Source organism: Anomaloglossus baeobatrachus, chromosome 7 (genome assembly GCF_048569485.1).
Source record: "Anomaloglossus baeobatrachus isolate aAnoBae1 chromosome 7, aAnoBae1.hap1, whole genome shotgun sequence".
Lineage (NCBI taxonomy): Eukaryota > Metazoa > Chordata > Amphibia > Anura > Aromobatidae > Anomaloglossus > Anomaloglossus baeobatrachus.
The window spans coordinates 13,622,729-13,694,817 of NC_134359.1; the positions used below are offsets into that span (position 1 = coordinate 13,622,729).

The 72,089-nt window shown below is 46.5% G+C and overlaps 1 protein-coding gene across 1 annotated transcript; it reads left to right on the forward strand.

Annotated features, from left to right (window-relative positions):
• Positions 1 to 5,168: 5,168 nt before the first annotated feature.
• On the forward strand, positions 5,169 to 52,881 carry IGFBP2 (insulin like growth factor binding protein 2). The gene is given in 6 exon segments (XM_075317044.1): positions 5,169 to 5,310; positions 5,312 to 5,473; positions 5,475 to 5,619; positions 44,363 to 44,568; positions 45,218 to 45,358; positions 48,986 to 52,881. Coding segments are annotated over 6 exon segments (858 nt in total). The 5' UTR covers positions 5,169 to 5,262; the 3' UTR covers positions 49,142 to 52,881.
• The last annotated feature ends 19,208 nt before the right edge of the window (positions 52,882 to 72,089 follow it).

Here is a 72,089-nt window from a genome sequence, read left to right on the forward strand (position 1 = left end):
GCCGCTACTGTACGGGCAACGTGGAGGGATTCAACCTTAAAAATAAGAAGAAAATTATATATCTGGACCTCCATCAGGGATTCACCCTGTGCCTCATGGTCCAGGAATACCTGTCCCTTCACCTCCGGAAAAACGTGAGATTCACCTGATCCAGAAGATTCAGAATATGAAGAGCTGGCTTCTGACGAAGACTTTCACGCTGTTCCCAACGAGCCGCAGCTTTATACACAGCTCAAATTATATGATTTAGTCCAGGACTTGGACCTTGCTAAACATTCTGCAGAACTTTTAGGCTCTAGACCAAAAGAAAAGAACAGGCCCGCTACTGATACCGGTTATGGTACAGAATTCATTCCATACTTTCCTCAAGACGGTGCTCTAGTGTATTGCAGCAATGTTCCTCGGCTGATGGAAAAATGGAACACTGAAAACAATGTGAGCGAGTGGAGACGATGGATTCATCCGAAAACCAGTCTGAAAGCCGCTACTGCACAATGGCAGCGAGTATTCTGTGCACTGGAAGGAAAACTATAAGAATATAGACTTTATTCTCAAGAAACCTCACTACAAGGATCAAGGATGGTCAATATGTGGTGATCTGAAAGTTCTCTTTACGAGGATGATACACAAAGTACCCATAATTTTTTGTGTGAGACAACCGGGATAGGACTCATCAGTGGAACTAAAATATTGGCCAACGAGAAGATCTTTACATCCTGGACCCAAGAACATAGTTGCAGAAAGTTTAGTTGATCCCAATAAAGTTCTCTAAGCTAGCACATGCAATAGAACAAAGTCCTGCACCACTTTTATGATGCACCTCGTTTTTCAATAAAGTACCCCCGGCACTGAAGCTGATTGCGGTCGGATTTCTTTCTACTTTGGATACCAATAAAGTTCTCTGGCCACAGCTCCACATCAAGCTTGGACTGATGAAGCAGTTTGTGAAAGCTCTACTGAAAGAAGGAAAAACTTTTCCTTACCTGTGTACCAAGTTTCAGGGACCGTCTGAAGCAAATCTGGAGGAAGGCATTTTCGTAGGTTCAGATATCCGGAAACTCATGAAGGACGACGTGTTCAAAACAAAAATGAAAGCTGTTGAGTAAAGGGCTCGGGATTCTTTTAAATAAGTTGTGAAGAAATTTATAGGTAACAACAAATATCACAAATTTAAGTTCATTGTGGAGAACATGGTGAAACGTTTCAGAGCCTTGGGATGTCTGATGAATTTGAAGTTACATGTTTAAATTCCCATTTGGACGACTTTCCTGAAAACCTTAGTGCTGTTACCGAGCAGCAAAATAAAGATTTCATCAGGATATCAAGGAGATGAAACAACGATATCAAGGTAGATGGAAGGTGAAGATGATGGAGGACGATACTAGGTAGATGGAAGATGAAGATGATGGGGAAGATACCAAGGTAGATGGAAGGTGAAGCTAATGGGGGATGATACCAAGGTAGACGGAAGATGAAGATGATGGAGGAAGATACCAAGGTAGATGGAAGGTGAAGATGATGAGGACGATACCAAGGTAGATGGAAGGTGAAGATGATGGGGGATGATACCAAGGTAGATGGAAGGTGAAGATGATGAGGACGATACCAAGGTAGATGGAAGGTGAAGATGATGGGGGACCATACCAAGGAAGATGGAAGGTGAAGATGATGGGGGACCATACCAAGGTAGATGGAAGGTGAAGATGATGGGGGATGATACAAAGGTAGATGGAAGATGAAGATGATGGGGGATGATACCAAGGTAGACGGAAGATGAAGATGATTGGGGACGATACCAAGGTAGATGGAAGGTGAAGATGATGAGGACGATACCAAGGTAGATGGAAGCTGAAGATGATGGGGGATGATACCAAGGTAGATGGAAGGTGAAGATGATGAGGACGATACCAAGGTAGATGGAAGGTGAAGATGATGTGGGATGATACCAAGGTAGATGGAGGGTGAAGATGATGGGGGATGATACCAAGGTAGATGGAAGGTGAAGATGATGGGGGACCATACCAAAGTAGATGGAAGGTGAAGCTAATGGGGGATGATACAAAGGTAGATGGAAGATGAAGATGATGGAGGAAGATACCAAGGTAGATGGAAGGTGAAGATGATGGGGGACGATACCAAGGTAGATGGCAGGTGAAGATGATGAGGACGATACTAAGGTAGATGGAAGGTGAAGATGATGTGGGATGATACCAAGGTAAATGGAGGGTGAAGATGATGGGGGATGATAACAAGGTAGATGGAAGGTGAAGATGATGGGGGATGATACCAAGGTAGATAGAAGGTGAAGATGATGGGGGATGATACCACGCATGGTAGATGGAAGGTGAAGATGATGGGGGACGATACCAAGGTAGATGGAAGGTGAAGATGATGGGGGATGACTGCTGGAGGCTTCACAGAGAAGATCTGCAGCCTTCTATAAGAGGAAAGGAAGAGGTGCAATAAGTAATTTCCAATAAAGTTGCACAATGAATGTTCAATACATTTTTATATATAATATTGTCTATTTTTTTTTGGCTACAAGAACGACTTTTCTTGATCATCTGGTCTATATGTAATTTCAAGCGCGTTTTATGGACAATACAGAAGTGATGGTGAAAAATAGAAGCGTTTTGTTTTTTTTTTAATTCAAGACAAAGGAAAACACAGGAATCAGTCATAGGATTTGAAAAAAATATTCATAAACCCAAATTTTTCCCTCAAGTGCACAGAATGCCCTACAGGCACTGAAGTATAAGCCTATGGAGTCAGTGTTTGTGAAAAAACTGTATGTGATGGATTATTTTACATTTTTACCGAGTTTAGCGATTGAAAGTCTATAAAAATCAAGTCTTACTTTTCTAACAATTTAACTCTTGCAGACCTGTGTACACTTATTACAAGACTCCAAGAGACCCAATAGGCTCCATTATAGTCAATGGGATCCATTCGGCACTGTTCCAAAACTGCCTTTATTTTTTACTTTCTGTTTTTATCATGCAGCAGAACATTAGAATTATAAACTATTCCAAAACACAAATCTGCCACAGAGATATAGAGCAGAGCAAAAGAAATATAAAGTTGGTGGAAACGTTCTGTACACAGGGTGCAACCCTCGTCCACTTTTTTCTGAAATGTATAAAAAATATTATATATTATTGACAACTGTTTTGATGATCTCTGATGATGATTATATCCTCGTATTGTGGACACATTATTACTGGAAGTTTACAGCAGTGTAATAGTAATGACTATCGAGAATCCATTGTAATACACTGTTACTAACTACATGAAAGTTACTGATTTCTAGTGCACTCACTGTACATAAAGTATTACCAGTGTTCTCACTGCATACACTTAGGTCCAGAAATATTCGGGCAGTGACACAAGTTTTGGCATTTTATCTGTTTAGCAGAACATATACCAGATCCATTTCTATAATGTAGTATTTAGTCTGATTCTATTTATTAAATATTGATACCTGAGTACAAAAGATGGACAGATAGTAACTATTCGTGTTTGGATAATGCTTAGCGAATACCGAGGACTACTCCAGTATTCGTCACAGTGAGAAAAATGTTTGGGTTCCCCACTGACTTGCATTAGGTTCGTTAATTGTGATGAATACCGAAATAGAACTTTGGGATTCGTTACAAATAATCCAAGCACAAATAGTTACTATTCACCCATTACTACTGAGTACATTTATTAATGTGATACTCGGTTTTTTTTATTGGAAGACCTGCTCTGATTATGTTAGTTGATGAGGTTCTGAGTCATCAGTGCATTCATTATGGAGTTTCTGCTTATTATTTGGGTCTCAGGTTTTGGGGTGTCCATACAGAGTGTATATACAGAGCATACAGGTCTGATTGTGTCTAGTATAGGGTGTTGAGTTGTGTGTCAAGGAACATTAAATTTGTGCATTCAGGAGTTAGTGTACCGGGCCATTAATGTGTCTAGTAATTGGTCATCAATCAGATCTGATTGTCCAGTCAATGATTGGGGTCTTCGATCTTGACTGTGTCTAGTGTTTTATTCTCAGGTTCCCACTCCACCTACTAAGGTGCATTCGATTGTATCCGGGATAACAATGATGAATGTGAGTTTTCTGGAGATTGCATATTTCTCATTGTGTCTAGTGATAACGCACCAGGTCTGGAGGTGGAAGAAAAGCCAGGATTCGTAATTTTAACATTGAGCAATGACATCTACAGTAATAAATGTATGGATCCAGGTGTCAGCACCATCCTTCCCCAGACACAAGGCTGGGATCATCAGACTGTGCCAGTGTCTGCTGGGGCCATTAGTACAGAGTTTCCCTACAGTTAGATATAGAAGAGACAGATGAGAGGAAAGAGACGGAACTGCCTGACAGAGAGACAGAGGGTGGGAGGAGGAGGAGACAGGCACGAGGGGAGCAGAGGAGAAATAAAAGCAGATGAAAGGTGCAGGAGCAAAGTGCTGAACCAGCTCCAGCTGCAAACTCGTGTCTGACTGCTCAGGAGAGGGAACCAGGACAGCCAGGCAGGGGCAACTGAGAGCCGGCAGGGGCAACTGAGAGCCGGCAGGGGCAACTGAGAGCAGGCAGGGGCAACTGAGAGCAGGCAGGGGCAACTGAGAGCAGGCAGGGGCAACTGAGAGCAGGCAGGTAAGGGCAACATAGCGCAGACAGGTAACTGCAACAGAGAGCAGGCAGAGACAACAAAGAGCAGGCAGAGACAACAAAGAGCAGGCAGAGACAACAGAGAGCAGGCAGGGGCAACATCGTGCAGCTACAGACAAGAGTGCAGCGATACACGGGCTGGGTCGATATACGCAGGTGGTAAAGTGCAGGGCAGCAGACTGCAGGCAATAGTCAGTTGCAGAATCACCCAGAGCCAGGTAGATAGTGTGTGGAGGAAATAGCGATAAAGGGCAGAGGAGTGAGAGGCAGAGGCAGTGCCAGGCAGGGAGAGGGCGCAGTCGGATCCCCAGCGCAGGAGCAGGGAGAGGGCACAGTCGGATCCCCAGCGCAGGAGCAGGGAGAGGGCACAGTCGGATCCCCAGCGCAGGAGCAGGGAGAGGGCGCAGTCGGATCCCCAGCGCAGGAGCAGGGAGAGGGCGCAGTCGGATCCCCAGCGCAGGAGCAGGGAGAGGGCGCAGTCGGATCCCCAGCGCAGGAGCAGGGAGAGGGCGCAGTCGGATCCCCAGCGCAGGAGCAGGTCGGGCCCCTCTGGCCCCAGGTCACCGCCAGGCTGCAGTCGTCCTCTGTTCTCCGGGATGTACCTCCCCGTTCACCTGCTGCTCTTCTTCGCCTCTGTGGGCGCCCCCATCCTCCGCTGAGGTCCTGTTCCGCTGCCCGCAGTGCACCCCGGAGCGCCTGGCCGCCTGCCCCGCCGCCTCCGCCCGCCCGGCCTGTGTGGAGCTGGTCCGGGCTCCGGGCTGCGGCTGCTGCTCCGTGTGCGCCCGGCAGGAGGGTGAGTCGTGCGGTTGTGTACACTGCGCGCTGCACCGCCGGACTGCGCTGCTACCCCAACCCCGGAGCAGAGCTCCCCCTGCAGGCGCTGGTGCAGGGGCAGGGGACGTGCGGCAAGAGGAGGGACACCGAGTACGGAGCCAGCCAGGAGCGACTGACAGGTACGGGGCAGGAGGGAGGGTCTGGGGAACCGGGGAGGAGGGTGCGCTGAGCCTGGGGAACAGGGGAGGAGGGTGTGCGGAGCCTGAGGAACAGGGGAGGAGGGTGCGCTGAGCCTGGGGAACAGGGGAGGAGGGTGTGCAGAGCCTGGGGAACAGGGGAGGAGGGTGTGCAGAGCCTGGGGAACAGGGGAGAAGGGTGTGCGGAGCCTGGAGAACCGGGGAGGAGGGTGTGCGGAGCCTGGGGAACCGGGGAGGAGGGTGTGCGGAGCCTGGGGAACCGGGGAGGAGGGTGTGCGGAGCCTGGGGAACACGGGAGGAGGGTGTGCGGAGCCTGGGGAACAAGGGAGAAGGGTGTGTGGATCCTGGGGAACAGGGGAGGAGGGTGTGCGGAGCCTGGGGAACAGGGGAGAAGGGTGTGTGGATCCTGGGGAACAGGGGAGGATGGTGTGTGGAGCCTGGGGACCGGGGAGGAGGGGTGCAGGGTACCGGGGAGGAGGGGGCGTGGAGCTTGGGGAACAGGGGAGGAGGGTGTGTGGAGCCTGGGGAACAGGGGAGGATGGTGTGTGGAGCCTGGGGACCGGGGAGGAGGGTGCAGGGTACCGGGGAGGAGGGGGCGTGGAGCTTGGGGAACAGGGGAGGAGGGTGTGTGGAGTCTGGGGGGGGGGGGCAAAGGGAGGGGGCGCAATGTCACTGTACCATGTGCTACCGTGTGTGTGACAGGAGCTTTATCAGGGGGATCGCTGGAGGGGAAGGGGCTTTGTCTTTTCTTTGGGGGAATGAGAGCATTTTTGGAGGTTTTTATGTTGCTCTGAAAACAAATGGGTTCAGGGGGCTTCAGATTTATGTTTGTGGGTTATGTGGCAGCATATGTGACATTCTCTAATAAACTGTGTCTTCTCTGTTAGGGCGCAGTTTTAGTGTTTCTGGGGTTTATTGAGTTTATCTGGTGTCATATTGTAGCTCTAAATATTGTGGATCAGGAGGTGTATCTCCTGTATAAATTATTTGTCCGGTCCCCCACTGTCCTGTCCGGTCCCCACTGTCCGGTCCCCACTGTCCTGTCCAGTCTCCACTGTCTAGTCCTCACTATCTGGTCCTAGCTCTCAGGTCCTCACTCTCCGTTCCCCCTGTGTCAGTTCCCCCTTGTCCTGTCCTCACTCTCCGGTTTCTCCCCTTTCTGGTCCCTCTTGTCCGGTGCCCACTGTCCGGTCCTCACTGTCCAGGTCTTGCTGTCCAGTCCACATTGTCCAGCCTCCTTGTTCGGTCCCCTTTGTCCCTTCCCCCTTGTCCGGTCCTCACTCTCCTGTCCTCCTTGTCCATTCCCCATGTCCGATCCCCCTTGTCTGTTCCACGGTGCCCGTTCCCCCTTGTCTGGTCCCACATGTGCGGTCCTCCTTGTCCCGGTCCTCCTTCTCTTGTCCTCATTCTCTTGTCCTCATTCTCTGGTCCTCATTCTCTAGTCCTCATTCTCTAGTCCTCATTCTCTGGTTCTCATTCTCTCCTCATTCTCTGGTCCTCATTCTCTTCTCATTCTCTCCTCATTCTCTGGTCCTCATTCTCTTCTCATTCTCTCCTCATTCTCTTGTCCTCATTCTCTGGTCCTCATTCTCTCCTCATTCTCTGGTCCTCATTCTCTGGTCCTCATTCTCTCCTCATTCTCTGGTCCTCATTCTCTTCTCATTCTCTCCTCATTCTCTTGTCCTCATTCTCTGGTCCTCATTCTCTCCTCATTCTCTGGTCCTCATTCTCTGGTCCTCATTCTCTGGTCCTCATTCTCTGGTCCTCATTCTCTCCTCATTCTCTGGTCCTCATTCTCTGGTCCTCATTCTCTGGTCCTCATTCTTTCCTCATTCTCTGGTCCTCATTCTCTCCTCATTCTCTGGTCCTCATTCTCTCCTCATTCTCTGGTCCTCATTCTCTCCTCATTCTCTGGTCCTCATTCTCTGGTCCTCATTCTCTCCTCATTCTCTCCTCATTCTCTGGTCCTCATTCTCTCCTCATTCTCTGGTCCTCATTCTTTCCTCATTCTCTGGTCCTCATTCTCTCCTCATTCTCTGGTCCTCATTCTCTCCTCATTCTCTGGTCCTCATTCTCTCCTCATTCTCTCCTCATTCTCTGGTCCTCATTCTCTCCTCATTCTCTGGTCCTCATTCTCTCCTCATTCTCTGGTCCTCATTCTCTCCTCATTCTCTGGTCCCTCATTCTCTGGTCCTCATTCTCTCCTCATTCTCTCCTCATTCTCTCCTCATTCTCTGGTCCTCATTCTTTCCTCATTCTCTGGTCCTCATTCTCTCCTCATTCTCTGGTCCTCATTCTCTGGTCCTCATTCTTTCCTCATTCTCTGGTCCTCATTCTCTCCTCATTCTCTCCTCATTCTCTCCTCATTCTCTGGTCCTCATTCTTTGGTCCTCATTCTCTGGTCCTCATTCTCTGGTCCTCATTCTCTGGTCCTCATTCTCTGGTCCTCATTCTCTCCTCATTCTCTGGTCCTCATTCTCTGGTCCTCATTCTTTCCTCATTCTCTGGTCCTCATTCTCTGGTCCTCATTCTCTCCTCATTCTCTGGTCCTCATTCTCTGGTCCTCATTCTTTCCTCATTCTCTGGTCCTCATTCTCTCCTCATTCTCTCCTCATTCTCTGGTGCTCATTCTCTGGTGCTCATTCTCTGGTCCTCATTCTCTAGTCCTCATTCTCTGGTCCTCATTCTCCGGTCCTCATTGTCCAGTCCCCATTGTCCAGCCCCCTTGGTTATTGGATGGAGATAGCAGGGTTCTCCTCTGCACCCTCAGCCAGCAGTTTGTGGAGAAGAGAATTAGCCGCCTGTTGTCCTGGGTTATATAAGCTGCCACCATGGACGGCCGCATTTTGACTTTCTTTATGGCCCTATCTCATCTATAGACAGCCCTCTTTATATAGGTCGTGTTTGTCGCATTTGCATTAAAGTCAATAAGGAAATAACTTCACAAAAATATCTGCGATGGAGGGGTGCAGCAACACAGTATTAACATCAAAATGAGCATCACTGACCTGCAGCCAACCTGGGATGTCCAAGGTGAATCAATAGGATGAGATCAAACTGCCCTCAAGTGCAAAGTGTGACCCCTAAAGAATTCAGGAGAGTGCTGAGTAATGGGGGCTAAGAAAGGAAGAAATCCTTGCGTATACCCCTGAGGTCAGGTGCGGGCAGCTCTCTCCAGCACTGCCTTCTGTAAAGGGTAGATAGATCCTTCCGGATAGTCATCCACTGTTTTGGTGCCACTTGTTGGGTTCTCCTCACGATTCCTCACAATCTGAGGACTTTAAGGCTACTTTACACGCAACGACGTCGCTAACGAGGCCGGATGTGCGTCACGAATTCCGTGACCCCCAACGACATCTCGTTAGCGATGTCGTTGCGTGTAAAGCCCCCTTTACTACTGGATACAATGGTGCATCATCCATAAGGCAAAAAAAAACCCCAAAACATTTTATAGGGGGCAGCACTTTAGGAGGCATGTGGTCGATCACTTCACTTTATCTTTAAGGCTATGTGTCCACGCTGCGGAAAATGTGCGGATTTTGCCGCGGATTTCTCGCGGAAAAGCCGCGGATTTTCCGAAAATCTGCAGCAGCGGCACTTCCCAGCCATTTCTATGGCATTTTGGAAATGCTGTGCCCATGCTGCGGATTTTTCCGCGGCGGATTTGCCGCGGATTTTGATCCGGAAAAATCTGCAACATGTCAATTATTGTTGCGGATTTTGATCCGGATTTTGGCTATAGAATTGGGAAAAAAAAAATCCGCACCAAAATCCGCGGCAATTCCGCGGTAAATCCGCGGCAAATCCGCACCTTTGAAAAGGTGCGGATTTGCCGGGAAAGTCGTGGATTTTCATGCAGAAAAATCCGCAGCAACATTCTACCGTGGACACATAGCCTAATGGGGAAGGAGGCAGCACAATTTTCCGTTTCTTCCCAAACAGCAAAACTTCAGCAGCACCTCCGCCGTATACACGGTGGTGCATGGATTGTATTTGGGGCCTGTAGGACTGTGGCCCCGTGTGGACATTAGTATCTTCTGTGCTGAGATCTGATGGGGGCTTTAATAACTACTCAATGATATTACAATATTCTGCACAGATATTACACCTGACATTGACTTGCACGCAGGATCTACCTTTAGACAAGGTAAACAGCACAAAAGTCCAAAACCTGGGGCTGACCCCATCATTGGGTGAAATGACCTGAAGAGATCAGAGGACACATGGATGTTTGGGACATTGGATTGTGCAGTGTCGGTGCAGCTGTATATGGGAGGGGGGTGCACATATTTATTTGCTGCATCCCTCCGCTCCTCATACTCCGGCATTGCAGCAGTGTGGGGTCGACCTCTATGATGCGGCAGCACGGTCCAGGCTTCCTTTGTTTCACTCTGTAGACTGTCTGGCTTTCTTTATAGTGTCTGGAGCAATCTGGGGTGATTTATAAGGTGTCTGCAAACGAGTGTACAGAATGGTGCCAGGTGCACGCCGCGTACAGCACCTGCACGGTGCCCGGCAGACACATTTATTACTGACTGCCTTTGTTCTGTATTGTCACATACTTCATATACTTAGAATTGTAGCAAAATAAAGATGAAACATAGAAAAGTTACAGTAAATATCAGAGCCTACAGGCAGCGCAGTGGACCGGTCCCTGGTGTCCAGGGGGTCGGGACCTCCGGGCACTAGTTCTTGTTAGTGCCCAAGTGTCTAGTGACTTATGGTCCAGAGCTCGAGTCTCTTGTGTCTTACGGATAAAGGTCCAGTTTCTTATTCTGTTGATAAGGCTCCCATTCTGCAGTAGTTTATATCCTCAGTCCAAAGTATCCAATTATTTACTGGTGGTCCAGGGTTTTTGTCCCTGGTATCCAATTATGTGCATCAAATACAAAGTATCCTAATATTTAGTACCATAGGCCCTGTCCTATATGTGTTAATCCTAATGCTGATCCTTATTTTTCAGTCTTTAGCCCAATTCATGAAGCCCAGCGTTGTACATAGTACTCTTGATGAGGAGACATGTTGGAGTCAGAGGCACCTGGTCCATGAAGAGGCGCACACCTTACTGGACCAGGCACGTCTTGGGAGTGGCATTCACCTCCGTGCGCCAGCCGTTTGCCTCTGTGCAAGTTGCAGCAAATCGTATTTTAGTTGAGGAATGGTGTATAATTTGTGGCATAAGGAACGTCATCACCCTTCATGAACTAGTCCAGTAGGCGTCGCCCATCTCTTCCCGCCCCTGTCCCACCCCAGCCTCTCCCATTTTAGTGGAGCTGGCCAAAACTCTTGTGAAAATGGAAAAAGTTGGTATATTTTTGCGCAAATCTGTGTTACGAAAAAAATCTTGCGACTTTTCAAAACATTTCATAGCACATAATCATTTTGATGATTCAGAGCCTTAGTTCCTCAGTCCCTGGCATTCACCACCATCGTCCTTAATGTCCTGTTGCCCAGAGGTCCGGTGCACGTTCCTTCTTGTCCAGTGTTTTTAGTTCTTCAGTTCCTGCCAACAAATGGTTCAGTATCATAGTTATTGGTGTAGTATCATAGTCCCTGGTATCCAGTGGTTCAGTATCATAGTCCCTGCTATCCAGTGGTTCAGTATCATAGTTATTGGTGTAGTATCATAGTCCTTGCTATTCAGTTGTTCAGTATAATAGTCCCTGGTATCTAGTGGTTCAGTATCATATACCCCGCTATCCAGTGGTTCAGCATAATAGTCCCTGGTATCCAGTGGTTCAGAATCATAGTCCCTGCTATCCAGTGGTTCAGCATAATAGTCCCTGGTATCCAGTGGTTCAGTATCATAGTCCCTGGTATCCAGTGATTCAGTATCATAGTCCCTGGTATCCAGTGGTTCAGTATCATAGTCCCTGGTATCCAGTGATTCAGTATCATAGTCCCTGGTATCCAGTGATTCAGTATTATTGTACCTGGTATCCAGTGGTTTAGTGTCATAGTCCCTGGTATCCAGTTGTTTAGTACTATAGACCCTGGTATCCAGTGGTAAAGTATCATAGTCCCTGGTATCCAGTGGTAAAGTATACTCTCTGTCATCCAGTGATTCAGCATAATAGTCCCCGCTATCCAGTGGTTCAATATCATATTCCCTGCTATCCAGTGGTTCACCATAATAGTCCCTGGTATCCAGTGGTTCAATATCATAGTCCCTGGTATCCAGTGGTTCAGCCTAATAGTCCCTGGTATCCAGTGGTTCAGTATCATAGTCCCTGCTATCCAGTGGTTCAATATCATAGTCCCTGGTATCCAGTGGTTCAGCCTAATAGTCCCTGGAATCCAGTGGTTCAGTATCACAGTCCCTGGTATTTAGTGGTTCAGTATCATAGTCCCTGGTATCCAGTTGTTTAGTACTATAGACCCTGGTATGCAGTGCAGTAGTACCATAGTTTCTGGTATCCAGTGGTAAAGTATCATAGTCCCTGGTATCCCATGGTTCAGTATCACAGTCCCTGGTCTAGTGAGTTTAGTACCATATTCCCCAGTATACTGTGATTAGTATAGTCCCTGGTATCTAGTGGTTCAGTATCATAGTCCCTAGTATACAGTTGTTCAGTATCATAGCCCTTGCTATCCAGTGGCAGTGGTTTAGTGCCAAAGTCCCTGGTATCCATTGGTTTAGTACCATAGACCCTGGTCTAGTGTGATTAGTACCATAGTCCCTGGTATCCAGTGGTTTAGTATCATAGTCCCTGGTCTACTGTGATTAGTACCATAGTCCCTGGTATTCAGTGGTTCAGTATCATAGTCCCTGGTCTTGTGTGATTAGTACCATAGTCCCTGATATCCAGTGGTTTAGTGTCACAGTCCCTGGTATAGTATGATTGGTACCTTAGTGCCTGGTATCCAGTGGTTTAGTGCCACAGTCCCTGGTGTAGTATGATTAGTACTGTAGTGCCTGGTATCCAGTGGTTTAGTGCCAGTCCCTGGTATAGTATGATTGGTACCAAAGTCCCTGGTATCCATTGGTTTAGTACCATAGACCCTGGTGTAGTGTGATTAGTACCATAGTCCCTGGTATCTAGTGGTTTAGTATCATAGTCCCTGGTATAGTATGCTTAGTACTGTAGTCCCTGGTATCCAGTGGTTTAGTGCCAGTCCCTGGTATAGTATGATTGGTACTTGGCATCCAGTGGCTGAGGACTGTTGTCCCTAAATGAAGGGGTCCAGGGAGATTTCCAATGAAGAATATTGGACGTTTGCTTTATTTATTTTCAGTGACTTGGAGCAATGAAGAAACAATTAAAAAGCATCAATCTTCTGGATCCTCCGCTGTCCTCTACCATATATAACCTGTGGCCGTCATCCTCCGTCCTCGCCGGCTCTGGCCACGTGCAGAGATGACCGGAGGATGAATGGATGTTATGCAGCTCATAAACTGACCCTCCGGCCCACGGTGACGTAATCGCTAATAGCAGGAAATGAGGGCGGTATATGTCATTATCAGGAGTGTGATATACACCTTTATATACACGATGATGGGACACATTGTAACGATATATGTGTTACTGGGCAGTTTGTAGCCTTTTATAAGAGACGTGACAGGTCTACCACTGCCTCTACATAAGGTTCTGCAGCAGCTGCAGCTCAGTAATATCTATTACACCTCATATCTGCTGCAGAAGCTCATGATTCTCTCAAATCTCAGCTGCTGCAGAACGTCTTTGTACATACCTAAGTGCTGCAGAACTTCATCATACCTACCCATGGATATACAGAAAAATCACGGGACCCCATAGCAGAAGTTCTTGTCTCCCCTTCTCCAAAAACGTTGATATTCGGCTGGGTCACAGAAGAGAGTATCTCACAACTTTTTAGCCCTTTTAAAGTAATTTTCCTCCTATTGAAGCCCCTAAGATTCCTCATTTATGGCGCTCACAGTCCTCCATACAGTAAAATGGCCCCAAACCCCTCCACACAGAATGATGGCCCCAACACAGCTCTCAACCGCCACTGTATAATGACCCACACACAGCAGGATAGCCCGCACATAGCCCTCCGAACAGTATAATAGCCCCATATAGCCCTCCAAACAGTATAATAGCCCCCACATAGCCCTCCGAACAGTATAATAGCCCCATATAGCCCTCCAAACAGTATAATAGCCCCCACATAGTCCCCCAAACAGTATAATAGCCCCCACATAGCCCTCCAAACAGTATAATAGCCCCCACATAGTCCCCCAAACAGTATAATAGCCCCCACATAGCCCTCCAAACAGTATAATAGCCCCCACATAGCCCTCCAAACAGTATAATAGCCCCATATAGCCCTCCAAACAGTATAATTGCCCCCACATAGCCCTCCAAACAGTATAATAGCCCCCACATAGCCCTTCAAACAGTATAATTGCCCCTACATAGTCCTTCAAACAGTATAATTGCCCCTACATAGTCCTTCAAACAGTATAATAGCCCCACATAGCCCTTCAAACAGTATAATTGCCCCCACATAGCCCTCCAAACAGTATAATTGCCCCCACATAGCCCTTCAAACAGTATAATTGCCCCTACATAGTCCTTCAAACAGTATAATAGCCCCATATAGCCCTCCAAACAATATAATTGACCCCACATAGACCTCCAAACAGTATAATTGCCCCCACATAGCCCTCCAAGCAATATAATGGCCCCCACATAGCTCTCCAAACAGTATAATTGCCCCCACATAGCCCTCCAAACAGTATAATGGCCAGCACGGTAGCCCTTCAAGCAGTATAATGGCCCCCACATAGCCCTTCAAACAGTATAATTGCCGCCACATAGCCCTTCAAACAGTATAATTGCCCCTACATAGTCCTTCAAACAGTATAATAGCCCCATATAGCCGTCCAAACAATATAATTGACCCCACATAGATCTCCAAACAGTATAATTGCCCCCACATAACCCTCCAAACAGTATAATGCCCCCCACATAGCCCTCCAAACAGTATAATTGCCCCCACATAGCTCTCCAAACAGTATAATTGCCCCCACATAGCTCTCCAAACAGTATAATTGCCCCCACATAGCCCTCCAAACAGTATAATTGCCCCCACATAGCCCTCCAAGCAATATAATTGACCCCACATAGATCTCCAAACAGTATAATTGACCCCACATAGCCCTCCAAACAGTATAATTGCCCCCACATAGCCCTCCAAACAGTATAATTGCCCCCACATAGCCCTCCAAGCAATATAATTGACCCCACATAGATCTCCAAACAGTATAATGGCCCCCACATAGCCCTCCAAACAGTATAATGGCCCCCACATAGCTCTCCAAACAGTATAATTGCCCCCACATAGTCCCCCAAACAGTATAATAGCCCCCACATAGCTCTCCAAACAGTATAATTTCCCCCACATAGCCCTCCAAACAGTATAATGGCCCCCACATAGCTCTCCAAACAGTATAATGGCCCCCACATGGTCCCCCAAACAGTATAATTGCCCCCACATAGCCCTCCAAACAGTATAATAGCCCCCACATAGCCCTCCAAACAGTATAATAGCCCCATATAGCCCTCCAAACAGTATAATTGCCCCCACATAGTCCCCCAAACAGTATAATAGCCCCCACATAGCCCTCCAAACAGTATAATAGCCCCATATAGCCCTCCAAACAGTATAATTGCCCCCACATAGCCCTTCAAACAGTATAATAGCCCCATATAGCCCTCCAAACAATATAATTGACCCCACATAGATCTCCAAACAGTATAATTGCCCCCACATAGCCCTACAAACAGTATAATGGCCCCCACATAGCCCTTCAAACAGTATAATAGCCCCCACATAGCCCTTCAAACAGTATAATAGCCCCATATAGCCCTCCAAACAATATAATTGACCCCACATAGCTCTCCAAACAGTATAATTGCCCCCACATAGCCCTCCAAAAAGTATAATTGCCCCCACATAGCCCTCCAAACAGTATAATTGCCCCCACATAGCCCTCCAAGCAATATAATTGACCCCACATAGATCTCCAAACAGTATAATTGACCCCACATAGCCCTCCAAACAGTATAATTGCCCCCACATAGCCCTCCAAACAGTATAATTGCCCCCACATAGCCCTCCAAGCAATATAATTGACCCCACATAGATCTCCAAACAGTATAATGGCCCCCACATAGCCCTCCAAACAGTATAATGGCCCCCACATAGCTCTCCAAACAGTATAATTGCCCCCACATAGTCCCCCAAACAGTATAATAGCCCCCACATAGCTCTCCAAACAGTATAATTGCCCCCACATAGCCCTCCAAACAGTATAATGGCCCCCACATAGCTCTCCAAACAGTATAATGGCCCCCACATAGTCCCCTAAACAGTATAATTGCCCCCACATAGCCCTCCAAACAGTATAATTGCCCCCACATAGCCCTCCAAACAGTATAATTGCCCCCACATAGCCCTCCAAGCAATATAATTGACCCCACATAGATCTCCAAACAGTATAATTGACCCCACATAGATCTCCAAACAGTATAATTGCCCCCACATAGCCCTCCAAACAGTATAATGGCCCCCACATAGCTCTCCAAACAGTATAATGGCCCCCACATAGTCCCCTAAACAGTATAATTGCCCCCACATAGCCCTCCAAACAGTATAATTGCCCCCACATAGCCCTCCAAACAGTATAATTGCCCCCACATAGCCCTCCAAGCAATATAATTGACCCCACATAGATCTCCAAACAGTATAATTTCCCCCACATAGCTCTCCAAACAGTATAATGGCCCCCACATAGCCCTCCAAACAGTATAATGGCCAGCAGGGTAGCCCTTCAAGCAGTGTTTTTGCGCTGCTTTGCACTGTCCTGCTGACTTGGTAGATGTAGTGATGTCATAGCAGCCGCTGTACTGAGACGTCAGCGCTCCCCAGATGCAGAGAGAATGATGGAAGGAGAGGACGGCTCCCTGCTCCATCTTTGCTATCGACGATTAATTATAAATGAAAGTGCAATGCCGGGCGGGGGAGCAGTGCCAGGGCTTAGACCTCCCCCCCCCTCCCCGACTCACCATAGTAGCCACGTCATTTGCTGCTTGTAGCGGTATGCCACAGTACACACCTCAGTGGCTGCAAAATTGAATAATACAGACCTCAGCTGCTGCAGAACCTCAAAATGCACAGCTTACCTGTTGCAAAATATTATAATGTATATCTCAGCTGCTTCAAAACCTCATAATACACATTTCTGGTGCTGCAGAACCTCAAAAATACATCAGCTACTGCAGAACCACATAATACACAGCTAAGCTGCTGCAGAACTTCATCATACACTCATCAGCTGCTGCTGAACCTCATAGGACACGTCAGTTACTGCAGAACCTCATGATACACTCCTGGACGTCTGCAGAACATCATCATACACACAGAAATTGCTGCAGACCCTCATAGTACATCTCAGCTGCTGCTGAACCTCATTAAATAAACGTTAGCTGCTGCGGACCATCAATATTCACACGTCTCAGCTGCTGTATAATATTAGATGACACCTTATCATTTCTCACTTTTCCCTCCTCACATTAGGACGAGGGCTCTGACCCTCCATGTGACTCTTTATGGCTCATGACGCCCCGCACAGCCTGTATCTATGGGCATTGGACAGTGGAGGACATTTGTTCTCGCTCCTCATCTTTCCTGAGCTCTACCTGTAATTAGAGGTGCGCACAATCCGGGGATTACATGGGAGGGTCTGATGTAAAACCCTCTATTAACACTTGGTATAATTGCTCGTCTGGTGCCAGACAGAAAATGTTACTGGAGCGACACATTAGAATATTCTTTGCAATTCAGCTTCTTACTAGTGATGAGCGAGTACTAAAAAGCTCGGGTGCTCGAGGCTCGGGCCGAGCATCTCAAAATACTCGTGTACTCGGCCCGAGCACCGAGCCCAATGTTATCCTATGGGAGACCCGAGTATTATTCTGAAATGACCCCCGGCAGCATGTAGAAACCATAAAACTGTAAATTAAAAAAAAAAACGTGCGTGTGTGTGTAAGCGTGCATATATATATACACGCGGAGTGGAGTGCGGGAGGGGCCGTAGCCGAGCGGGGAAGTGTCGGGCTAAAGGCACGGTCACGCTGTGCGGGCTGGCCAATCACTGCAATTCCACAACAGGGCTGTGGCATTGCAGTGGTCTGCCAGCCAATCCCTGCATAAGGGATGGCTGTAAAAAGAGCGCCAACATGAAGACCCCGAGTACAGCACGAGTATCGCGAGATTACTCGGTCCCCGCCGAGTAGCCCGAGTACAGTGATACTCGTGCGAGTACCGAGTAGTAACAAGCATACTCGCTCATCACTACTTCTTACCATTTTCCACATCTCTGCTTGCTGTCAGCTATTGGAAATGTTTCATTTTACATCTAGAGCCTACACAACCCCCATCCTCATCTATTTATCCACACGTGAGAGTTTGCTACAATTCTACCCTGTGTATTCAGTTCTCCAGGAACCTACATCCTAAATTCCCATCTGATACAATATTAGTATAAAATGTAACAAATGTTACATTGTCAGGTCAGGAGAGTGATTGTGCAGAGGTGTGGTTTGAACTGGATGCACAAATACAGATTTGTACAGGTTTTTAGTTTCTGCAGATAAGCAAGACTTTTTCCTTTTTAAATTGATAGGTAGACACATATTTTGGAAATTGTGAGAAATTAAAATCCAAAATATATAAGTATGTTGCAGATTACACTTTATTTACATAATACCAGAAACATTTATAAACTACACTGAGCTTGCTGTGCTGGATTTGGCCACCAGGTGGCGATACAAAGTGGCTTAATGCAGGACCTGTCACTTTGGGACATTCCTTTGTCACATTTATATATTTATTTGCTTTAATTTTGTGCAAATAATATGTCTAAAACTATTAGCATAATGCTCTGGGTGATTTCAGCCCAAGGTGAAATTATGTTCAATGAGGTTTTGGCACTGCAGCCTCGAGAAGGGTAAGGCCATGTGCACACGGTGCGTTTTTTCTTGCGTTTTGGTTGTGTTTTAAACTGCACTGTGTCATTGACAAAATGAATGCATTTTGCTTCCTCAGCAAAGTCTATGATAAATCAGAATTCCATCCTCACCTTGCTTTTTTTTATGGAAACTAGAAAAGAGAAGCGCTGATAGGGTTTTACCAGATTACACATACGGTTTAGCATATATCAAAATACACTCACCGATTCAGGTTGTGAGAGGTCACAACCACCATAGATAGCATCAGATAATGGCGGCTGCAGCGGCCCCACGTGTTTGCAGATCAAAGTGGAGAAGGAGAAGGGGTTAAACCCGCGCAATCCGCCAGATAAATTCAGAGGAGATGTTGATAATTCAGAACATTCTTTTATTCCATGGGTCTACGCGTTTCAAGGTCTGTGACCTCTTCTTCAGGACCAGTAAATCAACACTCACTTGATTTACTTGATCTTGCTTTTTTTTAGGCAGCGTTTTGTTTGACAAATATTTCTCAAAATTGTTGCCTAAAAAAAGCAGCATGTCACTGCATTTTGGTCACATTTTGCCACCCATTGAAATGAATGAGGTGTGTCAAAACGCAAGCTGGCATTTGCACTGCGTTTTGGTTGCGTTTTGGATGCATTTTTGCCAACAAAAACGCAGGTCACCAACTTTTCTGCATTTTCTCGCTCTCTCTCGCTCGCTTTCAGTCTCTCTCCCCTTCATACTCACCAATCACTGATATGGCACGACTGTCACACTGCTTTCGAGGCCTCTCCTGATTCTGAAAGCGCCGGCCGCTCATTAGACTCATTTCATATTCATTGCTTCCCCCCCCACCGGTGCCTAAGATTGGTTGCAGTTAGACACGCCTCCATGCTGAGTGACAGCTGTCTGACTGCAACCAATCACAGCTGCCGGTGGGCGGGTCTATGTCGTACAGTAAAATAAATAAATAATTTAAAAAAAATGGCGTGCAGTCCCCCCCAATTTTGATACCTAGCCAAGATAAAGCCTCACAGCTGGGGGCAGGTATTCTCAGGCTGGGGAGGCCCACATTATTGGGAGCCCCCCAGCCTAAAAATATCAGGCAGCATTTGCCTGAAATTGCCACATCCATTAGATGCGACAGTCCCGGGACTTTACCCGGCTCATCCCCATTGCCCTGGTGCGGTGGGAATCGGGGTAATAAGGAGTTAATGGCAACCCATACCTGCCACTAAGTCCTAGATTAGTGATGGCAGGCGTCTATGAGATACCCACATCACTAATCTGTAAGTGAAAGTAGATAAACATGAACACCGAGCCGAAAACCCACCCTCTTTCACCACTTTATTAACCCCCCAAACACTCCTCCAGGTCTGACGTAATCCACATGAGGTCCCACGACACGTCCGCTACACCTGACACTCACGGCGAGTGCCATAGAACAAGACTGCCCGCTGTAAGCTCCACGCAGCAACTGAAGTGAGCTGCGCGATAAGCGGTGATGTCACTCAGGTTACCGGCGGCCACAGCTGGAGTCCTCCACCTGTGACAGCAAATCACCCGAGTGACTGAAGTGAACAGCGCAATCTGGGGTGCCGTCACTCAGGTGATTTCCAATCACAGCTAGAGTCCTCCACCTGTGACAGCAAAGCAGGCTGCTACACAGAGACAGAGCCACGCAAGGAGAATGAACTTGAGTTAACCTCTGATGTCAAAGCTGCGGGCCCCGCACTACTGCCTGTGTCGTGGCACTGACGTCAGAGGTTCACCCGAGTTCATTCTCATCATGTGATCTGCTGTAAGCTGGCACTCGTGCTGTATACTGCTGCTGTGAGAACAGGGATGTAGCAGAGCTGAATCGCCGTGGGACCTCATGTGGATTACTTTGGACCTGCAGGGGTGTTTAGGGGTTAATAAAGTGGTGAAAGAGGGTGTTTTTTGTATTTTATTCCAAATATAGGATTTTGGGGGTGTATGTGTTTATTTACTTTCACTTACAGATTAGTGATGGGGGCAGGGTCTCATAGAGGACTACCATTATTAATCTTGGACTTAGTGGCTGCTGTGGGCTGCCATTAACTCCTTATTACCCCGATTGCCACTGCACCAGGGCAATGGGAAGAGCCGGGTCCAGCGACAGAATTGGCGCGTCTTATGGATGCACCACTACTGGGGCGGCTTTGGGCTGCTATTGTTAGGCTGGAAATGGCCAATTAACGATGGGCCTTCCCAGCCTAATAATATTAGCCCCCTGTTGTCTGCTGCACCATGGCTGGTTTTAGAAAAATGGGGGGAACCCCACGTCTTTTTTTAAATAAATCAAATAATTAAAAAAGTGTGGGATCCCCTCTGGTTTTCATAACAAGCCAAGGTACAGCAGACAGCTGAGGGTTGCAGCCTGCAACTGCTGCTTCTCCTGTGCTGGATATGAAAAATGAAGGGGGGGGGGGACCCCACATCATTTTTTTACCTCCCAAAAAAATAAAAAACAACTGTCCAAGCTGGCTATCCTTCTATCAAGCTATTCTGTTATTTCTTTCTATCTATTCTACATGTTCTTTCTCATTATCTGTTACCTATCTATATGCTCTATCATATCATATCTTGTGTATTATAATAGTATTATTCTTAATAAATATCTGCATCTGTAGTACAGCATTATTTTCATTTTACCTCTACGCAATGTTTAGTGCTATACAGTCACGTTGAAACAAAAAAAAAACACAGAAAGTGTCTCTTCAGCCTTTGATCTATAAGTAATAGCAGCTGACATTGTGACAGGCAGTCTTGTCATAGGGCCCGTTAATGACCAATCTGTGATTTTGTGACTGCTCAGTTCTATCGGTTGTGTTCACAGGACTCTCAGTCCTAACAGTGGGAAAAAGAGTTAAAAAAACAAACAGCGGCTTCGTTTTTACGACACGGCTGACACTGTAAATTCTGTCTTTGCTGTTGTCCTCACCTCTTTTGACATCACATGTTCAGCTATTGAGCTCTTGCACGGCCGAGCAGCGACTGCTGGACATTGACCATTTGTAGGGAAGACCTTTGGTCATGGATAGGTTGAAAAAAATCTTTTCATTTCCAATCATACATAATATAATCAGCAGAGAAAACTGTTACAAAACTGCAACTCCGAGCCAGTGGCTTAACTAGAGTCTGATGGACCCCAGTGCGAAATTTGGACATGCTCCCCCCAAGTCAGATGTATGGCCCTTGTAGCGTTGTCAATCCTATAAAGAGATATATGTCCTCCCCCCCCATTATGTAGTAATATTCTCCATCCAATGTACTAATGTTTCCCATCCTTGTATATATGTCCCCCATCCTGGTTTATATTTCTCTCCTCTTGAGCCTGTCCTGGTATATATGCCCCCCATCCTGGGCTCCTTTCTAGTATATATGTCCCCCATCCTGGGCCCCTTAATGATATATGTTCCCCATTCTTGGCTCATCCTGAAATATATGTCTCCCATCCTGGTATATATGTCCCCCATCCTGGTATATATGTCCCTCATCCTAGGCTCATTCTGGTATATATGTTCCCCATCCTGGGCACCTTCCTAACATATGTATCCCCCATTCTGGGATCACCCTGATATATACAGTATAAATATCCCCAATCCTGGTATATATGTCCGCCATCCTGGTCCCACTCCTTCATGCCTATGTTCCCCATCCTGGGTCCCTTCTTAGCTTGTGTCCCCACTTACTGGTATATATGTCCTAGTCCTAGTCCTCATCCTGGTATATATGTCCACCATCCTGGGCCCCTTCCTGGTATATATGTCACGCATTATAGTCACCATACTGGTATATATGTTCCCCATCCTGGTATATATGTCTGCCATCCTGAGCTCCTTCCGGTTTATGTGTCCCCCATCCTGATGTATGCTCCCTATCTTGGTATATATGTCCCCATCCTGGTATATATGTCTGCCATCCTGGTCCCACTCCTTCATGCCTATGTTCCCCATCCTGGGTCCCTTCCTAGCTTGTGTCCCCCTTACTGTTATATCTGTCCTAATCCTAGTCCTCATCCTGGTATATATGTCCACCATCCTGGGCCCCTTCTTGGTATATATGTCCACCATTCTAGTCCCCATACCGATATATATGTTCCCCATCCTGGTATATATGTCTGCCATCCTGGGCTCCTTCTGGTTTATGTGTCCCCCATCCTGATATATGCTCCCTATCTTGGTATATATGTCCCCATCCTGGTATATAAGTCTCCTATCCTGTATATATGTCCTCATCCAGGTATATATGTCCCCCATCCTTGACCCATCCTGGTATGTATGTCCTCTGTTCTGCCCCTTTGCTTTACAAATAAACAATTTTACTCATCTTCTTCGTTGTATTGCATCCTCTTCTGTAGACGGCAGCTGACGTCCGCATGTAAGCAACGGGCAGCACGTGACATGACTTACTATATGCCGCCAGTGACTTGCACGCCGACGTCAGCTGCTGGCTGCTGATTGATGGATCTCTGCTCCGCACTGCATTTCATGAGGGGAGCTGGCTATTTCCGCTCCCATCCATATAGTGCTTCTTATATAAGCACTGCATATCAGCAGGATGTGCATTAGTGGACACACATCACGCTGAAATAGGCTCCGGTGTCGGTGGGCCCCTCCAGCACAGGCAAAGTCGTGGTCACACCCTCTGCCCCTGCGATCTTTACTCCTCGCTCCCAACATGCCCTGTAATTCTGCTATGTTGGCCCAGTTGTACCTTGTGTTACACAAAAGTAAAAATAGATGTGACTCTCTTGTTCCTCCACTCAGTCACCAAAATAGTCAAATACCTATTGGCTGCAGCCGCCACTAGGGGGCGCCTAAGAGATTACTGTATACAATAGTAACATTTTCCTGTAAAACCCAGATACCCATTGTAATGTGTGGCCATTAGAGAGGGATACCTCTTCTCTGATTATATACCACCTGCCCCCCGCAGGGTTTGGAGCGGGGGGCGGGAGGTTTGGGTTCTTTCTTCAGTTTCGGTTCACTTGCTTTGTATATGAAGCTGGGAAACTCCCCTGTAATGGTGCTGGCTCTGACGGCTTGTTGTGTGCCCGCGGGGCGTACTTATCAGGGTGATGCTTCCATGAAACACAAAAATAATATTTTGCTTCACTTGCCAAAGGGATTCCAGCCCTGGAGACGACCGACGTGTCCTGACAGCGAAGCCGGGAAAGCGGCTACGCCTCAAATTAGTGCGCCGCTTTCAACTTTCTCCACATTGACAGATGCGCCTTGAAGGAACTTGTACATTGGAATCCGCCATCCTGGAAGATGGGATTAATATGTGAAAGTATTCACCCGCCTGTAACAACCATCACATACATCATAGACCTCGGTGATCTTAAAGCTTCACTCATGTTTAAAGGGGTTGTCTCATGTTTTCTAATGGTTAAAATTGCAGCTGTGCACTTGTTATCAAAAATCCTCTTCATTATCAAGAATAGAGGGATTGTTAATTCGATAGATTACCGCCTATGATACCAGCCCCTCCTGCTGTATCATCATCATGTGCAGCGCTTACAGGCTGTTTCCAGTAGAGCTTGTAAGCACTGCTCTGAAGCTTGCAGGATCACTGCAGCCGCTGTTAGTGCCAAATCCGGTCAGCTTCAGCCACTGATTGCTGCAGGACACAGTTCGGACCAGCGCTGTGACGATGCCTCTAGTCCAGACTGTCACTTTACAAGAAGCTGTCAGCAGGTTTTTCCCATATAAAGTAGCACCAGTACCGGCAAGCCCGTATATACAGTATGCTAGAGTGCTGTATATATGTGCCCAAGCCACCCTGCATAGCGCCAAAAAGACCTTTTATTATACTCTCCATCTGCACGATCCGGTCCGATGGGCATCGCTGGTCTTTATCTGCTGCCGTTTCTCTTCTTGTGTTTGCTGTCCTCCTTTTTGCTTTGAGTTTTTGACATGTCCTACATCATCCACACAGTGTCCTCCATCATGCTCCGGTCCAGACACACTACTCTCTGTCCTGCCAAGGAAAGAGCAAAGTACGGCAATACACATGATCAGGGAAAGGCCAAAGAGTGCAGGCGCATGCGCACTACAATACTGTGCCCTCGGCAAGGTAGAGAGAAGTGCCCCTGCACCGGAGCGCGATGGAGGACTGTGTGGATGACGTTGGAAGAAGGATGGCAATGGAAGGAAGAGAGGAGGCATCGGATGAAGACCAGCGACTCCCATCAGACCAGATCGTGTTTCATGTGAGTATAATAGAAGCTCTTTTTTGCGTTATACAGGGCAGTTTGGGAACATATCCACTAATCTAGTATACTGTACATGATGGCATCCAGGTGGTGGCCGCACTTTATATGGGAAAAACCTGGTGACAAGTTCTCATTCAGCAGGAATCCCTGACACAGAGGAGCGAGGCTATCCCCAGCACTGGGAATGGTGAGCACACGGAGGCCATCCCCAGCACTGGGAATGGTGAGCACACGGAGGCCATCCTCAGCACTGGGAATGGTGAGCACACGGAGGCCATCCCCAACACTGGGAATGGTGAGCACACGTAGGTTATCCCCAGCACTGGGAATGGTGAGCACACGGAGGCTATGATCAGCACTGGGAATGGTGAGCACACGGAGGCCATCCCCAGCACTGGGAATGGTGAGCACACGGAGGCTATCCTCAGCACTGGGAATGGTGAGCACACGGAGGCCATCCCCAGCACTAGGAATGGGAAGCACATGGAGGCCATCTCCAGCACTGGGAATGGTGAGCACACGGAGGCCATCCTCAGCACTGGGAATGGTGAGCACAAGGAGGCCATCTCCAGCACTGGGAATGGTGAGCACATGGAGACCATGCCCAGCACTGGGAATGGTGAGCACACAGAGGCCATCCCCAGCACTGGGAATGGTGAGCACAAGGAGGCCATCCCCAGCACTGGGAATGGTGAGCACAAGGAGGCCATCCCCAGCACTGAGAATGGTGAGCACACGGAGGTTATCCCCAGCACTAAGAATGGGGAGCACACGGAGGCCATCCCCAGCACTGGGAATGGTGAGCACACGGAGGCTATCCTCAGCACTGGGAATGGTGAGCACACAGAGGCTATCCTCAGCACTGGGAATGGTGAGCACACGGAGGCTATCCTCAGCACTGGGAATGGTGAGCACATGGAGGCTATCCTCAGCACTGGGAATGGTGAGCACATGGAGGCCATCCCCAGCACTGGGAATGGTGAGCACACGGAGGCTATCATCAGCACTGGGAATGGTGAGCACACGGAGGCCATCCTCAGCACTGGGAATGGTGAGCACACGGAGGCCATCCCCAGCACTGGGAATGGTGAGCACACGTAGGTTATCCCCAGCACTGGGAATGGTGAGCACACGGAGGCTATGATCAGCACTGGGAATGGTGAGCACACGGAGGCCATCCCCAGCACTGGGAATGGTGAGCACACGGAGGCTATCCTCAGCACTGGGAATGGTGAGCACACGGAGGCCATCCCCAGCACTAGGAATGGGAAGCACATGGAGGCCATCTCCAGCACTGGGAATGGTGAGCACACAGAGGCCATCCCCAGCACTGGGAATGGTGAGCACAAGGAGGCCATCCCCAGCACTGGGAATGGTGAGCACAAGGAGGCCATCCCCAGCACTGGGAATGGTGAGCACACGGAGGTTATCCCCAGCACTAAGAATGGGGAGCACACGGAGGCCATCCCCAGCACTGGGAATGGTGAGCACACGGAGGCTATCCTCAGCACTGGGAATGGTGAGCACACAGAGGCTATCCTCAGCACTGGGAATGGTGAGCACACGGAGGCTATCCTCAGCACTGGGAATGGTGAGCACATGGAGGCTATCTTCAGCACTGGGAATGGTGAGCACATGGAGGCCATCCCCAGCACTGGGAATGGTGAGCACATGGAGGCTATCCTCAGCACTGGGAATGGTGAGCACATGGAGGCCATCCCCAGCACTGGGAATGGTGAGCACATGGAGGCCATCCCCAGCACTGGGAATGGTGAGCACACAGAGGCTATACCCAGCACTGGGAATGGTGAGCACACACAGGCTATACCCAGCACTGGGAATGGTGAGCACACAGAGGCTATACCCAGCACTGGGAATGGTGAGCACACAGAGGCTGTACCCAGCACTGGGAATGGTGAACACACAGAGGCTATACCCAGCACTGGGTATGGTGAGCACACAGAGGCTATCCCCAGCACTGGGAATGGTGAGCACACAGAGGCTATCACCAGCACTGGGAATGGTGAGCACACAGAGGCCATCCCCAGCACTGGGAATGGTGAGCACACGGAGGCTATCCTCAGCACTGGGAATGGTGAGCACATGGAGTCCATCCCCAGCACTATAGATCACGTCTCTGCTCAGACTTCAGCTCCCGTCACTTTTAGGGGCAGTTGTGCTTTCTGAGATTTCTTACACGTCGCGCTTCCATCCCGCTCCGGTCATGAATTCTTTCTATTGTTAACCAGATCGCCCCACTTTGCGCCCACTCCCGTAGAGTCCGTGGCCTCCGCCGCCTCTGTCCCCCGCCTGATCTCACTGATCATGTGTAGCTCCCACCTCTGAGATCATTACACTGGGGAGCCAGAAATCTGGTGCCGGAGAAATGTCACTGCATCCAGGTCACTTTTTGTCGCTGATTCTGAATCTGCCCCTATTTTTCTCCCATCAGCTCTGAGATGTGATCTATCCTCTGTATACGCACATGACTGATGGAACACTGCACTGATGGCTACTAAACATTATTATTTTTGCCTTCATGGTTGTAAAAACATATTTATACAAGTAAATTCCTTTTATTTATGAAGAATTTGCATCACAGAATAAGAATTTTATCCTGCATAAAAAGTTGTCATTGATACACTGTTAATTTACTGCGATTCCTCGAAAAAGCAGCACTATGAAGTATTCTTGTGGTGAGTTGGAGCAGGGCAATCACTCAGAATAGACCGGCAGTAATCCACCATCATGTGGGTCCCAGTGTCCGCAGTATCTTTCTTGTATAGTTCTTATATATTGGTTCGTTCGTTCATTTACCCTGCTCTCCACTTACATCACAAAGGTTTTCTGGTTAACGATCCAAGTGGCTGTGAAGATAATGCACCTTGATACTCATTGTATGGCTAAGGTGGTGGAGAGAAGATTGCATTCTTTCCACTAGCTCAGTGTAATTATCTGCTTTATAGTTTCCAAGTAAATTCTGTACAACCATAGTAAAATGAGACCATGCATCTGCCTCACGTACAACCATACTGAACGGAGACCATACATGTGTGTCATGTACAACCATACTGAACGGAAACCATGCATCTGCCTCACGTACAACCATACTGAACAGAGGCCATGCATGTGCCTCATGTACAACCATACTGAACGGAGACCATGCATGTGCCTCATGTACAACCATACTGAACGGAAACCATGCATCTGCCTCACGTACAACCATACTGAACGGAAACCATGCATCTGCCTCATGTACAACCATACTGAATGGAGACCATGCATGTGCCTCATGTACAACCATACTGAACGGAGACCATGCATCTGCCTCATGTACAACCATACTGAACGGAGACCATGCATCTGCCTCATGTACAACCATACTGAACAGAGACCATGCATGTGCCTCATGTACAACCATACTGAATGGAGACCATGCATGTGCCTTATGTACAACCATACTGAATGGAGACCATGCATGTGCCTCATGTACAACCATACTGAACGGAGACCATGCATCTGCCTCATGTACAACCATACTGAACAGAGACCATGCATGTGCCTCATGTACAACCATACTGAATGGAGACCATGCATGTGCCTCATGTACAACCATACTGAATGGAGACCATGCATGTGCCTCATGTACAACCATACTGAACGGAGACCATGCATGTGCCTCATGTACAACCATACTGAACAGAGACCATGCATGTGCCTCATGTACAACCATACTGAATGGAGACCATGCATGTGCCTCATGTACAACCATACTGAATGGAGACCATGCATCTGCCTCATGTACAACCATACTGAACAGAGACCATGCATGTGCCTCATGTACAACCATACTGAATGGAGACCATGCATGTGCCTCATGTACAACCATACTGAATGGAGACCATGCATCTGCCTCATGTACAACCATACTGAACAGAGACCATGCATGTGTAACGGGGGCAGGGGGCGCCTCAGGGGGTGTAGTCGGGTCCCCTCGCCTTGTGGGCCGCAGGCTGAACCCCGGCCGTCACTTGCAAAACAGGTGTGTTGTTGGGGCAGAGTGTGGATGCATGGGGCCCATTCATGACAGCGTTCTTTCTGTGCTCTCCAGCTCCTTCTTCACTTTCAGGAAAAAGACAATTGCAGGCAGCGGGTAAACCAAACACCGATTTATTAGACAAAGCTTCCATCTTTTTGTTTGCAGCAGGTTTACTTTAGTACGTTACAAGTTACAGGTCCTTTTCTACAAAAACGGTTTCCTTTTTCTCTACGGGCACTTTCCTTTGCCTGCAGGGGACATACGTTAACCCCCTAGTAGCTGCGCTCTAACCCGGATTTACTGTAGGGCAGATCCAGCACACACTACCGGCTCTGGATAAGTTCTCACCTCTCCATTTCTTTGTCAGGGCACTAACCTTCGCCTGCAGGGGCCACTTGTTATCCCCCTGATAGCTGCACTCCACTCTAGTACACACCACCGGCTCCGGACTAGTCCCAACTCTTCCACCGTTTCTCATGGGTTTCCTCTGCTTTCTAGCCAAGAGTACTCACTCAGGCTGACTGCCTCGTCTCACTCCCACACTCTGCCCCGTCACCTCAGACCGAGCTTGCTCGCCTCTCACATCTCACTGCACACTGGACTCTGCATTCAGAACCCTTCCTTCCCCACCTAGGCTGCCCTGCCCCTTCCTTCCCTCATGTACAACCATACTGAATGGAGATCATGCATCTGCCTCATGTACAACCATACTGAACGGAGACCATGCATCTGCCTCATGTACAACCATAGTGGAAGGAGACCATGCATCTGCCTCAAGTATAACCATACTGAATGGAGACCATGCATCTGCCTCATGTACAACCATACTGAACGGAGATCATGCATCTGCCTCAAGTATAACCATACTGGACGGAGACCATGCATCTGCCTCATGTACAGCCATAGTGAACGGAGATCATGCATTTGCCTCATGTACAACCATACTGAATGGAGACCATGCATGTGCCTCATGTACAACCATAGTGAAAGGAGACCATGCATCTGCCTCATTTACAACCATACTGAATGGAGACCATGCATGTGCCTCATGTACAACCATAGTGAAAGGAGACCATGCATGTGCCTCATGTACAACCATACTGAACGGAGACCATGCATCTGCCTCATTTACAACCATACTGAATGGAGACCATGCATGTGCCTCATGTACAACCATAGTGAAAGGAGACCATGCATGTGCCTCATGTACAACCATACTGAACAGAGACCATGCATGTGCCTCATGTACAACCATACTGAACGGAGACCATGCATGTGCCTCATGTACAACCATACTGAATGGAGACCATGCATGTGCCTCATGTACAACCATAGTGAAAGGAGACCATGCATGTGCCTCATGTACAACCATACTGAATGGAGACCATGCATGTGCCTCATGTACAACCATACTGAATGGAGACCATGCATGTGCCTCATGTACAACCATACTGAATGGAGACCATGCATGTGCCTCATGTACAACCATACTGAACAGAGACCATGCATGTGCCTCATGTACAACCATAGTGAAAGGAGACCATGCATGTGCCTCATGTACAACCATAGTGAAAGGAGACCATGCATGTGCCTCATGTACAACCATACTGAACAGAGAGTATGCATGTGCCTCATTTACAACCATACTGAATGGAGGCCATGCATCAGCCTCATGTACAACCATAGTGAAAGGAGACCATGCATGTGCCTCATGTACAACCATACTGAATGGAGGCCATGCATCAGCCTCATGTACAACCATAGTGAAAGGAGACCATGCAACTGCCTCCGCATCATTCAGTGAATCTTTGACACGTGGATCTTTTATTAGTGCTCTGATTTGAGGACCATCAAAAATTCCCGCTGTTACATTCTTCATGCTCAGCGCTGTACATTTTCTGCAGATGTAGTTGTTGGAGCATCTTCCCTCTTTGTTTAGAGCCTTTACAAACTGCTTCATTAATTAATGTGTAGTGGTGGTAAAATGATTTTATACCGGTCACCAATGGTTCTGCGTTTCCATCCTTCTCTCCTATCACTGTGCGTTCTCTGTTTTCTCACCCAGGGATCATTCTTTGATCCACACTCCCAGAGACAGATAACACAGGGATCCTCAGTGAATCCACTCTGCGGTCCCAGGAGAATATTCTCCATCTTTAGATCCACACAGATCGGCCCCTGGTGATCGTGGGATCACATTTTCTGCAGGACCAGAGCAATCGTATTTTGCTCTTCAGTCATCGTAGTTGAGTGACCTGTTGGGATTGATCCATATTTGTTTCCATTGTATAAAGCACATTATAGGCTCTGATTAGATCTATCTATGAGCAGCCGCCATTCGCTTGGTGGATATTTTACTTTGCCTATTTTAATAAGTATTAATAATTAAGAATTAAATAAGTATACGAGTATTTGTCACTCACTGTACAGACTAGCTTAGATTCTATAATTGATGCCCTTGTAGTGGAAAAAATCCCCAATTCATGTGTGGGCAACTGCGCATTCTCTCAAACAGTAAAACTGTTACAAGAAATGACTGACATATTCCGAATCAGAGGACGGAATATTCCTAACATCGAGCCGAATATCTGAGGCACCAGCAACTTTCTTACTCATTTGTTCTTGAGTGTTTTTTTAATATGAATACTTCACAGCTTCTGTAAATTGTTTTATAAAAAGATGCAGCTCTTTGTACATACACTACATTACTGATCCTGCACTGATCTTGACTCCTGAGTTACCTCTGTATTATACTCCAGAGCTGCACTCACTATTCTGCAGGTGGAGTCATTGTGTACATACATTACATTACTGATCCTGAGTTACCTCCTGTATTATACTCCAGAGCTGCACTCACTATTCTGCTGGTGCAGTCACTGTGTACATACATTACATTACTGATCCTGCACTGATCTTGACTCCCGAGTTACCTCTGTATTATCCTCCAGAGCTGCACTCACTATTCTTCTGGGGCAGTTACTGTGTACATACATTACATTACTGATCCTGAGTTACCTCCTGTATTATACTCCAGAGCTGCACTCACTATTCTGCTGGTGCAGTCACTGTGTACATTACATTACTGATCCTGAGTTACCTCCTGTATTTTACTCCAGAGCTGCACTCACTATTCTGCTGGTGCAGTCACTGTGTACAAACATTACTGATCCTGAGTTACCTCCTGTATTATACTCCAGAGCTGCACTCACTATTCTGCTGGTGCAGTCACTGTGTACATACATTACATTACTGATCCTGCACTGATCTTGACTCCCGAGTTACCTCTGTATTATCCTCCAGAGCTGCACTCACTATTCTTCTGGGGCAGTTACTGTGTACATACATTACATTACTGATCCTGAGTTACCTCCTGTATTATACTCCAGAGCTGCACTCACTATTCTGCTGGTGCAGTCACTGTGTACATTACATTACTGATCCTGAGTTACCTCCTGTATTTTACTCCAGAGCTGCACTCACTATTCTGCTGGTGCAGTCACTGTGTACAAACATTACTGATCCTGAGTTACCTCCTGTATTATACTCCAGAGCTGCACTCACTATTCTGCTGGTGCAGTCAGTGTACATACATTACATTACTGATCCTGAGTTACCTCCTGTATTATACTCCAGAGCTGCACTCGCTATTCTGCTGGTGCAGTCAGTGTACATACGTCCCAGTAGAAGGTGCAGAGCCCCCAGCAGCACTGAGTGTTTTATGTGCTGTGGTATTTTAGGGAGTCACAGAAAGATTTGCATAATGAAAGATGCGGGGTCCCACAGCAGCACAGAGTAATTAGGAATCTGGGAAATCTGCTGGGAATATGTATTTTCTCCGCCATAATCTCAGGGTTTAGAGGGTGCACAAACTTTTAATACCAGTGTCTTTTTGCAATTGTAAACAAGTCCCGTCTGCTGTCTTTCTCCGGGGGTGAGGAGCTTCTTTGGGGGGCGGTGTGAGTGTCAGCGCTGCGCAGGAATGTTCTCAATGTGCCGATGGCGATGGAGCCTTGCCATATTCTGTAATCGCTGTGTAAACACGGGATAATCCAAGGATTGTGCTGGCACTGAGCGCCGATTAACTGTTCTTTCAGACACTCACGAGATGTATGGAGATGACTGAGCAGGTTCCTGCAGGCTTCACCCCTATAGAAATTACCCTAAAGAATGCCGGCTCCGAGCCGCAGAGCTCGCACCCCGCCGGCCGCACACCCACAGCCATTACTGCCAGCTCCTTCACTAGTGCCAGCCGCTTGCCTCCTTATCCCACGTTCCCACGATGAGCATTCGGTGAGTATTCGCTGCAGCGTCTTACAGTCCAGTAAAGTAGCCGGATCTATACGTCCTGGCCACGGCGCTTCTTTTGTTTACGCTGCATAAACTGATCTGTGGTCGTATTTCAAATCCGCAACACATCAATTTCTCCTGCGGCTGCGCTGAGTTTTTCTGTGCAGATTTTCCCCGTAGACTTGCGTAAGATGTGGAAAATCTGCAGGTAAAAAAAAGTGTTTTTAGTGCTTTTCTGCAGCAGAAAGACATTAAGAATGCAAGTAGTTCACCTTTAATTATATCAATGTCAAAGGCAAATACCAGGAAATTTCAAAAATAAATCAGCTTTAAATAAAGCATGACACAACAGAGACAAAAAACAGCATTAAAAATGTGATAAAAATGCAAATTAAAAGAAGTGCACAAAATGCAATGAAAAATAAGCTCAGAAATGGTGCAGAAATCTCCAAAAGCTCTGCAGAAGCTCATCGCGGTAACGGAGCCTTACCTGCCCCAAACCCTGTAGAGCTCCTGATCTCCTGCGGACTGTCTGACTATGGCAGAGCCCAGAGAACGCAGATATCCATGAGCCCAGAGAACGCAGATATCCATGAGCCCAGAGAACGCAGATATCCATGAGCCCAGAGAATGCAGATATCCATGAGCCCAGAGAACGCAGATATCCATGAGGCCAGAGAACGCAGATATCCATGAGCCCAGAGAATGCAGATATCCATGAGCCCAGAGAACGCAGATATCCATGAGGCCAGAGAACGCAGATATCCATGAGCCCAGAGAACGCAGATATCCATGAACTCAGAGAACGCAGATATCCATGAGCCCAGAGAACGCAGATATCCATGAGCCCAGAGAACGCAGATATCCATGAGGCCAGAGAACGCAGATATCCATGAGCCCAGAGAACGCAGATATCCATGAGCCCAGAGAACGCAGATATCCATGAGCCCAGAGAACGCAGATATCCATGAGCCCAGAGAACGCAGATATCCATGAGGCCAGAGAACGCAGATATCCATGAGCCCAGAGAACGCAGATATCCATGAGGTCAGAGAACGCAGATATCCATGAGCTCAGAGAACGCAGATATCCATGAGCCCAGAGAACGCAGATATCCCTGAGCCCAGAGAACGCAGATATCCATGAGCCCAGAGAACGCAGATATCCATGAGCCCAGAGAACGCAGATATCCATGAGGCCAGAGAACGCAGATATCCCTGAGCCCAGAGAACGCAGATATCCATGAGCCCAGAGAACGCAGATATCCCTGAGCCCAGAGAACGCAGATATCCATGAACTCAGAGAACGCAGATATCCATGAGCCCAGAGAACGCAGATATCCATGAGCCCAGAGAACGCAGATATCCCTGAGCCCAGAGAACGCAGATATCCCTGAGCCCAGAGAACGCAGATATCCCTGAGCCCAGAGAACGCAGATATCCCTGAGCCCAGAGAACGCAGATATCCATGAGCCCAGAGAACGCAGATATCCCTGAGCCCAGAGAACGCAGATATCCATGAACTCAGAGAACGCAGATATCCATGAGCCCAGAGAACGCAGATATCCATGAGCCCAGAGAACGCAGATATCCCTGAGCCCAGAGAACGCAGATATCCCTGAGCCCAGAGAACGCAGATATCCCTGAGCCCAGAGAACGCAGATATCCATGAACTCAGAGAACGCAGATATCCATGAGCCCAGAGAACGCAGATATCCATGAGGCCAGAGAACGCAGATATCCATGAGCCCAGAGAACGCAGATATCCATAAGGCCAGAGAACGCAGATATCCATGAGCCCAGAGAACGCAGATATCCATGAGGTCAGAGAACGCAGATATCCATGAGCCCAGAGAACGCAGATATCCATGAGCCCAGAGAACGCAGATATCCATGAGCCCAGAGAATGCAGATATCCATGAACCCAGAGAACGCAGATATCCCTGAGCCCAGAGAACGCAGATATCCCTGAGCCCAGAGAACACAGATATCCATGAGTTCAGAGAACGCAGATATCCATGAGCCCAGAGAACGCAGATATCCCTGAGCCCAGAGAACGCAGATATCCCTGAGCCCAGAGAACACAGATATCCATGAGCCCAGAGAACGCAGATATCCATGAGCCCAGAGAACGCAGATATCCATGAGCCCAGAGAACGCAGATATCCCTGAGCCCAGAGAACGCAGATATCCATGAGCCCAGAGAACGCAGATATCCATGAGCCCAGAGAACGCAGATATCCATGAGGCCAGAGAACGCAGATATCCCTGAGCCCAGAGAACGCAGATATCCATGAGCCCAGAGAACGCAGATATCCCTGAGCCCAGAGAACGCAGATATCCATGAACTCAGAGAACGCAGATATCCATGAGCCCAGAGAACGCAGATATCCATGAGCCCAGAGAACGCAGATATCCCTGAGCCCAGAGAACGCAGATATCCCTGAGCCCAGAGAACGCAGATATCCCTGAGCCCAGAGAACGCAGATATCCCTGAGCCCAGAGAACGCAGATATCCCTGAGCCCAGAGAACGCAGATATCCATGAGCCCAGAGAACGCAGATATCCCTGAGCCCAGAGAACGCAGATATCCATGAACTCAGAGAACGCAGATATCCATGAGCCCAGAGAACGCAGATATCCATGAGCCCAGAGAACGCAGATATCCCTGAGCCCAGAGAACGCAGATATCCCTGAGCCCAGAGAACGCAGATATCCCTGAGCCCAGAGAACGCAGATATCCATGAACTCAGAGAACGCAGATATCCATGAGCCCAGAGAACGCAGATATCCATGAGGCCAGAGAACGCAGATATCCATGAGCCCAGAGAACGCAGATATCCATAAGGCCAGAGAACGCAGATATCCATGAGCCCAGAGAACGCAGATATCCATGAGGTCAGAGAACGCAGATATCCATGAGCCCAGAGAACGCAGATATCCATGAGCCCAGAGAACGCAGATATCCATGAGCCCAGAGAACGCAGATATCCATGAACCCAGAGAACGCAGATATCCCTGAGCCCAGAGAACGCAGATATCCCTGAGCCCAGAGAACACAGATATCCATGAGGTCAGAGAACGCAGATATCCATGAGCCCAGAGAACGCAGATATCCCTGAGCCCAGAGAACGCAGATATCCCTGAGCCCAGAGAACACAGATATCCATGAGCCCAGAGAACGCAGATATCCATGAGCCCAGAGAACGCAGATATCCATGAGCCCAGAAAACGCAGATATCCATGAGCCCAGAGAACGCAGATATCCATGAGCCCAGAGAACGCAGATATCCATGAGCCCAGAGAACGCAGATATCCATGAGGTCAGAGAACGCAGATATCCATGAGCCCAGAGAACGCAGATATCCATGAGCCCAGAGAACGCAGATATCCATGAGCCCAGAGAACGCAGATTTCCTTGAGCCCAGAGAACGCAGATATCCATGAGCCCAGAGAACGCAGATATCCATGAGCCCAGAGAACGCAGATATCCATGAGCCCAGAGAACGCAGATTTCCCTGAGCCCAGAGAACGCAGATATCCATGAGCCTAGAGAACGCAGATATCCATGAGCCCAGAGAACGCAGATATCCATGAGCCCAGAGAACGCAGATATCCATGAGGTCAGAGAACGCAGATATCCATGAGCCCAGAGAACGCAGATATCCATGAGCCCAGAGAACGCAGATATCCATGAGCCCAGAGAACGCAGATATCCATGAGCCCATGTGCACACAGAGGGGTTTTAGGAACAGAAACTGAGCGGAAACCTTCGAAATCCTCCTCCAAATCTCAAAGAACGTTTTTACTTTCAGAAAGCTTTGTTCAAAGTGAGTTTTTCATGGATTTTTTTAAAGCAGAAACTGAGAAGCAACTAAACAAATTCTCCAAAACTCCTCAAAAACTATAAGTTTCTTCTGTTATAAAGGCTTCATGTTCCCCTGCCTAGCCTTCCAGGGGGGGACGCAGGATGCTAATGTGTCTCCTGCTCGTATATGCTTGTATAAACCGAGCAGATTAATAAGTAATTGTGTAGGAAAAGATTCAGTACAAGTCGTGTTTTATCCATTCAAACCTCTGCACTTTTTGTGCTTTTTCGTTAAGCGGGCGGTCCTAACAGTGACTACCCCTATTAAGTGTGCACCTGAGAAACACCCAGGAGGAGCAGGAGCTGAACACACGGGTAAGGTTTGGGTTCCACTTGCGATTTGCATGCATGAGTGCAATCCGATAAAACATCAGATTGCTCTTACTGCAGGGCAAAACTATGGGGCACTGTCCATCTGTGATTGATTTCTCATCCCATATCGGCCTGAGAAATGAATCCCAGCATGCTGCGTTTGGCTGAGAGTCTTGGCTCACGCACCCCCATACAAGTCTATGGGAGCGTGTGAAACATCGCGCTGCACTCGCATGTCATCCGACCGCAGTGCGATAAACACAGAGACAGGCAGCAGAGGAGATGGGGAGAAAGTGCTCCCTCCCTCTTCTCAGCAGCAGTGATCTGATCACAAGATCCCATCACAGTCACATGACCCTTATGTGACGCCCGCAGCAGAGGGTCATTAGCATATCGCTTCCGATGCTCTCGCATCACAAGCTGTGCACAAGTGGAACCGAGGCCTTAGGCTATGTGCGCACTTTGCGTTTTCACCTGCGTTTACGCAGCGTTTTGAACTGCAGTGTTTTCTTGCCAAAAGGCACGCGCTTTGATTTACAATAATAGTCTATGGCAAATGACGATTTCTTGTCTGCACTTTGCGTTTCAAAACGCTGCGTTTAATTGCATAATTTGTGGCAAAAACCATGCGTTCAAAGAAGCAGCAGTCAATTGTTTTTGCCATTTGGGCTACGTTTTGATAACATTGAAGTCAATGAGAAATGGAAAAAACCAAGAAACATCCAAATTCCAGCGTTTAACCTGCTTTTTTGATGCTGAAAACATGTGTTTTGGACTACATAAACGCATGCTATTCTGACATCAAAATAATGGAATGATATGTCCCTTTACACACACATAGTCCGACAATTAAATTAAAGAAAAATATTAATTTACTTCTATTTTACCAATAAATATTATAAAACCGCTATAATTAGATGAAATATAACTATTTTCGAATTATTTCAATAATTATATATGCAGTGTCTTTATGATCAAAACGCATCTATCTAAACGCAATGGAAAAGCATGTAAAAAGCGCTAAAAACACCGCAAAAACGCGGTAAAAACGCATGCATATTTACTGCTAATTTGTGGCCAAAAGCAACTTTGGCAAAAGCAAATTCTGCCAGAGGGTGCGTTTAGAACTGCAAATAGGACGACGCAAAGTGCGGACACAGCCTAATACTGATTCTTCCCACAAAACTATAGAAATCTGCTGTATCCTTATTGGGTCACATTTTCCATCTGACGGGTTTACTTTGATGTGTTAGTAAATCAGACTTCAGTACAAAGGTTTCCCAGTTGAGGGTCTAACTACTGGGACCCCCATGATTACCAGAACGGGTGCAAAGTAACAGGAAAAACAAGACGAAAAACAGTGCAAATGCCATAATATATCAGGCTTTTGGGTGAAAGACAGCAGAACACTATTACTGACTACCAACAGCAGCATGCTGACAGTTTCCAATTGCAGTATATTTGTATTTAATAGAGCAAAACCAGTAGTGAAGGTCTGGAGCGAGCGGCTGCGTGCAGAACCTCTGACACATCATGGATCATATTCCCCACTATTTCAGCATCGTGTAGCAGAATCTGGGTCGGAAGCTGATAATAAGCCGCTGCGTCTCCCGAGATATTGTAGCCACATTGTGAAACCGTTTATTTAACCTCATGTGACTGGGACAACAGTGACTAACAGATACATGATCCCTTTTGCGAGTCGATCTCTTGATCTGTTGCTAAATATCTCCTTACTGACTTTAGTGATACATTGTATTTGTTGACTCTATTACACAGTATGTTCTCCCGCTCCGTCCAACTTGTGGCAAAGGAAGAATGAGCTCTAGAATATGATGTCTCATTTGGCTCAGCTGCTGGTTTGTGCCCCATGCTTTACACTGCAGCTCAGGTGCATGTGGAGGAGCACAGTGAGGGGTTTGTTTCTGGTAAAGCAGAGAATTCACGATTCTGCAAATATTAAGAGATGCACTAAATGGTGATATACAGTGCCTACAAGTAGTCTTCAACCCCCTGCAGATTTAGCAGGTTTGATAAGATGCAAATAAGTTAGAGCCTGCAAACTTCAAACAAGAGCAGGATTTATTAACAGATGCATAAATCTTACAAACCAACAAGTTATGTTGCTCAGTTAAATTTTAATAAATTTTCAACATAAAAGTGTGGGTCAATTATTATTCAACCCCTAGGTTTAATATTTTGTGGAATAACCCTTGTTTGCAATTACAGCTAATAATCGGCTTTTATAAGACCTGATCAGGCCGGCACAGGTCTCTGGAGTTATCTTGGCCCACTCCTCCATGCAGATCTTCTCCAAGTTATCTAGGTTCTTTGGGTGTCTCATGTGGACTTTAATCTTGAGCTCCTTCCACAAGTTTTCAATTGGGTTAAGGTCAAGAGACTGACAAGGCCACTGCAACACCTTGATTTTTTCCCTCCTGAACCAGGCCTTGGTTTTCTTGGCTGTGTGCTTTGGGTCGTTGTCTTGTTGGAAGATGAAATGACGACCCATCTTAAGATCCTTGATGGAGGAGCGGAGGTTCTTGGCCAAAATCTCCAGGTAGGCCGTGCTATCCATCTTCCCATGGATGCGGACCAGATGGCCAGGCCCCTTGGCCGAGAAACAGCCCCACAGCATGATGTTGCCACCACCATGCTTGACTGTAGGGATGGTATTCTTGGGGTCGTATGCAGTGCCATCCAATCTCTAAACGTCACGTGTGTGGTTGGCACCAAAGATCTCGATCTTGGTCTCATCAGACCAGAGAACCTTGAACCAGTCTGTCTCAGAGTCCTCCAAGTGATCATGAGCAAACTGTAGACGAGCCTTGACATGACGCTTTGAAAGTAAAGGTACCTTACGGGCTCGTCTGGAACGGAGACCATTGCGGTGGAGTACGTTACTTATGGTATTGAATGAAACCAATGTCCCCACTGCCATGAGATCTTCCCGGAGCTCCTTCCTTGTTGTCCTTGGGTTAGCCTTGACTCTTCGGACAAGCCTGGCCTCGGCACGGGTGGAAACTTTCAAAGGCTGTCCAGGCCGTGGAAGGCTAACAGTAGTTCCATAAGCCTTCCACTTCCGGATGATGCTCCCAACAGTGGAGACAGGTAGGCCCAACTCCTTGGAAAGGGTTTTGTACCCCTTGCCAGCCGTGTGACCCTCCACGATCTTGTCTCTGATGGCCTTGGAATGCTCCTTTGTCTTTCCCATGTTGACCAACTATGAGTGCTGTTCACAAGTTTGGGGAGGGTCTTAATTAGTCAGAAAAGGCTGGAAAAAGAGATAATTAATCCAAACCTGTGAAGCTCATTGTTCTTTGTGTCTGAAATACTTCTTAATACTTTAGGGGAACCAAACAGAATTCTGGTGGTTTGAGGGGTTGAATAATAAATGACCCTCTGAATAAACTTTTCACAATTTAAAAAAAATAAATAAAAAAAAGAAATAACATTCTTTTTTGCTGCATTTCACACTTCCAGGCGGATCTACAGTCCAAATGTCACAATGCCAAGTTATTCCGAATGTGTAAACCTGCTAAATCTGCAGGGGGTTGAATACTACTTGTAGGCACTGTATTATAGGGTGCAGAGTGTTTGCTGTGCAGAATATCTGCATTTTCTGTACCCCCCTCCCCAGGTGCTTGATCCATGATTCTTTGCACCATCACAGCGTTCAGGTATCATAATGTAAAACATTAATAACGGGAGCAGGACTCCTGAGCGCCTCGATATCATCGCCCACATGAAGGAGTTAAAGGGAACTGATCATCAGATTCTTACAACCTATGGACCGCATGAATCAGACACTGGATACAATGTCACTGACCGCTGCTTTCCTCTGAAACTTAGTGACATTTCAGAGTAAACATATTATGAAAAGCCGTCCGAGGACTACATGTATCAGCTGTCTGCTCCGATAAGGTATATGTATATGGACGGCTTCTTCCCTCCTCGCTGCACTTGACTGACAGGTCTCTCCCTATGTTTGTCAATCAAAGGGATTGGGGCTGGAAGAATTTAGCTGGGAATCCATCTCAGACGAGTCCGCTGGCACACAGGCCCCGGATGGCTTTTCACAGTATAATTATTCGAAATGAAGTCTTATTTCAGATTAAAACATAGCAGTAATGCAGCCACACTCTGATTCATGCTGCCCGTGCCTTGTGCAGCATGAATCTGCTGACAGGTTCCTTTTATAAGCAATGTTTCCTATTAAAAGATAGTGCAATAAAATAGAGTAAAATTTACAAACAGATTTATACAGTCAGCACTAGGGGGAGCTCACTACATACAGATTTATACAGCCACTGCTAGAGGGAGCTCACTACATACAGATTTATACAGCCACCACTAGAGGGAGCTCACTACATACAGATTTATACAGCCACCACTAGGGGGAGCTCACTACATACAGATTTATACAGCCACCACTAGAGGGAGCTCACTACATACAGATTTATACAGTCACCACTAGAGGGAGCTCTCTACATACAGATTTATACAGCCACCACTAGAGAGAGCTCACTACATACAGATTTATACAGCCACCACTAGGGGGAGCTCACTACATACAGATTTATACAGCCACCACTAGGGGGAGCTCACTACATACAGATTTATACAGTCATTACTAGAGGGAGCTCACTACATACAGATTTATACAGCCACCACTAGAGGGAGCTCACTACATACAGATTTATACAGCCACCACTAGGGGGAGCTAACTACATACAGATTTATACAGCCACCACTAGAGGGAGCTCACTACATACAGATTTATACAGCCACCACTAGGGGGAGCTCACTACATACAGATTTATACAGTCACCACTAGAGGGAGCTCACTACATACAGATTTATACATCCACCACTAGAGGGAGCTCACTACATACAGATTTATACAGTCACCACTAGAGGGAGCTCACTACATACAGATTTATACAGTCACCACTAGAGGGAGCTCACTACATACAGATTTATACATCCACCACTAGAGGGAGCTCACTACATACATATTTATACAGCCACCACTAGGGGGAGCTTGCTACATACAGATTTATACAGCCACCACTAGAGGGAGCTCACTACATACAGATTTATACAGCCACCACTAGGGGGAGCTCACTACATACAGATTTATACAGCCACCACTAGAGGGAGCTCACTACATACAGATTTATACAGTCACCACTAGAGGGAGCTCACTACATACAGATTTATACAGCCACCACTAGAGGGAGCTCACTACATACAGATTTATACAGTCACCACTAGAGGGAGCTAACTACATACAGATTTATACAGCCACCACTAGAGGGAGCTCACTACATACAGATTTATACAGTCACCACTAGTGAGAGCGCACTACATACAGATTTATATTACCACCACTAGAGGGAGCTCACTACATACAGATTTATACAGCCTCCACTAGTGGGAGCTCACTACATACAGATTTATACAGCCACCACTAGAGGGAGCTCACTACATACAGATTTATACAGCCACCACTAGTGAGAGTTCACTACATACAGATTTATACAGCCACCACTAGAGGGAGCTCACTACATACAGATTTATACAGCCACCACTACTGAGAGCTCACTACACACAGATTTATATTACCACCACTAGAGGGAGCTCACTACATACAGATTTATACAGCCTTCACTAGTGAGAGTTCACTACATACAGATTTATACAGCCACCACTAGAGGGAGCTCACTACATACAGATTTATACAGTCATCACTAGGAGGAGCTCACTACATACAGATTTATACAGCCACTGCTAGAGGGAGCTCACTACATACAGATTTATACAGTCATCACTAGGAGGAGCTCACTACATACAGATTTATACAGCCACTGCTAGAGGGAGCTCACTACATACAGATTTATACAGCCTCCACTAGAGGTATCTCACTCTATACAGATTTATATTACCACCACAAGGGAGAGCTCACTACATACAGATTTATACATCCTCCACTAGAGGGAGTTCACTCCATACAGATTTATATTACCACCACTAGGGGGAGCTCACTACATACAGATTTATACAGCCACCACTAGGGGGAGCTCACTACATAGAGATTTATACTGCCACCACTAGAGGGAGCTCACTACATACAGATTTATACAGCCTCCACTAGGGGGAGATCACTTCATACAGATTTACACAGCCACCACTAGGGGGAGCTCACTATATACAGATGTACAGTACTGTATGTGGTTTATTACTGGTGCAGACAATGCTCAGCAGAACATGTGTGTATTTCTGTGTCTGATCCTGTGTGTACATCGATTTTTCGCTTGTGGCCGGTGTAGTGGCAGCGAGTAGGAGTAGTGGACCTACTGGACGAAAGGGGGGACCCGGGCTTACCCTTTAGTGGGACAGGCTTAACTGAGCACCTACCACAAGGCAGATGCCAGGTGCCACTCCCAGGGCATTGACTGGGACTGTGGCAGCTGACCCCCAGGGCAGGTACAGACACATGCATAGGCAGGTACAGTCTCTAATGTGAGGCGAGTACAGCTGTCATGGCTGTGGCAGACAGGACAATGGATACTGACAGGGATGTTGGACATGGTAAGGACAGACTGCAATGGGAAGGCAAACGCAGGTATAGGTAATGGATGCGGGGCAGGAGCATGGGCCCTGTCAACTAGCTAGACATCAGGACACCGACTAACTCAATCTGTTGCGCAGGCACCTCCCCTAATGGGAGAGTGCCTTAAATACATAGTGCTTCTCAATCATAGGTGCACCGGTCCTTTTAAGAAGAGGGCCCGGGTGCACTCTCGTGTACTAAGTGCACTACGGGAAGGAAGGAGACGATGACCTCAGTCACTTTTCACACTGCTTAGCGAATACAAAAGCTGAGCTTTGATTAAATGAAATGAGAGCTGAGTCGTGATTGGTTGCTCTGATGACATGACGGCTGCACTGTGATTGGATGGTGATAACTGGCCCCCATTGGTTGAGCCTCATTCCATCTTCTTCCCCCAGATATTCTGGACGAGCGCTCGGACAGCACCATCGTGGATAACAACCTAGAAGCAGGAACGATGGTGACCGATAATCTTCAAAAACGTCTGGTGAAGACTTCAGTAAAGGACGACGCGTTAAACCGCGTGAGAGCCGGCGAAAATCACCGATCAAAAGTCAACAAAGCCAATGATGAGAAGAAGAACCAGAGACAGTCCGCGCAAAGGGTGAGAACTGCGGGGCATAGATTTGTGCTCAGAAAAGGAAAAAAAGGAGCCCCTTCTGACTTTGCTCCAAATTCATCAACTGCGTTTTCATGAAATTGTCGCAATAAATGTCACCGAATATATAAAGCCAAAAAAAAGAAAAGTGACAGCTAAAACTGCAAACGATGAAATGGGGCCTGTGCATATAAAAAGCAAAATTTCAATAAAAACGATTTTAAGAAAAAAAAAAAAGCGGTGTGCTCCCTAAAAAAAAAATGTGTGAGGCTGATTTGGATTTTTTAAAGTGTTTGTTCTTATTTTTTTTATTTAAATGCATGTATTTTGGGTTAGATAATTTTTGCAATTGGGGCTCATTAAGAATTTTGCTCCATTTGCCCTCTATGTTATATATTTGGCCTCTGTGTTATATTGCTTATTTCTGGCTGCAGAATGAGTTCATGTGAGCAGCTCCTGCACCATCATCACTAGCAGAACATGGGCATATATTTTGGGAACTAATAGGGGAAATGCAAGATATAAACCGGGCAACAGATAAGGAGACTGACACAGGTGATGGCTTGTTACAATGTGTCAGTGTGGGGAAGGCCAGATAATGATGAGTGATTGGTACAATATTGCACAGATCTTACAGCCTCCTCCCCATTTGCAGAGTCTCTGCCAGCAGCAGTTGGATCAGGTCTTGGAGAGAATTTCCTCCATGAATCTCCCTGATGAGCGCGCGCCGCTGGAACATCTCTACGCCCTTCACATCCCGAACTGCGACAAGAACGGTCTGTTCAACCTCAAACAGGTGCGTGCATGTGGAATCGGGGGACGCCCGTCCTGTTATGTAACAATGACTAATGATTATATAATATCTGCAGCTTGCAATCTTCTGCACAATCTCTGCTTGCCATCAGTGAATGGGAACGTGTGTTTATATTCAGACAACGTTCACACGTTGTGTTTTTGCTGTGTTTTTCTGCAGCGAAAACTTGCTCTTGTCAGTAAAAAAAGCTGCTGGTTTTACTGTATTTTATGGTGCGATTTTGGTGTCATTTGTCTACAGCGCAGTTTTCATTCACTCTAAAAGCAGCAAAATCGCATCTGTTGTCTTTTTGCTTTCTCATTGCTTTTAATGCTGCAAAAACACTGAAAGAATTAACAAGCTGCTGCTTTTAAAAACGCAGTCGTTTTCAATTTCAGTCAAGAAAAAAAAAAAATCAAGTGAGAGCAGGAGATTTCTGGGATCTCATAGGATCTGCTGTTCATGTAAAAAGCAGCTTTTAATTTGCATTAAAGTCATGAAAAAACGCAGCAAAAAGGTGGAGGTTTGTTACAATTGTATCCAGATGAGACAATCCTCTGAATCACATGCACACATTCTCTGCTGATACTTTGTTAGGCCATGTGCGCACGTTGCGTCCAGGACCTTGCAGAAATTAACGCATCCTCTGGCAGAATTTGTCATTGTTAAATTTGGTTGTGACCACAAAAACGCTGAAAATACGCATGCGTTTCTATAACGTTTTTGCCGCGTTTAGACTGCATTTTACATGCTTTTTCAGCACTTAAAGACAGATGTGTTTTCAACACATATACACTACTAAATAAAGTTTAAACATTCAAATACTATGAAAAAAATGAAAACAAATATCATGCTTTAAATCATACACAAAATAGCTAATTTTAATAAAAAGATTAATATGATATAATATTTATGTATAAAATAATGTTAAATTAGTGTTTTAATATTTTTTTTATAGTCTGACTATATGTGTGTGAAAATATCATGACCTCACTATAATGTCAAAAATGCATGCTTTTAATTTGTCACAAAAGCATGTGAAATGCTGGGACTTTGATTTAGGATGCGTTTTGAAAGTTCTCATTGACTTTAATGTTAGCAAAACGCTGCCAAAATGGCAAAAACAATTGACATGTTGCTTCTTCAAACGCAGAGATTTTGACAAATTTTCTGCAACTAAAACGCTGCGTTTTTAAAAGCAAAGTGCGCAAAAGAAATCCCTATTTCTCATAGACTTTGCTTGAAAATCAAAACGCCTGCATTTTTGCATAAAAACGCTGCAGCTCAAAACGCTGCGGAAACTCATGAAAAAAACGTAACGTGACTGCGCACACAGCCTTACATTGTATTGACTTGGAGTTTGCAGCACTTGGCTAGACGTTTGCAATTATATGGCCATTTTTTGGGGGTGCACTAATTCACCGGGAGCTAAACTATTACAGAAGCTATTTGGGAATATTGCAGAACTATTGAGTAAATACCGACTTAGGCTGAGTTCACACGTCCAGTAATCATTTGTTAGAATGGATTTGTCGGCAAAAAAGTTCTGCAAACACAACTTTAATCCTTTTGGAAATAATTGATTTCTGCAGAATCCTTTTTTTTTTTTTTTTTTTTTTTTTTAACATTGGAGTCTAAGGAAAACCGATCCATTAACGGATTATGATTTCTTCCATTTAAAACTGATCCAGTAAGCAAAAAGCAGATGTTAAAAACGAAAGAAAAATGGATGATAAATAAATAGCAATCAGATAACGGATGTGTTCTGCAGCAGACAATGCAGAGTCAAGAGCACCAAGTATATATATATATTACCACCGTGCTGCACAGAGCTCAGGAACAATCAAGGTGAACAATCAAATGTATTCATACCCCGTGAGCTATTCCACATTTTTTCAAGTTACACCTGCAAACCTAAATGTATTTTATGTAATAAACCTAAGCACCAAGTATTTGTGAATTGTAAATGAAATTATACAGTTGATTTTTTTTTTAAAATAATTTTAAAAATCTAAATCTGAAAATTGTGAAGTGCATTTGTATTGAGCCCCCTGAGTAAATATTTAAGTCTTGTTACTGAATCTCAATGTGATTTTGATTTCAGTCTGGACTGTGACTGGGCTGTATTTAGCTCCATCCATTTTCCCATCTGCCTCTGACCAGCTTCCCTGCCTCTGCTGAAGAAAAGTCTCCCCACTGCAGGATGCTACCTCCACCATGTGTGATGGTAGGGAGGGTGTTATAGAGTGATGTGCAGTGGTAATTTTACACCCCACATAGGATTTTTAATTTAGCCCCAAAAGTTCTATTTTTATCTCATCTGACCAGAGCACCTTCTTTCATATACTCTCTGTGTCCCCTACATGGTTTTTTTTTTTTTCTTTTTTTTTCTTGTGGCTTTCAAAAATGTCTTTCTTCTTGCCATTCTTCCATAAAGGCCATATTTGTGGAGTTTACAACTAATAAGCGCCTGTGGACAGATTCTCCCCCTGAGCTGTGATCTTTGAGGCTCCTCCAGTGACCTCTCTTCTGCTTCTCTAATTCATGCTCTCCTTCTTGGGATGTCAAGTTTCAGTGGATGCTGTGTCTTGGAGGTTTGCATTGTTCTGTACTCTTTCCATTTTTGGATGATGGATTGATCAATGATTTGTGAGATGTTCAGAGCTTGGCCTATTTTTTTTTTTTTTCTATAACCCAACCCTGCTTTACTCTTCTCTTTATCCCTGACCTGTCTGGTGTGTTCCTTGGTTTTCTTGATGCTGTTTGATCCCTGATCTTCTCACACAAACCTCTGCAGCCTCCACAGAACAGCTGGAGTTATACTGAGAAGAAATCAAATACAGGTGGATGCAATGCACTAATTATGTGACTTCTAGAGTAACTTAGGATTTTATTTAGCGGATCAGACTACAGGGGGCTGAATACAAATGCACGTCACAATTTTCATATTTATATTTTTAATATATTTAGAAAACCTGGAATCATTTCCTTTACACGTCACCAATTCTTGTTCCTAGTGTTGCTATGTCACGTAAATCCCTATAAAATATATTTACATTTGAGGGTGTAACATGAAAAAAATGTGGAAAAGTTCACAGGGTGTGAATACTTTATTAAAACACTGATTATTGTCTGTATTTTCAAAACCCATTTAAATGGAACCTGTCATCTCCGAAATTGCTATTTTCCTAGCAGGTATAGGGTTAATAAAGAGCGTTCCATTGTTGCCCACCTCATTGAAGCGTTGCTTTTGGGAGAAAATGAACTTCTTTTGTGACGCTCGGCACAGATGTGCTGCACCACGATCTGATGATCTAGGTGGCGGGGTGTGCTTACAGCCGCCGCTCATACCATAGTACACAGAACAGTAAGTGGTGACTGCCACTATGACTGAAAGCCGTCAGCTTCAGGGAGGATAGAAGTTCATTTTCTCCTGGTAGCTGCACTTTCTGTAAGGTGGCCTGGCAGCTATTTACCTGCTGATTAACCCTTTATTCAAAAGGAAATAGCATTTCTCACTTTCAGCATGTAGCAATATGTATAAAAAAGTTGAAATTCCCTCTGTGTGTCAGTAACATCTATCGTGTGGTTGAGACTTTACTGACAACTCTTCTGTTGTCTCCGCTATAGTGTAAGATGTCCCTGAATGGTCAGCGAGGAGAATGCTGGTGTGTCAATCCCAATACTGGAAAGATGATCGCCGGAGCTCCTACGATCCGAGGCGACCCCGAGTGCCACCTGTATTACACCGCCACTGAGGAGGAGCGCAAACAGCGCGGCCAGTAACTACCTGTCCAGCAATGCCCCGCATGCTGCCAGCTACTCTCAATGTCTCTACTTATACACATGGGGTCACTGACAGTTTTGTAAGTGGGCTGGTTGATGTCTAAGCTCTTTGCCAAATCTTGTGCCAACAGGTGCCATATTTCTTAAAACCACCCCAATTCCAAAACGTGATTCATATGACCCTAAATGACAACAGCGCAGGTCCATACCCAAATCAGCACCTTACACTGCGTGACCTGGGAGCTGGCACATTAGGTCTCCCGGCATCTACATTTCCAAAGACTGTCCACTCATTTTCATCATCTCTAGGGCCGAGGGCATCCGAGACAGAGCCAAAACCATTTTTTATTTTTTATTTGAGTCCATGGTGGAAACCATGTAATGCGGCCATGACACATGCTACCTGTCAATCATAGCTATGAAACAATGTATCCTTCCGGCTTTTTGTATATTATATTGTTACAAATGTCAGATTCTGTGAAATGCATTACAGAATGGAAACCTTATTTACTATAGTTGTAGTTGGTGCATTTGCCATGACACGGGACAGGGGTCCGTAAACTGTTTCCAACTGTCAACCATAAGACTAACTGCAAACGCAGACACTTCCAGCAGAACCATCTTCAAGCAAAGGGCAGGGGTCTTAAAGCAACAACTTGCTGGGGTATGACACATTCCTGCGGAGGAATAAGGGGGTCCGCTGCTGTAGAAACGATCACATTCTGCAACAGATTAACAGTCTCGTCAACATTGGGATTTCTGGGGTGTGGTGCTCGATTTGATGGGTTATTCTGCCGTATCTTGTCCTCTCCATTATCATCATATGCAGAAAAGCTCAGACGTTTGCTCATCATTTGCAGTATGGATAAAGGTGCCAAGAGGAGAATCCCTGATTATAAGATGTAATATACCAAGAAAAGGATGCAATAGCCTTAAACTGATACATAGTATCAAATGTCAAAGAATGGAAACATTCCATTCCACTTTTAGTTATTACTTGGTCATTTATTAATATCAGGGAACACAAAAGTGATACGCCCCCCCTTCCCAGAGTATGTCCACCCTATTATACTGCTACATTGTTCATTGTGGTGAATAGAAAGGTTTAGCGTCTTTATCCCCCATCTTTATCCAGCACTTATAGCACCTGCCAGACTCTGTACACATGGAAAGGATTCGGGGAGAAATACAGAGAAGATTGTCCTTATGAAATGTAACAACTGTCCACTTAGTGACCTCATGATAGAGGGACATAGTAAGATACTATGTAACACAGTAAGTTATAGGCTTCATAATAAGACATATTTAATGCATACATGTATGTTATTAGATACAAACCTATATACCTCTTATTCTTTAAGGAAAATTTACATAACAGTAATCATGACTAGCCAAAAGGGACGCTCCATAATTAATTCTAACAAAAGTTATCAAGTTGTGTATCTTCCTAGTGGTCTAAGCTTTTGATGATGTTGAATATCAAATCCCCTGAATAGACTTAAAATTATATTACAAAAGTATGCTTTCAGTCAGCACTAGCAGAGCTCCCTGTATACAGAGATACATCATAAGATCCTGTCTGCAGCTACCACTAGGGGGAGCTCCCTGTATACAGAGATACATCATAAGATCCTGTCTGCAGCCACCACTAGGGGGAGCTCCCTGTATACAGAGATACATGATGAGATGCTATCTGCAGCCACCACTAGGGGGAGCTCCCTGTATACAGAGACACATCATAAGATCCTGTCTGCAGCCACCACTAGGAGGAGCTCCTTGAATAGAAAGATACATGATAAGATCCTGTCTGCAGCCACAACTAGGGGGAGCTCCCTCTATACAGAGACACATCAGATCCTGTCTGCAGCCACTACTATGGGGGGATCCCTGTATACAGAGATACATGATAAGATCCTGTCTGCAGCCACTACTATGGGGAGCTCCCTGTATACAGAGATACATGATAAGATCCTGTCTGCAGCCACCACTAGGGGGAGCTCCCTGTATACAGAGATACATGATAAGATCCTGTCTGCAGCCACCACTAGGGGGAGCTCCCTGTATACAGAGATACATGATAAGATCCTGTCTGCAGCCACTACTAGGGGGAGCTCCCTGTATACAGAGATACATGATAAGATCCTGTCTGCAGCCACCACTAGGGGGAGCTCCCTGTATACAGAGACACATGATAAGATCCTGTCTGCAGCCACCACTAGGGGGAGCTCCCTGTATACAGAGATACATGATAAGATCCTGTCTGCAGCCACCACTAGGGGGAGCTCCCTGTATACAGAGATACATGATAAGATCCTGTCTGCAGTCAGCACTAGGGGGAGCTCCCTATATACAGAGATACAGGATAAGATCCTGTCTGCAGCCAGCACTAGGGCAAGCTAATTCGGTTATTGCAGACAGTTCTATATTGAGGTCAGGGTATATACTGCATGCTTTGAGCGCCCTCTAGTGTTGACTGCTAGCAGATTTTTATATTTTTATCTTTTTAAGTCTGTGCTCTCATCTGTGTTTTTTCATAAACTCGTCATAACCCATAGATATATGGAAAGTTTTCCACCTTGGTCATTGGCTTTTGCGTACTTATATCCATTCCTAAGAAATCCTGAAACGTTTGCGATGTGTAATATGGTGTTGATTAAATAAATGCTGCTTCTTGACGATTGTTCCAAAGATCTTCTTCTTCTTCGCTATGTGAATGTATTCTGTATTCTTGTGTGCGATGTTTGCCTGTTCCATGTGCATCTTTTTAATAAAATGTATTTGTACAGTCCCCTAGGGGGGAGATTTGTGATATGGACCCAGCCCATTCTAATTAGTTCCAGACAATCGCCGTATTTGCAGGGACTCGTGTCTGTGCAGATCTGGGCTAGTTTCTGCTTCAGTTAATAGTTTGTCTTATGTTATATATTATGCATTATCTGTATTCTTGTATCTACATTATAGTGGACCTTAAAGTGCAATTCCACCCACAAATGAAAAATACTCCTACCAGTTCGGACTCGTATTCTTATCCATAGGGGATGTGATGGTGTAGAAGGATTCAGCTTTATTTAACCAGTCGGTGGCTGAATTGTCCAGTGACAACATCAGTGAGGCAGAGAAGTTGTCACTTTCCCCCCTTTACAAATTAACCAGCAGGGGGCAACAACGAGCAAGAAAAATCCCCTCTCCATGTATGAAGAGTGCGATCTGTCCTCCGTATAAAGGGATAATGGGAAGGACATTCACTTTATGTAATAATCTTCACTTAGTGATTGTGCCAAGCTTGCCCCTATCCACAAGATAGGTGATAAGGTGCTGCTCGGTTGGGGTCTCGGTACTGGGATCCGCCACCAGTCACAAGAGTCTCCTGAATTAATGCACATTTATTTTGACATTATCCTTTGAATGTTTCATTTTTTTTTCCTGCACTGTGCCCTTCCCATAATAAGCCTTGTAGGGTTTGCTCAGAACCACCCATCCCCATTCATTCGAATTAGCTAATTTAGAGGTGCATTCTACTCTCTGACCACAAGGTGGCGTCTCTTAATCTCCCATGTACGCATTCCCAGGGGGCGTCTATATTGCATTTTTTTTATTACAGTACTGGAGAGTTCTCTATTGAGCTGTAATTGTACACATTTGATGAAATATGTGCATGTTGATAAAGTTTAGTGATTTGTACTGGAGAACATGCGGTTCCCGGTACTTCTAAGGACATGGAATAAACATTTTCACACGTTGGTTGTTGTAGTCATTTAGTTTAATAGAACATTGTTAACATTGTTATTTTTTAGTTTGCAGTCAAATATCCACATACAGTGGGTACGGAAAGTATTCACACCCCTTTACATTTTTCACTCTTTGTTTCATTGCAGTCATTTGGCAAATTCAATAAAGTTCATTTTTTTCTCATTAATGTGCACTCTGCACCCATCCCCATCTTGTCAGAAAAAACAGAAATGTGAAAATTTTTGCAAATCTATTTAACAAGAAAAACTGAAATATCACATGGTCATAAGTATTCAGCCCCTTTGCTCAGACACTCATATGTAAGTCCCATGCTGTCCATTTCCTTGTGATCCTCCTTGAGATGGTTCTCCTCCTTCATTGGAGTCCACCTGTGTGTAATTACACTGATAGGACGTGATTTGGAAAGGCGCACCCCTGTCAATATAAGAGCTCACAGCTCACACTGCATGTCACACCAAATGAGGATCATGAGGTCAAAGGAACTGCCCAAGGAGCTCAGAGACAGAATTGTGGCAAGATCTGGCCAAGGTTACAAAAGAATTTCTGCAGTACTCAAGGTTCCTAAGAGCACAGTGGCCTCCATAATCCTTACATGGAAGAAGTTTGGGACCAGCAGAACTGTTCCTAGACCTGGCCGTCCAGCCAAACTGAGCAATCGAGAGAGAAGAGCCTTGGTGAGAGATGTAAAGAAGAACGCCAAGATCACTGCGGCTGAGCTCCAGAGATGCAGTAGGGAGATGGGAGAAAGTTCCACAAAGTAACCTATCACTGCAGCCTCCACCAGTTGGGCCTTTATGGCAGAGTGGCCTGACGGAAGCCTCTCCTCAGTGTAAGACATATGAAAGCCGCATAGTGTTTGCAAAAAAACACATGAAGCACTCCCAGACTATGAGAAATAAGATTCTCTGGTCCGATGAGATGAAGACAGAACTTTCTGGTGATAATTCTAAGTGGTATGTGTGGAGAAAACCAGGCACTGCTCATCACCTGCACAATACAATCCCCACAGTGAAACATGGTGGTGGCAGCATCATGCTATGGGGGCAGGGATAGGACGACTGGTTACAATTGAAGGAAAGATGAATGCGGCCAAGTACAGAGATATCCTGGAAGAAAACCTCTTCCAGAGGCTCTGGACCTCAGATTTGGCCGAAGGTTCACCTTCCAACAAGACAATGACCCTAAGCACACAGCTAAAATAACAAAGGAGCAGCTTCAGAACAACTCTGTGGCAATTCTTGACCGGCCCAGCCAGAGCCCTGACCTAAACCCAATTGAGCATCTGTGGAGAGACCTGAAAATGGCGTCCACCAACGTTCACTATCCAACCTGACGGAACTGGAGAGGATCTGCAAGGAAAAATGGCCGAGGATCCCCAAATCCAGGATCCCAAGAAGACTCATGGCTGTACTAGCTCAAAAGGGAGGGTGCCTCTACTCAATACTGAGCAAAGGGGCTGAATACTTCTGACCAAGCTGATTTTTTTTGACACAATACATTACAAAGTTATTTATTCATTTATTTATTGTACAATTCATTTATGCAGCTTGCTGAAATAACAGTGGCTAATGAAAGAGCCCAAATAAAACCTGCGTTTGTCCCATAAAATCACATCATGTAGTTTACATACAGCGGGTGAAATAAGTATTGGACATGTCACCAATTTTCAAGTAAATATATTTCTAAAGGAGCCATTGACATGAATTTCTCACCAGATGTCAGTAACAATACATCCAATCTACAATTTTAGTTACATGTCATAATGAAAAAAGACAGGGGAAAAAGTATTGAGCACCTGAAGAAAGGTGCAAAAGCCGTGGAAAGTCATGACCCAAAGCTGAAATCTATCAGTTATTAGAAAGCAATCCTACTTAGTGAAGAATATCAGCTGGTTTAACTGATGGCTGATAAAAAGGTGTCTCATTACCAAGGTGTCACACAAGAAACGTCAAATCATGGGTAAAACCAGTGAGCTGTCTCAAGACCTTAGCAACCCTATTGTTGCAAAACATACTAATAGCATTGGTTACAGAAAAATTTCTAAACTACTGAAGGTTACTGTGCAGGTTTGCTGTTCATGTAGACCAAAACAGCCGAAGGGTTGAAAACAGTGGATCGTGAGCTGCACCGTGCCCTCTCCAGCGCCCACCTGTTGCCTGATGTCACCGCTACAGTATCTGCATCCATAGGATGTAGACAGCGGTGAACACATTGATGGAGGAGGGGCCGCTGGCTTAACCTTCCGCCAATCAGCGTCAGGCATAGCAAATGCAATAATGTCACATCATCACGGGTGTTGTGCGGCACGTCAGTGCATGGAAGCCGAAGGCAAGGGAAGACGGGAGCGAGGTATGTGGTGTTTTGTTTTTTATGTGTATGGGATGTATATGGGATGTTTGCTTGCATGTAGGAGGCTGTGGGGGGCTCAATGTATATAGGGGCTATGCGAGGGCTCATGCTGTATATAGGAGGCTATGTGGGGCTCATACTGTGTATAGGAGGCTATGTGGGAGGCTCATACTATATATAGGAGGCTATGTGGGGGCTCATGCTGTATATAGGAGACTATGTGGGGGCTCATGCTGTATATAGAATATTATATGGAGGCTCATACTGTATATAGGAGGCTATATGGGGGCTCATACTGTATATAGGAGGATATGTGGGGGCTCATACTGTATATAGGAGCTATGTGGGGGGCTCATATTGTATATAGGAGGCTATGTGGGGGCTCATACTGTATATAGGAGGCTATGTGGGAGGCTCATGCTGTATATAGGCGACTATGTGGGGGCTCATGCTGTATATAGATTATATGGAGGCTCATACTGTATATAGGAGGCTATATGGGGGCTCATACTGTATATAGGAGGATATGTGGGGGCTCATATTGTGTATATAGTAGTATATGTGGGGGCTCATACTATATATAGGAGCTATGTGGGGCTCATACTGTATATAGGATGCTATGTGGGGGCTCATACTGTATATAGGAGGCTATGTGGGAGGCTCATATTATATATAGGAGGCTATGTGGGGGCTCATGCTGTATATAGGAGACTATGTGGGGGCTCATGCTGTATATAGAATATTATATGGAGGCTCATACTGTATATAGGAGGCTATATGGGGGCTCATACTGTATATAGGAGGCTATGTGGGGGCTCATGCTGTATATAGGAGGCTATGTGGGGGCTCATGCTGTATATAGGAGGCTATGTGGGAGGCTCATATTATATATAGGAGGCTATGTGGGGGCTCATGCTGTATATAGGAGGCTATGTGGGGGCTCATGCTGTATATAGGAGGCTATGTGGGAGGCTCATACTATATATAGGAGGCTATGTGGGGGCTCATGCTGTATATAGAATATTATATGGAGGCTCATACTGTATATAGGAGGCTATATGGGGCTCATACTGTATATAGGAGGATATGTGGGGGCTCATATTGTATATAGTAGTATATGTGGGGGCTCATACTATATATAGGAGCTATGTGGGGCTCATACTGTATATAGGATGCTATGTGGGGGCTCATACTGTATATAGGAGGCTATATGGGGGCTCATGCTGTATATAGGAGGTTATGTGGGGGGCTCATACTATATGTAGGAGGTTATATGGGGGGCTCATACTATATATAGGAGGTTATGTGGGAGGCTCATACTATATATAGGAGGCTATGTGGTGGCCTCATACTACATATATATATATATCTATATATCTATATATATATATATATATATATATATATATATCTATATATATATATATATATATATATATATATATATATATATATATATATATATATACACACACACACACACATATGTAGGAGGCTATGTGGGGGCTCATGCTTTATGTAGAATATTATACGGAGGCTTATACTGTATTATAGGGAGTATCATGTTTGAGCTCATTGTTAACTGATTCAACTAATATTAATATAAAATTATAATTAATATGTTAATATTAATATTGAGCTGAATTATCAGCCTGTTGGTTTGGCCTCCACACCAGTCATGGCCTGTCATGTGGCCCACACGAAAATTAATTGCCCTCCCCAGGGGCGTAACTAGAGTTTGATGGGCCCCGGTGCAAAGTTCAGACCTGGGCCCCCCCCTCCACATACACCGACATTCGGGGTACAGGATAATGATGCTGACACTTGGCTCTTACCCTCAGCACCCAGCTTTCCTATGTTCTGATATCCATCTTGTCCTCTGCACCCAGCTTCCCAATGCTCTGCCATACATCTTTCCCTCAGCACCCGGCTTTCCCATATCAGAGCATGAGGAAGCTGGGTGCTGAGAGATGTACAGCAGAGCATGGGAAAGCTGGGTGCTGAGAGATGTACAGCAGAGCATGGGAAAGCTGGGTGCTGAGAGATGTACAGCAGAGCATGGGAAAGCTGGGTGCTGAGAGATGTACAGCAGAGCATGGGAAAGCTGGGTGCTGAGAGATATACAGCAGAGCATGGGAAAGCTTGGTGCTGAGAGATGTACAGCAGAGCATGGGAAAGCTGGGTGCTGAGAGATGTATAGCAGAGCATGGGAAAGCTGGGTGCTGAGAGATATACAGCAGAGCATGGGAAAGCTGGGTGCTGAGAGATGTACAGCAGAGCATGGGAAAGCTGGGTGCTGAGAGATGTACAGCAGAGCATGGGAAAGCTGGGTGCTGAGAGATGTACAGCAGAGCATGGGAAAGCTGGGTGCTGAGAGATATACAGCAGAGCATGGGAAAGCTGGGTGCTGAGAGATGTACAGCAGAGCATGGGAAAGCTGGGTGCTGAGAGATGTATAGCAGAGCATGGGAAAGCTGGGTGCTGAGAGATATACAGCAGAGCATGGGAAAGCTGGGTGCTGAGAGATGTATAGCAGAGCATGGGAAAGCTGGGTGCTGAGAGATGTATAGCAGAGCATGGGAAAGCTGGGTGCTGAGAGATGTATAGCAGAGGATGGGAAAGCTGGGTGCTGAGAGATGTATAGCAGAGCATGGGAAAGCTGGGTGCTGAGAGATGTACAGCAGAGCATGGGAAAGCTGGGTGCTGAGAGATGTACAGCAGAGCATGGGAAAGCTGGGTGCTGAGAGATGTATAGCAGAGCATGGGAAAGCTGGGTGCTGAGAGATGTACAGCAGAGCATGGGAAAGCTGGGTTCTGAGGGAAAGAGCCTTTTTCCCTCAGCACAAAACGTTCCCATCCCCTGATTGTATCTTTGTTCCCCCTCGTATATAGTTCTCCAAATACAATTATGGCCCCCACATAGCCTTCCATATAGTATAAAGGGTCCCACATAACCCTTCATATATTAGAATACACTTCCATAGTCCTCCATATATTATAATTCACCCCATAGTTCTCCATGTATTATACTGCACCATAGTCCTCCATATATTATAATGCAGCCCTATAGTCCTCCATGTATAAAGTAGCCCTCCAATTATTATAATGAATTTCTCATAGTTCTCCATATAATAATTCACCCCATAGTTCTCCATATATTATACTGCACCAAATAGTCCCCAATGTTTTATAATGCACCCCCACAGTCCATGTATAAGGTAGGCTCCATAGCCCTCCATATGTTATAATGTAGCCCCTATAGTCCTATATGTATTATAACACAACCCCATAAAACTTCATATTGTATTATGCAGCCCCATACTCCTCCATGTATAATGCACCCCTAAATTCCATGTATAAGGTGTCCTTAATTTTGTATTATGCAGCCCCCCCAGACCTCCATACATAAAAATGCAGCCAGCCCCCCAGACCTCCATATATAATAATGCAGCCAGCCTCCCCAGTCCTCCATGTATAATGTAGCAGCCAGCCTCTCCAGACCTCCATCTATAATAATGCATCCAGCCTCCCCAGTCCTCCATGTATAATAATGCAGCCAGCCCTCCATGTATAATAATGCAGCCTGCCTCTCCAGACCTCCATGTATAATAATGCAGCCAGCCTCCACAGACCTCCATGTATACTATTACTGCCAGCCTCCCCAGGCCTCTATGTATAATATAGCAGCCAGCCTCTCCAGGCCTCCATGTTTAATATAGCAGCCATCCTCTCCAGGCCTCCATATGCAATATAGCAGCCAGCCTCCCTAGGCCTCCATGTATAATATAGCAGCCAGCCTCCCCATACCTCCATGTATAATGCAGCCTCCCCAGGCCTCAATGTATAATACAGCCAGCCTCTCCAGGACTCCATGTATAATATAGCAGCCAGCCTCTCCAGGCCTCCATGTATAATGCAGCCTCTCCAGACCTCCATGTAAAATATAGCAGGAAGTCTCTCCAGGCCTCCATGTTTAATATAGTAGCCAGCCTCTCCAGGCCTCCATGAATAATAATGCAGCTAGGCTCCACAGGCCTCCATGTATAATAATGCAGCCAGCCTCCCCAGGCCTCCATGTATAATAATACAGCCAGCCCTCCATGTATAATAATGCAGCCTGCCTCTCCAGACCTCCATGTATAATAATGCAGCCAGCCTCCACAGACCTCCATGTATAGTATTACTGCCAGCCGCCCCAGGCCTCCATGTACAATATAGCAGCCAGCCTCTCCAGGCCTCCATGTTTAATATAGCAGCCATCCTCTCCAGGCCTCCATATGCAATATAGCAGCCAGCCTCCCTAGGCCTCCATGTATAATATGGCAGCCAGCCTCCCCATACCTCCATGTATAATGCAGCCTCCCCAGGCCTCAATGTATAATACAGCCAGCCTCTCAAGGCCTCCATGTATAATGCAGCCTCTCCAGACCTCCATGTATAATATAGCAGGAAGTCTCTCCAGGCCTCCATGTTTAATATAGTAGCCAGCCTCTCCAGGCCTCCATGTAGAATATAGCAGCCAGCCTCCCCAGGCCTCCATGCATAATGCAGCCTTCCCAGGCCACCATGTATAATGCAGTATCTCCAGGCCTCCATGTATAATAATGCAGCCTCCCCAGACCTCCATGTATAATGCAGCCTCTCCAGGCCTCCATGTATAATTCATCCTTTCCAGGCCTCCATGTATAATAATGCAGCCTCCCCAGACCTCCATGTATAATGCAGCCTCTCCAGGCCTCCATGTATAATAATGCAGCCTCCCCAGACCTCCATGTATAATGCAGCCTCTCCAGGACTCCATGTATAATAATGCAGCCTCCCCAGACCTCCATGTATAATGCAGCTTCTCCAGGCCTCCATGTATAATGCAGCCTCTCCAGGCCTCCATGTATAATGCAGCCTCTCCAGGCCTCCATGTATAATGCAGCCTATCCAGGCCTCCATGTATAATGCAGCCTCTCCAGGACTCCATGTATAATGCAGCCTCTCCAGGCCTCCATGTATATTGCAGCCTCTCCAGGCCTCCATGTATAATGCAGCCTCTTCAGGCCTCCATGTATGATGCAGCCTCTCCAAGCCTCCGGCCACCGTGTACTCACTAATTTAAATTAAAAAAAAAACAGGTACTCACCGCTCTCTCTTCCTTCCACCGCTGCTGTCCTCACCTCTCTCCTCATTCCCCAGATGCTGCCCTGTCCTCACCGCTTTCCTCTTCCACCGCTGCTCATTCTCCCCTCTCCTCGTTCTCCCGATGCTGCGGTCGGCGTCCTGCGCTCTGTGCACTCAGCACAACAGTTGCACGGGAGTGACATCACCGCGCAGGCACAGGGGGAGAATGATGATGCATAGCACGGCACCGGCCACGCTATGCTTCATCATTACTGTGCGCGGTGACGGGGGAGCGCCACAGCCGCTGACACCAGGCAGGGGGGCCCGGTGCCGCCGCTGACACCAGGCAGGGGGGCCCGGTGTTGGCGGCAGCACCGGGTCAAGTAGCGGCCGGGTGGTCTGTGACAGATCAGCGCAGCTCCTCTCTCACTGAAAGGAGCTGGCTGCTGATCTGCCTGGCGGCCGCCGGGCCCCTAACCTCCCGGGCCCGGTCGCAAGGGCGACTTCTGCGACCGTGGTAGTTACGCCCCTGGCCCTCCCTGTTCTAGTGAGCACTTGTTGAGGCAATAATCCGGAAGTGGAAAGAACATAATTTCACCATAAACTGGCCACGACCGGGTGCTCCCTGAAAGATTTCAGACAGGGGAGTGAAAATAATTATCAGAAGAGTTGTCCAGGAGCCAAGAATACCTGTGTACAGCTACAGAAAGTGCTGGAATAGCAGGTACAATTCCTCCTCCATGTCCTATATGCAGTCCCCCTCCATGGCCTGTATGCATGCTCCTGTATGCACGATCACCAAGGAAGACTCCATTGCTGAACAAATAGCAGGTTCAAGAGCATTTAAAGTTTGCTCAACAACATTTAGACAAGTCTGTGAAATACTGGAGAATATAGTCTGGTCAGATGAGACCAAAACTGAACTCTTTGGAGGCCATAATACACACCGTGCTTGGAGGTCAAAAGGCAAATCACTCCAAAACATCAGCAACAGTGAAGTGTAGAGGTGGGAATATCATGGTGTGGGGATGGTTTTCAGCAGATGGCACTGGCAAACTTCACATAATGGGAGGAAGGATGAATGGACAAATGTACAGACACATTCCTGATAAAAATCTGCCATCTACCAAGATGATGAAGGTGAAACAAGAGGGACATTTCAGCAGACAATGATCCCAAACACATGGCCAAGGAAACCACCAACTGGATTCAGAGACCGAAAATAAATCTGCTAGAATGGCCGAGCCGATCACCGGAGCTGAATCCAAGAGAAAATGTCTGGAAGGAACTAAAGCTCAGAGATCATAGAAGGAGCCGGGACCTGCAGGATGTGAGGAGTGTGTGTGCGGAAGAATGGGCCAAAATCCACCAGAGCAATGCAGGCGACTAGTGTCTCCATACAGGATGTGAGGTGTGTGTGCGCGGAAGAATGGGCCAAAATCCACCTGAGCAATGCAGGTGACTAGTGTCTCCATACAGAATGTGAGGAGTGTGTGCGGAAGAATGGGCCAAAATCCACCTGAGCAATGCAGGAGACTAGTATCTCCATATAGGATGTGAGGTGTGTATGCGGAAGAATGGGCCAAAATCCACCTGAGCAATGCAGGCGACTAGTGTCTCCATACAGGATGTGAGGAGTGTGTGCGGAAGAATGGGCCAAATCCCACCTGAGCAATGCAGGCGACTAGTGTCTCCATACAGGATGTGAGGAGTGTGTGCGGAAGAATGGGCCAAAATCCACCTGAGCAATGCAGGCGACTAGTGTCTCCATACAGGATGTGAGGAGTGTGTGTGCGGAAGAATGGACCAAAATCCACCTGAGCAATGCAGGCGACTAGTGTCTCCATACAGGATGTGAGGAGTGTGTGCGGAGGAATGGGCCAAAATCCACCTGAGCAATGCAGGCGACTAGTGTCTCCATTCAGGATGTGAGGAGTGTGTGCGGAAGAATGGACCAAAATCCACCTGAGCAATGCAGTCGACTAGTGTCTCCATACAGGATGTGAGGAGTGTGTGCGGAAGAATGGTCCAAAAACCACCTGAGCAATGCAGTCGACTAGTGTCTCCATACAGGATGTGAGGAGTGTGTGCGGAAGAATGGGCCAAAATCCACCGGAGCAATGCAGGCGACTAGTGTCTCCATACAGGATGTGAGGAGTGTGTGCGGAAGAATGGGCCAAAATCCACCTGAGCAATGCAGATGACTAGTGTCTCCATACAGGATGTGAGGAGTGTGTGCGGAAGAATGGACCAAAATCCACCTGAGCAATGCAGGCGACTAGTGTCTCCATACAGGATGTGAGGAGTGTGTGCGGAGGAATGGACCAAAATCCACCTGAGCAATGCAGGCGACTAGTGTCTCCATATAGGATGTGAGGAGTGTGTGCGGAAGAATGGACAAAATCCACCTGAGCAATGCAGGCGACTAGTGTCTCCATACAGGATGTGAGGAGTGTGTGCAGAAGAATGGGCCAAAATCCACCTGAGCAATGCAGGCGACTAGTGTCTCCATACAGGATGTGAGGAGTGTGTGCGGAAGAGTGGACCAAAATCCACCTGAGCAATGCAGGTGACCAGTGTCTCCATACAGGATGTGAGGAGTGTGTGCGGAAGAATGGGCCAAAATCCACCTGAGCAATGCAGGCGACTAGTGTCTCCATACAGGATGTGAGGAGTGTGTGTGGAAGAATGGACCAAAATCCACCTGAGCAATGCAGGCGACTAGTGTCTCCATACAGGATGTGAGGAGTATGTGCGGAAGAATGGCCCAAAATCCACCTGAGCAATGCAGGTGACCAGTGTCTCCATACAGGATGTGAGGAGTGTGTGCGGAAGAATGGGCCAAAATCCACCTGAGCAATGCTGGCGACTAGTGTCTCCATACAGGATGTGAGGAGTGTGTGAGGAAAAATGGGCCAAAATCCACCTGAGCAATGCAGGCGACTAGTGTCTCCATACAGGATGTGAGGAGTGTGTGCGGAAGAATGGTCCAAAATCCACCTGAGCAATGCAGGCGACTAGTGTCTCCATACAGGATGTGAGGAGTGTGTGTGGAAGAATGGGCCAAAATCCACCTGAGCAATGCAGGTGACTAGTGTCTCCATACAGGATGTGAGGAGTGTGTGTGGAAGAATGGACCAAAATCCACCTGAGCAATGCAGGTGACTAATGTCTCCATACAGGATGTGAGGAGTGTGCGCAGAAGAATGGTCCAAAATCCACCTGAGCAATGCAGACGACTAGTGTCTCCATACAGGATGTGAGGAGTGTGCGCGGAAGAATGGTCCAAAATCCACCTGAGCAATGCAGGAGACTAGTGTCTCCATACAGGATGTGAGGAGTGTGTGCGGAGTAATGGACCAAAATCCACCTGAGCAATGCAGGTGACTAGTGTCTCCGTACAGGATGTGAGGAGTGTGCGCGGAAGAATGGTCCAAAATCCACCTGAGCAATGCAGACGACTAGTGTCTCCATACAGGATGTGAGGAGTGTGTGCAGAAGAATGGACCAAAATCCACCTGAGCAATGCAGGCGACTAGTGTCTCCATACAGGATGTGAGGAGTGTGTGAGGAAAAATGGGCCAAAATCCACCTGAGCAATGCAGGCGACTAGTGTCTCCATACAGGATGTGAGGAGTGTGTGAGGAAAAATGGGCCAAAATCCACCTGAGCAATGCAGGCGACTAGTGTCTCCATACAGGATGTGAAGAGTGTGTGCGGAGGAATGGGCCAAAATCCACCTGAGCAATGCAGGCGACTAGTGTCTCCATACAGGATGTGAGGAGTGTGTGCGGAAGAATGGGCCAAAATCCACCTGAGCAATGCAGGCGACTAGTGTCTCCATACAGGATGTGAGGAGTGTGTGCAGAAGAATGGGCCAAAATCCACCTGAGCAATGCAGGCGACTAGTGTCTCCATACAGGATGTGAGGAGTGTGTGCGGAAGAATGGGCCAAAATCCACCTGAGCAATGCAGGTGACTAATGTCTCCATACAGGATGTGAGGAGTGTGTGCGGAAGAATGGTCCAAAATCCACCTGAGCAATGCAGACGACTAGTGTCTCCATACAGGATGTGAGGAGTGTGTGCGGAAGAATGGTCCAAAATCCACCTGAGCAATGCAGGTGACTAATGTCTCCATACAGGATGTGAGGAGTGTGTGCGGAAGAATGGGCCAAAATCCACCTGAGCAATGCAGACGACTAGTGTCTCCATACAGGATGTGAGGAGTGTGTGCGGAAGAATGGCCAAAATCCACCTGAGCCATGCAGGCGACTAGTGTCTCCATACAGGATGTGAGGAATGTGTGCGGAAGAATGGACCAAAATCCACCTGAGCAATGCAGACGACTAGTGTCTCCATACAGGATGTGAGGAATGTGTGCGGAAGAATGGACCAAAATCCACCTGAGCAATGCAGGCGACTAGTGTCTCCATACAGGATGTGAGGAGTGTGTGCGGAAGAATGGACCAAAATCCACCTGAGCAATGCAGGTGACTAGTGTCTCCATACAGGATGTGAGGAGTGTGTGCAGAAGAATGGACCAAAATCCACCTGAGCAATGCAGGCGACTAGTGTCTCCATACAGGATGTGAGGAGTGTGTGTGCGGAAGAATAGACCAAAATCCACCTGAGCAATGCAGGCGACTAGTGTCTCCATACAGAGTGTGAGGAGTGTGTGTGCGGAAGAATGGGCCAAAATCCACCTGAGCAATGCAGGCGACTAGTGTCTCCATACAGGATGTGAGGAGTGTGTGCGGAAGAATGGACCAAAATCCACCTGAGCAATGCAGGCGACTAGTGTCTCCATACAGGATGTGAGGAGTGTATGCGGAAGAATGGGCCAAAATCCACCTGAGCAATGCAGGTGACTAATGTCTCCATACAGGATGTGAGGAGTGTGTGCGGAAGAATGGTCCAAAATCCACCTGAGCAATGCAGACGACTAGTGTCTCCATACAGGATGTGAGGAGTGTGTGCGGAAGAATGGGCCAAAATCCACCTGAGCAATGCAGACGACTAGTTTCTCCATACAGGATGTGAGGAGTGTGTGCGGAAGAATGGCCAAAATCCACCTGAGGAATGCAGGCGACTAGTGTCTCCATACAGGATGTGAGGAATGTGTGCGGAAGAATGGACCAAAATCCACCTGAGCAATGCAGGTGACTAGTGTCTCCATACAGGATGTGAGGAGTGTGCGGAAGAATGGACCAAAATCCACCTGAGCAATGCAGGTGACTAATGTCTCCATACAGGATGTGAGGAGTGTGTGCGGAAGAATGGGCCAAAATCCACCTGAGCAATGCAGGTGACTAGTGTCTCAATACAGTATGTGAGGAGTGTGTGTGGAAGAAGGGACCAAAATCCACCTGAGCAATGTAGGCGACTAGTGTCTCCATACAGGATGTGAGGAGTGTGTGTGCGGAAGAATGGGACAAAATCCACCTGAGCAATGCAGGCGACTAGTGTCTCCATACAGGATGTGAGGAGTGTGTGCAGAAGAATGGACCAAAATCCACCTGAGCAATGCAGGTGACTAGTGTCTCCATACAGGATGTGAGGAGTGTGTGTGGAAGAATGGGCCAAAATCCACCTGAGCAATGCAGGAGACTAGTGTCTCCATACAGGATGTGAGGAGTGTGTGCGGAAGAATGGGCCAAAATCCACCTGAGCAATGCAGGTGACTAGTGTCTCCATACAGGATGTGAGGAGTGTGTGCGGAAGAATGGACCAAAATCCACCTGAGCAATGCAGGCAACTAGTGTCTCCATACAGGATGTGAGGAGTGTGTGCGGAAGAATAGGCCAAAATCCACCTGAGCAATGCAGGTGACTAGTGTCTCCATACAGGATGTGAGGAGTGTGTGCGGAAGAATAGGCCAAAATCCACCTGAGCAATGCAGGCGACTAGTGTCTCCATACAGGATGTGAGGAGTGTGTGCGGAAGAATAGGCCAAAATCCACCTGAGCAATGCAGGTGACTAGTGTCTCCATACAGGATGTGAGGAGTGTGTGCGGAAGAATGGGCCAAAATCCACCTGAGCAATGCAGGTGACCAGTGTCTCCATACAGGATGTGAGGAGTGTGTGCGGAAGAATGGACCAAAATCTACCTGAGCAATGCAGGTGACTAGTGTCTCCATACAGGATGTGAGGAGTGTGTGCGGAAGAATGGGCCAAATCCACCTGAGCAATGCAGGCGACTAGTGTCTCCATACAGGATGTGAGAAGTGTGCGGAAGAATGGGCCAAAATATACCTGAGCAATGCAGGCGACTAGTGTCTCCGTACAGGATGTGAGGAGTGTGTGTGCAGAAGAATGGGCCAAATCCACCTGAGCAATGCAGGTGACTAGTGTCTCCATACAGGATGTGAGGAGTGTGTGCGGAAGAATGGGCCAAATCCACCTGAGCAATGCAGGTGACTAGTGTCTCCATACAGGATGTGAGGAGTGTGTGCGGAAGAATGGGCCAAATCCACCTGAGCAATGCAGGCGACTAGTGTCTCCATACAGGATGTGAGGAGTGTGTGTGGAAGAATGGGCCAAAATCCACCTGAGCAATGCAGGCGACTAGTGTCTCCATACAGGATGTGAGGAGTGTGTGCGGAAGAATGGGCCAAATCCACCTGAGCAATGCAGGCGACTAGTGTCTCCATACAGGATGTGAGGAGTGTGTGCGGAGGAATGGGCCAAAATCCACCTGAGCAATGCAGGCGACTAGTGTCTCCATACAGGATGTGAGGAGTGTGTGCGGAAGAATGGGCCAAATCCACCTGAGCAATGCAGGCGACTAGTGTCTCCATACAGAATGTGAGGAGTGTGTGCGGAAGAATGGGCCAAATCCACCTGAGCAATGCAGGCGACTAGTGTCTCCATACAGGATGTGAGGAGTGTGTGCGGAGGAATGGGCCAAAATCCACCTGAGCAATGCAGGCGACTAGTGTCTCCATACAGGATGTGAGGAGTGTGTGCGGAGGAATGGGCCAAAATCCACCTGAGCAATGCAGGTGACTAGTGTCTCCATACAGGATGTGAGGAGTGTGTGCGGAAGAATGGGCCAAATCCACCTGAGCAATGCAGGCGACTAGTGTCTCCATACAGGATGTGAGGAGTGTGTGTGGAAGAATGGGCCAAAATCCACCTGAGCAATGCAGGCGACTAGTGTCTCCATACAGGATGTGAGGAGTGTGTGCGGAAGAATGGGCCAAATCCACCTGAGCAATGCAGGCGACTAGTGTCTCCATACAGGATGTGAGGAGTGTGTGCGGAGGAATGGGCCAAAATCCACCTGAGCAATGCAGGCGACTAGTGTCTCCATACAGGATGTGAGGAGTGTGTGCGGAAGAATGGGCCAAATCCACCTGAGCAATGCAGGCGACTAGTGTCTCCATACAGGATGTGAGGAGTGTGTGCGGAAGAATGGGCCAAATCTACCTGAGCAATGCAGGCGACTAGTGTCTCCATACAGGATGTGAGGAGTGTGTGCGGAGGAATGGGCCAAAATCCACCTGAGCAATGCAGGCGACTAGTGTCTCCATACAGGATGTGAGGAGTGTGTGCGGAGGAATGGGCCAAAATCCACCTGAGCAATGCAGGCGACTAGTGTCTCCATACAGGATGTGAGGAGTGTGTGCGGAGGAATGGGCCAAAATCCACCTGAGCAATGCAGACGACTAGTGTCTCCATACAGGAGGAGTCTGGAAGTTTCAGCACCAACAGAGGAGACTGTACCAAGAATTAAATACATTTCAGTAACGTGTTCAATACTTTTCCATGTTTCATTTCTCATTATTACACATCCCTACATTTATGCACATCAATGGATTTATTTCTTTGCTTGTGTGGATTGGATGGATTGTTACCGACATCTGGTGAGAAATTCATGTCAACAGCAGCTTTAGAAGTAGATTTATTTAAAATTGGTGACGTGTTCAATACTTATTTCACCGCTGTATAATATTACCATACTGTTCTTATAAAAGTCTGTTAAAAGGTCTTTGTGTAACAATATGATATAAATCCTATATTACATGGTAATACAGTTCCTTTTATAATTTCACCAGTGAATTTCTGCAGGGACATTTGCAGCCGTCTTTGATAGATCCTTAGCACATAGGAGAGTCTTTGTCTGCAGCAGTTCTGCACAATTAACTGTTATCAGCCACGACAAGCGGTGAATAATCGTACCTGCTGAGAATGACTGGAGCCCGTGGATTCATATGGGATATACCTTCTTATGCTGTAATAGGTCACAAGGAATAGGACGGCGACCACTGGACTCTTCAGGACCATTTTTCATAGAAGTCCTCAGGATCATTACCCAGCGGGTCAGGCTCCTCTCCCGCCAGATCTGATTTGTTGCTTGTGGTTTATAATCATCGCTGTAATAGAAATCTCCTATTGATGTAGTGAGCTCCTGCTGAGCTTGTGCTGATAAATAGCAATTAGGGATCAAATACTTTGATTATTCGGCTTCACGAATATTTTCCGAATATCTCGCCGCTATGCGAATATTCGATGCGCAATGTAAGTCTATGGGAAACCCGAATAACAACTATTCAGAACTATTCGGGCTTCCCATAGACTTACATTGCGCATCGAATAGTCGAATAGGGGCGTGGAATTCGGAAAATATTCACGAAGCCGAATAATCAAAGTATTTGATCATCCCTAATAGCAATCAATCAACTAGCAGAGCTGCAGTGTAAAGCATGGAGGACATAGCAACCGCTTCACAGAATAAGGATTTCAAATTACCCAGTGTCCAATAGACAATACTGCATGCACAGAGCTCATAACACTGAACCCTGCATATGCCAGTGACATTCTGTATATTTCTGCTCAGAAAATCTGCACAATCCCGGAGCCGCCAATGCTCAGGATCAGGAGGAGCAGCGCGGAGTCTGTGCATAGAGCGCGGAGTCCGTGCGCAGAGAGTGGAGTCCGTGCGCAGAGCGCGGAGTCCGTGCGCAGAGAGCGGAGTCCGTGCGCAGAGAGCGGAGTCCGTGCGCAGAGCGCGGTGTCCGTGCGCAGAGCGCGGTGTCTGTGCGCATGTTGTTCTCCGAGCTGACAGGTTGCACCCTTATTCCTCCAGCAAGTCTGAATCCGCATAATCCTCCATACAGTCATGTGGAGCAAACAGCCAGGAGCGACCTGGGCACAGAGCAGCGTGGAGACGTGAGCGAGCTGACTCATAAACCCGTAATCACAGGGTCCGTGAGCGGTGCCTGCAGTGTAACGGGGAAAAGGATCCCAAAAGTAATCGTCCAATTTAAAGAATTGCAGTCTTCCATATGTATAATGTATCAAAGTGGCTTCTATCCAAACATGCAATGCCCTATGTGTTCTCACACCATTATAGCATAGCTGCAATGCTCTTATAACACTCCAGTGCCGATATAACCCCATACATTACTTATGTGACTGATATCAGCCCCTCTTATAATGCTCCAGTGCTGATATAACCCCAGACATTACTTATGTGACTGATATCAGCCCCTCTTATAATGCTCCAGTGCTGATATAACCCCAGACATTACATATGTGACTGATATCAGCCCCTCTTATAATGCTCCAGTGCTGATATAACCTCCAGACATTACATATGTGACTGATATCAGCCCCTCTTTTAACGCTCCAGTACTGATATAATCTCCAGACATTACATATGTGACTGATATCAGCCCCTCTTATAACGCTCCAGTGCTGATATAACCCCAGACATTACATATGTGACTGATATCAGCCCCTCTTATAACGCTCCAGTGCTGATATAACCCCAGACATTACACATGTGACTGATATCAGCTTCTCTTATAACGCTCCAGTGCTGATATAACCCCAGACATTACATATGTGACTGATATCAGCTTCTCTTATAACGCTCCAGTGCTGATATAACCTCCAGACATTACATATGTGACTGATATCAGCCCCTCTTATAATGCTCCAGTGCTGATATAACCCCAGACATTACATATGTGACTGATATCAGCCCCTCTTATAATGCTCCAGTGCTGATATAACCTCCAGACATTACATATGTGACTGATATCAGACCCTCTTATAATGCTCCAGTGAGTGCTGATATAACCCCAGACATTACATATGTGACTGATATCAGCCCCTCTTATAATGCTCCAGTGCTGATATAACCCCAGACATTACATATGTGACTGATATCAGCCCCTCTTATAATGCTCCAGTGCTGATATAACCTCCAGACATTACATATGTGACTGATATCAGCCCCTCTTATAATGCTCCAGTGCTGATATAACCTCCAGACATTACATATGTGACTGATATCAGCCCCTCTTATAATACTCCAGTGCTGATATAACCTCCAGACATTACATATGTGACTGATATCAGCCCCTCTTATAATGCTCCAGTGCTGCTATAACCCCAGACATTACATATGTGACTGATATCAGCCCCTCTTATAACGCTCCAGTGCTGATATAACCCCAGACATTACACATGTGACTGATATCAGCCCCTCTTATAACGCTCCAGTGCTGATATAACCCCAGACATTACATATGTGACTGATATCAGCTTCTCTTATAACGCTCCAGTGCTGATATAACCTCCAGACATTACATATGTGACTGATATCAGCCCCTCTTATAATGCTCCAGTGCTGATATAACCCTAGACATTACATATGTGACTGATATCAGCTCCTCTTATAATGCTCCAGTGCTGATATACCCTCCAGACATTACATATGTGACTGATATCAGCCCCTCTTATAATGCTCCAGTGCTGATATAACCTCCAGACATTACATATGTGACTGATATCAGCCCCTCTTATAATGCTCCAGTGCTGATATAACCCCAGACATTACATATGTGACTGATATCAGCCCCTCTTATAATGCTCCAGTGCTGATATAACCCCAGACATTACATATGTGACTGATATCAGCCCCTCTTATAATGCTCCAGTGCTGATATAACCCCAGACATTACATATGTGACTGATATCAGCCCCTCTTATAATGCTCCAGTGCTGATATAACCTCCAGACATTACATATGTGACTGATATCAGCCCCTCTTATAATGCTCCAGTGCTGATATAACCCCAGACATTACATATGTGACTGATATCAGCTCCTCTTATAATGCTCCAGTGCTGATATAACCCCAGACATTACATATGTGACTGATATCAGCCCCTCCTATAATGCTCCAGTGCTGATATAACCTCCAGACATTACATATGTGACTGATATCAGCCCCTCTTATAACGCTCCAGCACTGATATAACCCCAGACATTATATATGTGACTGATATCAGCTCCTCTTATAATGCTCCAGTGCTGATATAACCTCCAGACATTACATATGTGACTGATATCAGCTTCTCTTATAATGCTCCAGTGCTGATATAACCTCCAGACATTACATATGTGACTGATATCAGCCCCTCTTATAATGCTCCAGTGCTGATATAACCCCAGACATTACATATGTGACTGATATCAGCCCCTCTTATAATGCTCCAGTGCTGATATAAACCCAGACATTACATATGTGACTGATATCAGCCCCTCTTATAATGCTCCAGTGCTGATATAACCCCAGACATTACATATGTGACTGATATCAGCCCCTCTTATAATGCTCCAGTGCTGATATATCCTCCAGACATTACATATGTGACTGATATCAGCCCCTCTTATAATGCTCCAGTGCTGATATAACCCCAGACATTACATATGTGACTGATAT